Source organism: Schistocerca nitens, chromosome 7 (assembly GCF_023898315.1).
Source record: "Schistocerca nitens isolate TAMUIC-IGC-003100 chromosome 7, iqSchNite1.1, whole genome shotgun sequence".
Classification (NCBI taxonomy): Eukaryota; Metazoa; Arthropoda; class Insecta; order Orthoptera; family Acrididae; genus Schistocerca; species Schistocerca nitens.
This window is the reverse complement of record NC_064620.1, coordinates 574,168,809-574,240,897: the sequence shown is the minus strand read 5'-3', so window position 1 is coordinate 574,240,897 and position 72,089 is coordinate 574,168,809. Positions and strand designations below refer to the sequence as shown.

Genomic DNA, 72,089 nt, shown 5'->3' with positions numbered 1-72,089 from the left:
GTGAATGTTGTCTCTCTCCCACAAAAACCTGACAAATGAAAATGCCAAGTTCAGGATGGAAAAAGACAAAAATGACCAGCCAGGCATTTCCTAAATGCCCTCAAAAATCTGAAGGTCATGTCCTTGTTCATGTATACTGAAAATGTAAATGTTAACATATTGACTCTTTGGTCCAGAATCATTACACAAAATTTTACATGCAAAAAATAATTTTTAAGAAAAAGGTATTATAATGCCCCCTGAATGGTTATGAAACAACTTGTGGCTTTCATGATATTCATGTTGGGTCTCCAACCAGAACATATCAACATCTTGACAAAATATTTCGGTGGTTCATCTGACGCCGTATTTAGGTGAGTAAGCTGTTGCACAAACTTCCCAGAACTTAAATCAAACACGCAGCTGTGGCTCCTTTATACACCATCCGTAGGTCCACCGCTCTCTAGCGCAAGGCACAACAGCGCACTGGTGGTGAAAACTCATGGAAATGATAAATCAATATCAAGCGCTATTGATACCTTTTGGTGACTTAAACAAAGACTGTTGTTTTTTAATGTCAAACAAAACAGGGTTCCAACTCTTACTTAAAAGTACCCTTTATCTCTGTTATAATATTTTCAGATAGACAGATTTCAATGGTTTTTTTCGCTGCACAATCCCAATAATGTGACACAGGGGCAACCACTTGTGTCTCATTGTATGACATCTTATGTCCTTCAGTAAGACAATGTTCTACAATTGCAGATTTTCTGCCTGAAATAAATGCTTGTGGCGATGCTCCACACATCAATCCTGGACCATACAAATCATTTGTCCAATACAGGCTTTCCTGAAATGGCAGGGAATTTTGTAGACTCCAGGTTTCCTCAAACCCAAATCATCTTTCACTGAGCTCAGCAGAGCTCTAGTCTTAGCTGGCAGACAGAATACACTTTTAATATCAAATTTCTTTAAAATTCTTCCTATTTTTGAACATATGCTTCCAACAAAAGGTAGGAATGCCACCAATCTGCTTGTATCTTCTGTTGGTTCCTGCAAAGGTCCAATCTGTACATCCTTTCCAGCTTCCATCAAGAACTTAATATTGTATTGCAAACAATTAAAATGACCTAGGAAATGACCCAGAGGATCCCTCTGATGTGGCCATACCATAAACGTATTGTTGACGTATCTCCAAAAACATGTTAGTTTCAAGAACGCCATCTTCAGTGCCATGACCTCAAAATCTTCCATAAACAAAAAAAATGAAATGAGCATATGGCATCATTGCTCAGGGGGCCCCATCCAGGGAAGTTTGGCTGCAAAGTGCAAGTCTAAATTTCAGTCAACACCTCATCGGGCAACTTGTGCACTGGTGATGATGATGAAATGATGATGAGGACAATACAACGCTCATTCCCTGAGCAGTGAAAATCTCCAACCCGGCCAAGAATCGAACCTGGGCCCACTTGCATGGGAGGTGAGCATGTTACCACCCAGCTAAGCAGGCAGACTTCCATAAACAAATTGGCAACTATGGGGATAATGGACTTCCAAAGCCACTCCATCAGTTTGTTCAAAGTATTCATCATTAAATAAAAATTACATTCGTATCAACATGTGGTGACAAGGCTTAGTTGTTTCTTCCTCCAATTTTTCACCAATTAACTGTAAAAGAATCTTCAAGAGGAACTCTGGTAAAAAGAGACACAACATCAAAACTAATGAGCAAATTTGTGGGACTGAGCCACAAAGACTTCAAACACTGAATAAGATCCAGAAAATTGGAAATATGATGTGCCTTTGCACTCAGGAAAAACAACCTTATACCTGTGATGAATATTCTTGTGACTGGTACTTGCCTTTGATAATGTCCATTTATTGGTTTTGTGTATGTTGAAACTTCTTCAACTCTTTGGACAGATACAAATCTTGAATCTTATTGGTTCTAGAATTTGTGAGCAAATGAAAACCTGGATGTGAAATCCATGTGATGTTGTGTGGTCCTTCATAAAGTAACATAACTTGCCATTTTTTCATTTGAGCTCTGAAGATGTGCAGTAACTACTGAGTAAAACATAATTTCATATGTCATCATTTTGCAGGTTCCGAGGTTCTTGTCATACTGCAATTTTATAAGATGTAGTTGATGAGTGAGTACAGTTAACACGGACCTTGCTTTTCTTCACAGGATTCTGCTTGTCTTCAAAATTTTAGAAGAGAGTATACCAACTTGTTGCTTTCTTTGACATTCAACACCAAGTCTGCAGGAGTGCATTGTCTGTCATAAATAAGAAGGTGGTTCACTGCATGTTCAAAGAAAACAAGGTACTGCATCAGTGAGTGTGTTGATTATGTGCTGCATATGAGCATGTTTAGTTTACAGAACAATGAATCACAAAGATTTGCTTATGTGTTAAAACTTGATATTAAAATTATGTGTATGCCAGTTCCTTGCAAAAGTTCTCACTATTTATAGCCAGTGAAGTAAGATACCTTGACCATTAATACTGTCTTGGGTTTTTGTATGGTGGTTATGTGACCATTTTAAATTCTTTTGATAAGTACAGCAGCTGTAACGGACATAGAAACATACAAGGTCTGTTCAAAAACATCCGAAACATTCACAATTTTGCAACAATGGTGGGTTGGAGTGAAATGCATTTGGCATCCCTGCGTGTGCCTGTGTTTAATGTGTACTTGCCAAAAGTTTCAGTGTTGTGTGTCTGTTAGTTATTGTTCAGTGCTGTACTGAGTAGTACTTTCTGTCTCATAGTTAGCGAATTTTGAGACGGCAGAGTTAGAGCAGCAAGGTGTCTACATTAAGCTTTGCATGAAACTCAAGAAAACCTTTACAGAGACACACCAAATTATGCAGGAAGTTCATGGTGATCAGTGCTTAAGTTGTACTCAGTGTCACAAATGATTCCATAGTTTTTAAATGGCTAGATGGAAGCTAAATGTGACAACTATTAATTGATGGTACTATTGGTACATGCTGAGACACCTGTGAGAATAGGTGAGAAGGAAGTTGTCTGAAATGTGGCAAGATAATTCATGGCCTTTGCATTATGATAATGCACCTGGACATTCATCCCTGTTGGTGTGTGACTATTGCACAAAAAATGAAATCACTGTGCTGCCACATCCTCTGTACTCTCCAGACCTGGCCCCTGCAGACTTTTTTTTATTTTCAAAGTTGAAAACCCCAATCAAAGGACAAAGATTTGCAATGATAGATAAGAGAAAAGAAAATTCACAGACAGTGCACACTTTGCACAATCAACCGAGAGTTGTACCAAGAATGTTTCAGGAAGTGGAAACAGTATTGGGAGCAGTGTATTAACTGGTGATGAGAGTATTTTGAAGGAGACCATTCACGCTAAGTAAAAGTAAGCATAGAAAAATTTTGTGGTCAAAGATCTGGAATTTTTTGAACAGACCTTGTATAGCTTTACAAACTTAGAGAAAATGTCATATAATCCAATTACATACTTGATATCTCCATGGAAGGTTGGTTATGGAATGTTATTATCAAGAGCTACCATTTCAAGTAGTTTGCTAGGCAAAATAGAGTACAGTTCAGTCTTACTAGTTTTATTGATGGATTTTGCTTTCTAATAGTTGTCACAAGTGCCCAGCAATTGCTGTACATTTTGTCACATACTGGGAAAGTAGCAAAATAGGTTAAGCTTCTTTACACACTTTGTGGTACTGTAGAGTCTGCAGGCATGTTACATATATGAAGTAAGTTTATCTGTGCCTGCAGATGGTATGCATTCACACCAGTTGTTTGTGTTGGGATGCTTTCTAAAGAACTATAAGTTATTGTGTATTGTGTAATGCCTGTTTGCTCGCTTTGTGCCACCATAGCTCTGCTTCTTGTAGTTCTTTCACGTTTCTGTACATATCAATATAGCACTGTCAGCAGCGTTTGTTTTTGATGAATAAGAGGCATGATAGTCTGTTATTGTTCTAGTGTTTCTACATTTTTGGTTAGGACTTGGGGCAATCTAGACAGTACGTAAACTACAATGTTGTGTTTTCCAGCTATGTGAACCATTTCAAATGAATATTCTTGTATGGACAATGCCAAACATGCTAGGCATGGGTGTAATAATCAGCACCACATCAAAAATCTCAAAGCTTGGTGATCAGTATATACCGTTATGTTCCTACCATAAATGCAGTAACTGAATTTTTTGAAAGTATTTACAGTTGCTACTGTTTCTAATTCTGTCACTGATTAAGGACGTTGGCATTCTTAGAGTCTTCTACTTGCAAAGCTAGTCATTTTTACTACGTAACAACTGTGTTCTTGATCAATTTAAAACAGACATGAGCCAAAACCTGTGTACAAAAATCTCTGCACATATCAGGATGACAAAAGATATTGGAACTAACTACTGCTTCTTTGAGTTCATTGGTATATTCAAGTGTCCACAGCCATAAAGAATTCTTCTGACGTAATCCTAGTAATACTGTGCTATTTAGTAATTGGTCTGGAATGAAACGTCCAAGGAAGGAGCAGAAATCAAAAAATGCATTTAACTGTTTCTTGGTGACTGAATGTTGGAAATTCTTGGTTGTGGTTTGTATCATATTCCTTGTTAAAGTATTATATGAAATAAAATTTTTATCTCATCTCTTTCAAACTTAGATATTGTAAATTAGGAATTACTTCTGCTTGTGAAATATTCTCTAGTTTTCTTTCTAGAATGTGTAGGTGTTCTTCCCATGAATTTGTTGCTTTGAGAATGTCTTCAACATATAGGGTTTCACTTTCAAGAGTTCCAGACCTAGTACTGTGTCTGAGGCAGTAACAGATACTCCAGAACTGACATTAAATCCTACAGGTAGAATGCAAAACTGGTAACTCCTGCCATCAGAAATGAAGGCTTTGTAGTTTCCCTATTCTGGCATTAGTTTAACCTTCCAATATGAACTTTTTATATCAATAAGTGTAAATTATTTGAAACCATGAAATTCTTGCAACTGTTCATTGAGGTTTCCAGGTCTTGAGCATAAAGGTACAATTGTTTTATTTATGATTCTTGCATCTAACCTGAGACAAATAATTCCATTAGGTTTGGTCACTGCTAACAATGGACTACGATATGGGGATACAGATTGTTCTATTATATCCCATTCTAGCATTTTATTGATCTCATCTCTCACTGCTTCTCCTTTTGACTAGGAAATCATTATGTGTTGCAGCAAAATATACCATGGGGTGAAATTCTTTATTTTAAATATAGGTTTTAATAACACCTAGTTTTGTGTAAATACCTGCAAATAGCACAGTAATAAATCATATAACTTATCTTGTAGTTCCTTTGTAGTTGCTGTACATACAAATATTTTATCACCTATGAGTTTTCTTAAGTCTGATACCTCATATTTTCCTATGGGGTAGCTAACATTACGGCTGTCATCGCTGCTTAAAAATTGTATATGATAGCTCTGGCAGTAACTGTTGTGATTTAACTTTTGTCTGTCCAGAAGTACTTCAGTTTTTTTACCACTCTGCATCAAGAAACATTTTCCTAAGGAGAAACCGATTATTACATCTATTTCTCCCAAAAGATCTACAGCTATCGGACAATCAGTAACCTAATAACCAATTACTAAGAACAGGCATTCCATCACTCCATTTCCCAGCTTAACTGTCGCAAAAACCTGCTTCCTAATCCCACTTGACTTAACAGAAGCTGCATTAACAATACAGGAAAATCTGGAATGAGGCCTAATGCCATCATCTACTGATACAAATTGTATGATACATTGCTGCCCCCATATCTATAACAATTTTGTCGTTACACCACCCATGATAGCTTGTGCTGTAACCTATATGGCCATTCTTTGGACCATTACATTTCATATTCTTCAGTTAACTCATCACAATGATGTACAGGGTATCCCAAAATAATGTATACACTCTTTGAAACTGAATGAAAGGGGTTAGAAATACAATTTTAGTGGTGTTAGGTGCATCATGGTCTGACTTAAGGTGTCAAATGTTCAAACTGGTGTCCGTCCATCACAATACACCATCAACAATGATTTACGACTGAGCAACATGCCAAATTTATTGTTTCCAAGGCTTGCTCGATTTGATCTCTAAGATCATCCAGTGTGTGTGGTCTTGCAGCAGAAACTGTGTTCTTGAGAGTACCCCACAGAAAGAAGTCTAGAGGAGTTAACTCTGGAGATCGAGCAGGATACTCCACACTCCCTCTTCGTCCCTTCCATCTGGCAGGGAATGTATGATCGAGAAATGTCCTCACATCCAGGTGAAAGTGAGGTGATGCCCCATCTTGTTCTTGAGAGTACCCCACAGAAAGAAGTCTAGAGGAGCTAAATCTGGAGATCGAGCAGGATACTCCACACTCCCTCTTTGTCCTTTCCATCTGGCAGGGAATGGATGATCGAGAAATGCCCTCATATCCAGGTGAAAGTGAGGTGGGGCCCCATCTTGTTGAAAGTAATAATCTTCATTTCCAAACACAACGCTAAGACCAGGAGTTATCATTTCCAATATTTCCAAGTCGCCCGCGACAGTGTTGTCAAAGAAGTACGGCCCGATTAACCCTCTAGAAAACAGACCACACCAGACTGTTACTCGTGGTAGATTAACATGCCTTTGCTTGGTTACGTATCAATTCTCCCTGGCCCAGTACATGCAATTATGGTAGTTAATTGTTCCATTAAGTTTAAACGTCACTCCATCTGACCAAATAATTCGATCTTGGAAATGTTGTTCTTCTTCTCACCCGTTAATAAACCACTCACAAAATTCGCTTTGCCTATTAGGATCATCCTCGTTAAGAGCATGGAGAAGTCTTGGAATGTAAGGCTTAATGTTCTGAGACTGCAAAATTGTATGAACACTGCTTCTGCAGATTCCAGTCTCACGAGAGCATTGTCTCACAGATTTCATCGGGGATCATGTGTATGCCTGGATTACTGCATCAACACTCTCATTGTCTGTTGAATTTCTCTTTCGTCCACTATGTCACTTCTTCATGTAGTGCACTATTCCATCAACTTCAAACTTATCTCTGATTCTTGTAATTGTTACTCTTGTACGTGGTGGTGTTCCAAATTCAACTCTCCAACGTTGGCATACCGCACTCATTCTCTATTTTCCAGTAACACTTAGCACTCATTTCCATTGTTCAAACTATAACACCATGTTTGCTGACAATCCTGAAACAAAAGAAAGCATTGTTATGTTTTTCACTGCCTTCTAAATTATTACCCATAAAAATTGTATTTCTGTCTCCTTTAATTGAAGAGATATTCTGTTTCAAAGAGTGTATGCATTATTTTGGGACACCCTGTATATTTTTGTTGTACCTCAAGAAGAAAGTGGGGTCTGTCTTACCACTATCTTGTGTATTCTAGTTCTTGATGTTAACTTGTGACAGGTTGTTGCCCTCATTATGAGCCTTGGTCATCATCTGGGATTGAATCCAGTTTGATGGGCCATTATTTAATGGTTGAGGCTTGTTCACTAGTTCTACATTTATATGTTTTGGTTTTATAATGCATCACATATGTTTTATGGTGACCCTGATATTATTTTCCACTGCTTTTTCTTCCACAAGAGAGACAAGAAGACTGTAAACAAAAAAATGATTTAGATTTTATGGCACCTGGACAGAGAAATACCCTAAACTCTGTATAAGTAAGAATATAAGCTGATGAATCAATTCTCATCAAATAACTTTTTTTAACAGTAAAAAATCAGCTGTATTGAAGGAGAAAAGTACAGTTGTTTTTTATGTGAAATAATACTTATGGAAAAACACATTGGATAAAGTAAACAGGTGGAGTATGTTGTGCTATAAATACAGTTTCATCTGTTTGTATTTATATATTTACGTTAGCAAATAAATGTCAATGTTTTGAAATGTTTTAATGAGTGCTTTCCAGTTGTTTCATTTCTCAGTAGTTTACTACACAAACCACATGAAGAGCACCGAATGTGAAATTTTCTTTGTCCATTAAGAACATTATCATTGCTATGTACGTATCTGAGTCTATATACAAACTTTTTGTATGACAGATGGTATCACATAACCTCACTTTCACTATTTTCTGCAAGGCTAAGTAAACTGATATCATGTTTGTGTTCCATCCAGGATGTAGACTGTGCTATTTTTAAATTAAATAGCACTGAAGTTTGCCAGTCAGGTCATCACATGCACAGATTCAAGCAGCCTGCCAGAGGTGGTGTTACCAAATGTGTTCTATGTTTGGTTTTCAGAACTGAATAAACATAGATGGTCTACCCACCTGATGCTTTCTTTGACATTCAATATCAAGCCTGCAAGAATGTGTTCTGTTTCATAAATAAACAGATGGTTCACTATGAGCTTAAACAAATCAAGCCACTGCACCAGTGAATGTGATGATTAAGTGTTGCATAGGAACATGTTTAGTTTGCAGGACAGTTGATTGCAAGGATTTTCTTGTGGGTTAAATTGTGATATTAAAAGTGTGTCTACAATAGTTGCTTGCAAAAACTCTCTCCATTTACAGTAATTGAAGTAAGATACATTGACTACCTGTCTACGGCTATCAGACAACGAGTAAGCAAATATTCAATTACTAGGAATCACTCCATTTCCCTTTTGGTCTATATAACTTCATTCCTTGGGCCATTACATTTCATATTCTTTGGCTAACTTGTCACAAAGATGTTAGTTTTTGTTGTACCTCAGTAAGAATGCAAGATATGTCTGATTACTATCTTGTTTATTCTGGTTCTTGATATAGCTCGTGACAGGTTGTTGCCCACATTGTGAGCCACAATCATCTGGGGGTAAGATGAGACTGAATCTAGTTTGATGGGCCATCATTTGATGGTTGAGGCTCATTCAGTATCTCTGTTACATGTGTATGTTTTGTTTTTGTAACACATTACAAATGTTTCATGGTGACTTTGTATTTATTTATTTATTTATTTATTTATTTTTTTTTTTTTTCACTGAGTGTTCTTGCACAAGAGCAACCAGAAAACTGGAAACAAAAAAATTAGGTTTTATGACACCTGGACAGAGAAATACTCTAAACTGAGTATAAATAAGAATATAAATTGATGAATGAATTTTCATGAAGTAACTTTTTTAACAGTACAAAGTCAGCTGTATTAAAGGAGAAAGGTATAGTTATAATATTATGAAAAGGAAAGTTGCCACTCACCATAATGCAGAGATGCTGAGTATAGTTATTTTTGACGCAAATTGGTACTTGGAAGAAAAGCACATTGGATAAAGTAAACAGACAGTGTATGTTGTGGTATGAATATTATTTTATCTGTTTGTATGTATGTATTAAGTTAGCAACTAAATATTGATATTTTGAAATGTTTTAATGATACTTTTCCGGTTGTTACAGATCTCTGCAGTTTATATATGGAAAACATCAATTGTAAAATTTTCTTTGTCATTAACAAACATTATCATTACTATGTACAAATCTGAATCTATATTCAAACTTTTTGTATGACACATGGTATCACATAACCTCACTTTCACTATACACTGCTGGGATAAGTAAAGAGACATCATGTTGACTTTCCATCTACTGTAAATACATCACAATTTGGCAGTGATAACACCTGACAATGTGTTGACATCAGTCAAACTTAACTACTGCACAATGAATTTGTATTCCTGTCATGGACTCTGGGCATAGATAGGGTGGACAGAAACAGCCTGAAAAGCTTGTAAGTGTGTTGCAGGGGAGGTTTCTCTGAGAAACAACTGTTCAGAAAAAAATGGGTAGATTGTGCCATTTCTGAGTTATGCAGCATTGAAGTTAGCCAGTCAGGTCATCAAATGCACAAATTCAAGCAGCCTGCCAGAGTGTGTTCTTCGTTTGATTTCCAGAACTGAATAAATGTAGAGGATCTACCCACTTGTTGCTTTCTTTGACATTCAACATCAAGTGTGAGGAGTGTGTTCTGTGTCATAAATAAAATGATGGTTCATTATGAGCTAAAACAAATCAAGGCATTGCACCAGCAAATGTGTTGATTATGTGTTGCATATGAACATCTTTAGTTTGCAGGAAACTTGATCGCAAGGTTTTTGTTGTGGATTAAATCATGATGTTAAAAGTACTTGTATTATAGTTCCTTGCAAAACTCTCTCCATTTATAGTCAGTCAAGTAAGATGCCTTGACCATTAGTTCAGTCTTGGGTTTTCGTATGGTGGTAATGTAACTATTGAAATCCTTTAAATAAGTACTGCAGCTGTTGATTGGTGACTGACTCCATGGTGTGTCATGTGCACCACGGCCAAATAGTGGATAGAATTAGAAGGAAAATCAGCATTGGCCGTATTTTGTTGTTTTATTGTCAGCAAAATCAATTTTCGGTCACTTAGTGACCATCCTCAATGCTGTAATATACAATTAAAATTGGTAGGCACTGGTATCAAGCTATAACCACAAGCTTAGAGTGATCACTTGAATTTATGTGATCGCTCTAAGCTTGTGGTTATAGCTTGATACCAGTGCCTACCAATTTTAATTGTATATTACAGCACTGAGGATGGTCACTAAGTGACCGAAAATCGATTTTGCTGACAATAAAACAACAAAATACGGCCAATGCTGATTTTCCTTCCAATTCTACTGCAGCTGTAATGGACATATCAGCATATAGCTTTACAGACCTGCAGAAAATGACATATAATCCAGTAACATATTTGGTACCTCCATGGGCGGTCAGGTATGGATCATTATTATCAATAGCTATGACATCAAAAACAGGATACAATTCAATTTCATGAATTTAATTGATTAATTTTGCTTTCTAACTGGTGACACAAGTGCCTAGTAATCACTATACTTTTTGTCATATACTGGAAAAGTAGCAAAATACATTAAGCTTCTTTACACACTTTATGGTACTGTTGTGTCTGCAAGCATGATGCATGTAAGAAATAAGTTTATCTTTTTTTGTCAACATGGATCTTCTTCTTGTAGTTCTTTCATGTCTGTGTACGTATAAATAGCTATTTTTAGTGTGTTTGTCTTTCATGAGTAAGATTAAATGTTCTGTTTCTTGTTCTAGTGTTTCTGCATTTTCGTTTGACCTTGTGGCAGTCTAGACAGTACATAAACTACAACTGACGTAGTAACATGTAGCATTACAAACTTATCAAAAATGTTGTATAATGCAATAACATATTTGATACCTCCACGGGCAGTCTCATGTGTACTTTCATTATCAACAGCTATTACTTCAAGTGGTTTTATAGGCAAAATAGGGTACAGTTCAGTCTTACTAGTTTTATTGGTGGATTTTGCATTCTAACAGCTCACCCAAGTACCTAGTGACTGCTGTACTTTTCATCACATACTGGGGAAGTAGCAAAATAGGTTATATGTCTTTACACACTTTGTGGTACTGTAATGTCTGCAGGCATGATGTGTATATGAAAAAAGTTTATCTATTCCTTCAGATGGTATGCATACACACCATGAGTTTGTGTTTGGATGCCTTCTACAGAACAACATGTTATTGTGTAGAGTATAATATTGTTTCAAACAGCTTGCATTACCCTGTTTCAGCCTTGTTCTCACTTTGTGCTGACATGGATCTTCTTCTTGTACTTCCTTCATGTTTCTGTATATATTAATATAGTATTGTCAGCAGCATTTCTCTTCCATCAGTAAGATGTGACAGTCTGTTACTTGTTCTAGTGTTTCTGCATTTTCAGTTAGACCTTGCAGCAGTCTAGCCAGCACGTAAGTTACAATGTTTTTTCTTCTGCTATGTGAATTATTTCAAATGAATATTCTTGTGGGACAATGCACTACATGCTAGGCACAGGTGGAATAATCTGCACCACATCAAAAAACTCAAAGCTTGGTAATCGGTATATACCTTTATGTTTCTACTATTAATGTAGTAATTGATTTTTTTGAATGCACATACAATTGCTAATGTTCCTAACTCTGTCACTGAATAAGGACGCTGGCTTTGAGTGAGTGTTCTACTTGCAAAGTTAGTCATTTTTATTTCATACTTACCTTGTTCTTAATCAATTTTAAACAGATATGAGCCCAAACCTGTGTACAAGATATCTGTAGTGACACAAAAATCTTTGCAGATTAAAACTGTATGCCGTACCCAAACTCAGGACCTTTGCCTTTCATGGGCAAGTGCTACTGAGGCATGACTTACAACCCATTCTCACAGCTTTACTTCCATCATTACCTCATCTCCTACCTTCCAAACTTCACAAAAGCTCTCCTTCGAACCTAGCAAAACTAGCGCTCCTGGAAGAAAGGGTATGGCACAGACATAGCTTAGCCAAAGCCTAGGGGATTTTTCCAGAATGAAATTTTCATTCTGTAGAGGACTGTGTTGCTGATATGAAACTTTCTGGCAGATGAAAATGGTGTGCCAGACCAAGACTTGACATGGGACCTTTGCTTTTTGTGCGCAACTGATCTACTGACTGAGCTAACCAAGCATGACTCACGACCCATCCTCACAGCTTCACTTCTGTCAGTATCTTGTCTCCTACCTTCCAAACTTCACAGAGCTCTTCTGCAAATCTTGGAAGACTAGTACTCTTGGAAGAAAGGATATTATGGAGATTTTGTTTATCTATAGCCTGTGAGAAACGGGTACAACCTTGCGACTGACCACCATGTGCAAACAGACCACAGCACTGTGGACAGAGTCAACAAGTCTCAACACATTTTTCTGCTGTGAAATCATGTCCCCACTGCTTTTTCACAAATAAAAAACAAAACTTCCCTTTTGCAAAACATGACTTACTTTGCTTGTGGAAAGCCAGGTCATGTACAGTCTGGTGCTTGCAACAGAAAAAGAACTCTACCTACGTTCACTCTCTTAAGTGCGTAGCATCTTATTACTCAGTGATTGTAGTTTTTTTCCAAACCGGCTATGGTACTAATACTGACCAAATTCAGAATGTTTCTTCGCCCTGCCCAAGTGCTGTGCAATGACAAACAAACTATTTGTGAACTTAGTCATTGCCAGATACTGTGGGTGACTTCAGTATTAGACACTGGCACTTCTGTTACCTTGCTTAATCATGCCACTTATGAGAAGCTGGACTCACCACAGTTGACAAAATCTTGCACACAACTTATTGTGTGTAACAGTTAGGACCTTCCAATGCTTGATACTTATAGTTTGCCTGCCATATTCCAGTCTCACACCAGAACAGTGACATTTACAATTTTGTGTTCATGAGACTGTGAAAATATGTTTGGGTTAGATTCGTTTGATTTATTTGATCTTTGTATTCAGGACAATGAACTTTCTGTTTCTGCTTTCATCCCAAAAGATGGTGTTACTCAATTGATTGCAGAGTTTCCTGATTTATTTTCTGAAGGACTTGGCCTAGAAAATAATTTTGTGGTGCACATTACAATGAAGGACAGTATGCAACCTAAGTTTTTTTCAGGTGTGTCTCATCCCTCATGCACTTAGAGACAAAGTTGCAAGGGAACTCGAAGAATGGCAAGACAATAGTGTTATTGCTTCTGTCCAGGGTAGTGAATGGGCTTCTCCCTTAGTAATCTTACCTAAGCCTTCTGGAAGACATCACCATTGTGTTTGGCTTTAAACTCACTGTGAATCCACAAACAATAATTAATACTTATCTATTGCCTCATACTGAAGACTTAATGGGTAGGCTTGGTGCAGCCTGCTATTTTTCAAAAATTGACTTACATACACTCCTGGAAATTGAAATAAGAACACCGTGAATTCATTGTCCCAGGAATGGGAAACTTTATTGACACATTCCTGGGGTCAGATACATCACATGATCACACTGACAGAACCACAGGCACATAGACACAGGCAACAGAGCATGCACAATGTCGGCACTAGTACAGTGTATATCCACCTTTCGCAGCAATGCAGGCTGCTATTCTCCCATGGAGACGATCGTAGAGATGCTGGATGTAGTCCTGTGGAACGGCTTGCCATGCCATTTCCACCTGGCGCCTCAGTTGGACCAGCGTTCGTGCTGGACGTGCAGACCGCGTGAGACGACGCTTCATCCAGTCCCAAACATGCTCAATGGGGGACAGATCCGGAGATCTTGCTGGCCAGGGTAGTTGACTTACACCTTCTAGAGCACGTTGGGTGGCACGGGATACATGCGGACGTGCATTGTCCTGTTGGAACAGCAAGTTCCCTTGCCGGTCTAGGAATGGTAGAATGATGGGTTTGATGACGGTTTGCATGTACCGTGCACTATTCAGTGTCCCCTCGACGATCACCAGTGGTGTACGGCCAGTGTAGGAGATCGCTCCCCACACCATGATGCCGGGTGTTGGCCCTGTGTGCCTCGGTCGTATGCAGTCCTGATTGTGGCGCTCACCTGCACGGCGCCAAACATGCATACGACCATCATTGGCACCAAGGCAGAAGCGACTCTCATCGCTGAAGACGACACGTCTCCATTCGTCCCTCCATTCACGCCTGTCGCGACACCACTGGAGGCGGGCTGCACGATGTTGGGGCGTGAGCGGAAGACGGCCTAACGGTGTGCGGGACCGTAGCCCAGCTTCATGGAGACGGTTGCGAATGGTCCTCGCTGACACCCCAGGAGCAACAGTGTCCCTAATTTGCTGGGAAGTGGCGGTGCAGTCCCCTACGGCACTGCGTAGGATCCTACGGTCTTGGCGTGCATCCGTGCGTCGCTGCGGTCCGGTCCCAGGTCGACGGGCACGTGCACCTTCCGCTGACCACTGGCGACAACATCGATGTACTGTGGAGACCTCACGCCCCACGTGTTGAGCAATTCGGCGGTACGTCCACCCGGCCTCCCGCATGCCCACTATACGCCCTCGCTCAAAGTCCGTCAACTGCACATACGGTTCACGTCCACGCTGTCGCGGCATGCTACCAGTGTTAAAGACTGCGATGGAGCTCCGTATGCCACGGCAAACTGGCTGACACTGACGGCGGCGGTGCACAAATGCTGCCCAGCTAGCGCCATTCGACGGCCAACACTGCGGTTCCTGGTGTGTCCGCTGTGCCGTGCGTGTGATCATTGCTTGTACAGCCCTCTCGCAGTGTCCGGAGCAAGTATGGTGGGTCTGACACACCGGTGTCAATGTGTTCTTTTTTCCATTTCCAGGAGTGTATTTGCAAATTCTGCTAGATGATGAGTCTCAGAAAGTGTGTGTGATCAACACACATTCAGGGTTGCTCAAATTTTTGCACTTTAACCATTTCTGCACCTAGCACATTCCAGTGCTACTTAGAACAACTATCTGCAAAAGTTCCACTCTGTCAAAATTACTTGGATGATATTATGGTGTCAGGATGCACACCAGAGGAACATATCAGTAATCTTATATGCTTCTTCAAGTACTTTCAGCTGCAGGTTTGAAATGTCACCTAGACAAATGTGCCTTTTTCAGACTGAAAGTCAGTACTTGTTCTTAATAGCCCATTCACCCACATTTTCTGGCCATCATGGCCTCTCTGCCCCACATAACATGACGGAATTGCAGTCACTTCTTGGGAAGATGACATATTATATCCAGTTTATATGCAATTCAGCACAGATCTGTTGCATTATTTGCACCAGAAGAATGCTCCTTTTATTTGGATCAAAGAGTGTCAGGATGCATTCCAGAAACTTAAAAATGCCTTGTTGAGTGACTGCCTTGTTCATTTCGATCTTGTGAAGCCTACAATTTTGGCAGTGGCTCTTCTCCATGTGGGGTTGGGGATGTGTTCTCACACAGATTTGGTTCACAGGACAGGCTGAATGATTTTGCTTCCAAGTTATTGAGCAAGACTCAATGAAACTAATCTGAACTCAAGAAAAAAACTCTCACTATTATCTATGATGTGATAAAGTTTCACCATTACCTGTTAGGTCAGAAATTTTACCTAGTGACAGATCATAAGCCACTTCAGTCTTTCTTTCATCTGTCCAAACCTGTTACACCATGCACCATGGCTCAGAAGCTGCTACAATGGGCTTTATTACTGTTACAGTATCAGCACGAAAAATATTGTAACAGCCCATGTTGAAGCATGCAAATGTTGACACCCTCTCTTGCCTTCCTGTTGGTCCTGATTCTGAATTCGAGGCTACTGCCACATCTTGTTGTCAGATCAATGCACAGTACAGTAAATGTATACAGACTTTTCCACTGCACTATAGGAAAATTGCTCAGGCCAGAGAAGCAGACGCAGACTTGAACCTTTTGTTGCACTACATCCATACTGTTTGGTGTTGTTCAGTGAAAAACTTTCAGAATTCTTTTGTGGGCTGAGATTTTGCTAGTTGGCGTAGCCTCTTCATCCAGCATGGTGTTATTTTACTGCAAAATGACTCTGGACAATCACATGTGCTTATTTGCTAAAGTGTTGCAAAAAGAAATGCAGCAACTACTCTATCAAGGACATTGGGGAATTTTATGCACAAAACAGTTAGTGTGTCGGCACTGTACTTCGCCACACATGGACACTCATGTTGAACAGGTGGTGTCACAATGTTTTGTTTGTGTTAAAACTCAATCTGCCTTGCCGCAAAGGTTTTCAGCTTGACCAAGTCTCAATTACCATGGCAACAAGCACATATTGAGTTTTCTGATCCCTTTTGGAACATTCGTTGGCTTATTGTTATGGACTCTTTCAGAAATATCCATTTGCTGTGATCATGAACCCAGCTACATCACATAATACCACTCAGGCTTTGTCATTTGTTTTTTATGTGGAAGGTTTGCCTGAAGTGTTGGTTACAATCAATGGACCCCAGTTCACAACTCAGGACTTTGAACAGTTTTTGTACAGCCAGTGGTATCATTCACCTTACCAGTGCTCCATTACATGCTCAAGTGAATGGAGAGGATGAATGATTTGTGCATATGTTCAAGCCACAAATGAACAAACTATGTGCCTCTCACATATGGGAGAAAGCTCTGTTTCTCTTGTCTGCAATGTACCACTTCCAGCCCTACGACAGTCCATTGTCGGTGGAGCTTCTACATGGCCAGTGTCACCACACGCTGCTCCAGTTGCTGCACCCATCGCAATGCATGGTGCCTCCCACGCTCTGCAAGTATCACTTTCTGCCTAATGATTCTATTCTTTTCACAGTGTTTGGTCACACCAAGCACTGGGAGAGAGGAATGATTCTTCGAAATTTAGGTGCTTGTAAGTATCTAATTCAAGTTCCTGCAGGGCTGCTGCACTGCTACCAGAACCAGATCCATGCGTATGTGTTTCAAGATTCTTCCACAGATTTTCTGTCCCCAGATTTGCATCCTACTGGGATCCTGCAGCTGATGGGACCGCACCCAAGTGAAGGTTCAGCATCACCTGTGGAACTGATGGAGCTGGACCCATTGCCTTTGCTGCCACAGAAGCTCAACTTCCTGACCCTCCTCCCGAGGAGATCACGAATGTAAAATTAGAGAGATTAGAGCGCGCACGGAGGCTTTCAGACAGTCGTTCTTCCCGCGAACCATACGCGACTGGAACAGGAAAGGGAGGTAATGACAGTGGCACGTAAAGTGCCCTCCGCCACACACCGTTGGGTGGCTTGCGGAGTATAAATATAGATGTAGATGTAGATGGTCCTGATGCCATTATCCATCATCGTCACTGCTGCTGCTGCCATCATCATTGCCGTCCTCTCTGTTTTTCATCAGAGAGGCTCAGGAAGAGGATAGGTGCCCTTTTAGGGGTTATCCAGCCGTCATTCCCCCCCCCCCCCCAGAGTACAGGACAGATTTTGGGGCGTTCCCGGGGCATCAGTGTCAGTCCCAGCTGTGGCTCCTGGCTGCTCACGCCACCCAGCTTCCTATACTCCTCCCCCCCTCCCCCCCCCCCCTCCCTTGTCATAAGATGGCAGATGGCTCCCTATATCACAACAGTGTGGCATTTCGCAGGAGTGGGGAGATTGGGGGGGGGGGGATGTGCAGTCCTAAAAGTCCTAAAGTGTTGACTGCACACTGACCACTGACCAGTGGAAAGAGTGGCCAGTGCCATTCCTCCAGGAAGAAAGAGTTCAGTACCCCCCTGTCAATGCTGATTTAACCAGCCAGCCATAGCAGACATCAAGAGCATCAGCACTGAGTAATGATACTTAGCCTGCTTTCTGCGAGTAGTAATAGCGTATAACAGTAGTTGCATGTAGGAGGCACAGGAAGCCACTTCATAACAATAAGTTAAGTTATGTTCCTTGCCTTTTTAGAAATAAAGAATTCTATTAATTTGAAAGTGTTATGTACAGATCATATTGGATTCCTGCCACCAGCCATCGCAACTTCTCACCTACCCTGTTTGTGGGAGTGCCGTCTCCCATAGTAGCTGACGCAACACTTGATAGCATGAAATTTTTGTAATTGTTCATTGAGGTTTTCAGGTATTATTTATGGTTCATGTGTCTAACCTGAGACGAATACTTCCATTAGGTTTGGTCACTGCTAACAATGGACTACAGTGTGGGGATACAGACTGTTCTATTATATTCCATTCTAGCATTTGCTTGATCTCATTCCTCAATACTTTTCCCTTTGACTAGAAAATTGTTATGTATTGCAGCAAAATACATCATGGGGCAAAATTCTTTATTTTAAATGTAGATTTTAATAACACCTGGTTTTCTAGTAAATACCTAAGTCTTAATTTCCTTGTAGTTCCTTTGTAGTTGATGTAAATTTATCGCCTATGAGTTTTCTTAAGACTGATATCTCATCTTTTGCTATGGTGTGGCTAAGATTGTGACTGTCATTGTTGCTTAAGATTTGTATATGATAGCTCTGGCAGTAATTTCCATGATTTAACTTTCATCTGTCCAGAATTACTTCAGTTTTTTCACCATTGTGCTACAAGAAACATTTTCTTAAGGAGAAATCGATTATTACATCTATCTCTCCTAAAGATCTATGCCTATCAGACAATCAGTAACTAAATAATCAGTTATTAGTAACAGGAACTCCATCACTCCATTTCTCTGCTTACTTGTCACAAAAATCTGCATTCTAACCCAACTTTACATAGCACCAACTGCACTCACACTCTGGCATTTCTGGAAAGGAAAATCGCAAATGTTTCATGGTAACTCTAATATTTTTTTCCACTGAGTTTTCTTGCACAAGAGAGCCTAGAAAACTAAAAACAAAAAATGAATTAGGTTTTATGACAGCTGGAGTGTGTTGACATAAGTTAACTTTAACTGCTACATAGTGAATTTGTTTACATGTCATGGAGTTTGAACATATAGAGTGTGGTCAGAAATAGACTGATAAATTTGAGTGTTGCAGAGCAGGTTGTGCTGAGACACAATTGTTCAGAAAAAAAAAAATCATTAGTTTGTGCTGTTTCTCAGCAATTTAGCATGATCGGTCATCACATTGCAAATTCAACCAACCTGCCAGAGGCAGTGTTGCCAAATGTGTTCTTTGTTTACTTTCCTTGAACTGAATAAATGTAGAAGCTCTACCCACTTGTTGCTTTCTTTGACATTGAACATGAAGTATGCAAAAGAGCTTCATGTGTCATAAATAAAAAGATAGTTTGCTTTGTGCTTAAAAAGATCAAGATACTACAACAGTGAGTGTGGTGATTATGCATTGCATTGAGCATGTAGGTCACAGAGCAATCAGTACCAAGGATCTGCTTGTAGATTAAATTGTGATATTACAATTATTTGTATGCCAGTTCCTTGCAAAAGCTCTCTCTGTTTATAGCCAGTGAAGTAAGATGCCTTTCCTTTAGTACTGCCTTGGGTTTTCCTATGATAGGAAACACTTTTCATAAGTACTTCCACCGTAACTGACTTAGCAACATGTAGCATTACAAACTTATCAAAAATATCATATAAGGCAATAACATATTTGATACCTCCATGGGCAGTCTGGTGTATACCGTTATTATCAATAGCTATTATTTCAAGTGGTATGATAGGCAAAATAGAGTACAGCTCAGTCTTACTGGTTTTATTGGTGGCTTTTGCTGTCTGGCAGATGACACAAGTCCCTAGTAATTGTTGTACTTTTCATCACATACTGGGAAAGTAGTAAAATAGGTTATGTTTCTTTACACACTTTGTCGTACTGTAATGTCTGCAGGCATGATGTATATATGAAAAAAGTTTATCTATTCCTTCAGATGGTATGCATACACACCAAGACTCTATGTTTGGATGCCTTGTGCATAACAATATGTTATTGTGTAGGGTGTAATATTGTTCCAAACAGCTTGCTTTATCCTGTTTCAGCTGTGTTCTCACTTTGTGCCAATATGGATCTTCTTCTCATAGTTATTTTATGTTTCTGTACTTATTAATATAGTACTGTCAGTAGTGTTTCCCTTTCATCAGTAAGATGTTACAGTCTGTTACTTGTTCTAGTGTTTCTGCATTTTCAGTCAGACCTTGTTTCTGTCTAGCCAGTATGCAAGCTACAATGTTTTGCTTTTCTGTTACATGGGTTATTTCAAATGAATTTTCTTCTGAGGACAATGCCCATTGTGCTAGGCGTGGGTGTGATAATCTGCATCACATCAAAAACCTCAAAGCTTGGTGACCAGTATATACCTTTATGTTTCTACCATAAATGTAGTAACTGAATTTTTTGAATCTGCATACAATTGATAATGTTTCTAATTCTGTTACTGAATAAGGACTACGGCATTCAGTGAGTGCTCTACTTGCAGAGTTAGTCATTTTTACTTCGTACTTACCTTGTTCTTCATCAGTTTTAAACAGATATGAACCCTAACCTGTGTACAAGACATCTGTAGCAACAGAAGAATCTTTGCTCATATCAGGATGATACTAGATATTGGAATTAACTAAAGCTTCTTTGATTGCATCAAAATCATTGATACCTATCTGTGTCCAAAGCCATAAAGTGTTTCTTAAGTAAGGCTAGTAGTGCTGTGCTATTTAGGAATTCATCTGGAATGAGTGAAAGAAAGAACAGAGACCAAAAAATGCTTTCAACAGCTTCTTATCCGGATATGGGGAATTCTTGAGTGCTAATTTTATTGGAACTGATTAAACAATGGAAAATGAGGGATGGAATGTAACAATATTGTGAAAAGAAAGCTGCTACTCACCATATAAATGAGATCATGAGTCGCAGATAGGCACAACAAAAAGACTATCACAAATATAGCTTTCGGCCAGTAAGCCCTTGGTCAAAATTGGACAACAAACATGCATATACACACCACGCAAACACAACTCACACACACTCTGGCTGTTTCTGGTGATTAAGGGGGGGAGTGTAGTACTGGTGTGCAACTGTCCCCTTAATCACCAGAAACCGCCAGAACGTGGTGACTAAAGTGAGCAGCACACGAAAAGGAGGAATTTTTTTGAATAAGATTGAGATAAGAAAATGTTGAGAGTTGCCATAGCAACACATAATAACGAGACGAAGAAACTGATCTGCAAATCCGATCAAGAAGATATGGTTGTGGGGTGCAGTAACCAGCCGACGCCAATGCAGTCGCAGTAACATGCCATCGTTGCTGATTGCTGTTTGAGTTGCTGACTTCGTGCCCGCCAATGCCGCGACCAACGTGTGACGCTGCCGGCACTTGTACAGTTCACCGGTGCTGTTTCTACACCTCACCGACGCAGCCTACAATCCTATGCCAGGTGAGCTCAAGATGATAACCATCTGAATGTAAACTAGGGTGGTCGTTATTTGCAGAGGTGATTTTATTTTAATGACCACGAAATTGCGAAAGGCTAGGACTATGGAGAATGAACAACAAGCTACAGAAACTACAGGACTAGCCATGGTCATGACGGTCAACAAAGACATACCAGATTTGTTTGATGTAATAAACTTAATCAAAGCTCTGAGTATTAAATTAAATGCTGGAACTACTCAGAATGCTTCGTTAAATGAAAAACTCGAAGCACAGGGTGAAGCTTTAAATTCTAAATTTGAGGTGTTAAATGATAAAGTGGAAAATTTACGAGTAGATTTAATGAATGAATTAAGTAATTCTTTAACAGTACAAATGAATCAAATGTTTATGAACTTTAACCAAATACAGGAGGAACAATTACAGAATTTGACCAAGAAACTAGAATTTGACATTGAAGACAAGTGTAGTAGTGTAGAGTCGGAGTTTAATGAAAAATTAGGATCACTTCAAAATGTGTGTACCGTTACATTCGACGCAGTGAAACAAAGGCTACATACTTTAAATGATTCCATTGAAAGACAGGACATACTGATCCCTATTGTCCAATAGCAAATTGCGGGGGTCAACACTCGTGTATATGTGGTAGAGAGAAATTTTAAGGAAAAGCTAGCAACCTCAGGCACCATAAATATAAGCAGTCTGGAGGAACAAGTAGGAGAATTAATCGACCGAAAAGTGGCCAAAAGGGTAAACACAGATAACGTTCCATCACGCTTAGCATCTGAACTTGACTATACTAAGAAAGGCATAGACGATTTTGGAAGGAATTTTAACTTATCTAGAATAAAGCAGAGAGAGGGATAGCTTCACAGAATGTAGTGTTGGCTAGTGAGGTAGTAACAGATTTACAATGGGGAGCGAATTCTGGACTCGCCAGACAATTACCCAAATTTAAATCAGATGAAGGTGTGCACCCAACCCATTTCTTAAAGCGGTATAACCAGGTCTTACCAAAAAATTGGGAAGATGCAAAAAAAAATAGAGTTTGCTGTAGGTTACCTTTTAGGAGAGGCTTCCATATAGGGCACTGTGAATATAGAAAATTTCTCGACTTGGGCGGACTTTCAGAGAAAGTTTAAGGAGAAATTTTGCTCACCTGGTGCTCAGGAGAAACTTATATCGGATTTATGGGGCCAAAAGTATTACAATAGTACCTGGGCTACAATGAGAAAACATTTCGACTGGCATTTAACAATAGCAAAATATTTTGATTAACCAGTGGAAGAAGAGGGGTGGTACGAATTTTGATAAGGTGATTACCCACTTACGTTAGAAAAGGCATATTATGTATATTATACATGGAAGACAGTAGAAGAGCTATTATACTTTGTAGACGCACTTGATGTGATAAATAAAGACCGAAATGAAAATGTGCATCAGAATGAGAATCAAAATTACACGAGGAGTAATAATAATAACTCTAGTAATTTCAAAAGACATGAGACAAATCTGGCTAGAGTACACCGATATAAGCAGAATAGGGGTAATGGAAATTACCAAAGAGGGCATCCACCTTCTAATATAGGCCCAGTAACTAAACAAGAATTTGTACCTAGCAGTAATAGGGCTCAAACTGGAAACGTCATATCAAGATTTGGTAACCAGCCGGTAATTACAAATAGTGAGGAAAACGTAGGGCCATCTGGACCCAGGTCGTAGAAATACATTAACAGGTCTACCTCATAATGAGTATATTTCATTTACACATAAAGTACCAACAAAAGAATGGTTGCTACTAGAAGAACCTAGCGTAGCTACAATTAATCCACAACCTATTATAGGGGTCGACCGAAGCGTCAGATCCCACCCGTCGGCTTTGACCCATGACGTAAGGCTGTTGTGGTGTGTGATGTCACGACGGCACGGAATTTAGTTTGTGAGAGTGGTGTGTTTGTAGGTGTCATTTTGATGCGATCGGTGATGTTTTTGGTTTAGTTTGCGAGTGTGGCGTCATGTGTGAATTTTGGTAAATTGCTTTTTTTATGTCTTTGGTAGGTATGGATATGACTGACAGGGTCAACAGTTGTCAGTTGTCGGCTATGATGGGGGACAGTGTGTTGTCTCTAATAAAATTTTTTCAACTTCGGATTTTTGGATGAAGTCGTGAAGTGTTCAGTACGTCATGAAGAAATGAGGCTTACTTAAATTTCCGTCGTCTTGGACCAGGGACGGCTGTATATGGAGATGTCGTAAGGATAACAAGTCAAGGGAAGTGTTCGATCCCAATGTGTGGCTGTGGATGTTGGTATCGGGAGATGTTTTTGAGCTATATAGATCAAGGGAAGTGTTAGGTCCTAATTTATGTGATCGGGAGCTGCTGTTGAGCTATATAGGTCAAGGGATGTGTCCGATTCCAGATGATGTGTTTAGTGGTATTTGGGGAGTTTTGTGATGTCGGTTTTTTTCGCCTTTTGCGTGGTTTTGTATGGGGGTGGGTTTCTAAATTTGTTTATATTTAGTTTGTCCCCACCCAAAAACCCCCTATTTCCCACGCTTGTCCCATTAGTATCATTAGGCTTTCTGTGGAATGTTTGTGTGTTTGTTTTTTGATGTATTTTCGTCCTCATAATGTGTACGTAACGACTTTATATGCGCCATATTGGAATCGTGGTTTATGGTCATTTCTGCCATATTTGTGATGTCATGGGTCAAAGCAGATGGGCGGGATTGGACGCTTCCATATTTCCAACTTCTGGGATGGGATCACTATGGCAGGGCTTGTATGTGAAGAAGTCAGACAGTTGGTGGAGGCCTTCTGTGAGGTAATCAGTGCAGTTCGTCCTGACAGTGGTGGAATCTATTTCTGCTAGTAAGATGATTAAATTATGGTCCATCTTGATGTTGTTGATGGCTGCTGTTCCTGGTGTTAAAGGTTTATTTTCCAAGGAAATTACCTGGAGAAGATTGGTCAAAGCATACTGACTGAACTTGGCTGTGTATCTGAAGGTGAGGCTGTTAGATAGGACTGGAATTTCCAATTGAGGGGTTTGATTGATAGATTGAAAACAGTGTCTCTGTAGTATCAGCTTAGTGAAGGAATCTCAAAATTTATAGATTGTGATGAAAACATGGGTGATGCCCAGTAACAAACATTTTTATAGTAAAGTGATTGAGAGGGAATCAGGAAGTGGGGAGGGGGGGGATGTAGGACTAGATATTAGCTAGGGATAGAGATGCTTGTCTGAATTGATTTAGATAGATGGAACAGGGGACCATTTGGGATGGAATGTTGGTAGGGAGGCAAAAGGGATGTAAATGGGTAGACACTAGAGGAACATTGGAGGTAAAACTGGGTGGTATTTGATGGGGAAAGAACATAAAAACCGAAATAAAAATGTGAAATAAACACAGGAAATGGTCAAATCAGAGTATTACATAATTGTAAAGGGAATTATAGGTAACAATCGGAAGGTTTTATAAAAAAAAAATAATGCAGGAGGAAACTATACTGCAAGCTGTACAATGGTTCAGTGATGTGGAGATATTCTTCGTGAGTTTGTGATTGTCACATGTAGGAAAATAAGTAACTGACATAAAATGATGAAGAGAGCAATATGCAGAGGAAGGATGGATCTGTATGGAATTAAATGTAACAATTTACTACTTGGATATTGTTTAACTGTCATATGGTTATCAGGTCCTGTATAGGTTTCCCACCTGTGTGCGGTGTGTCTGTGGTGATGAAAATTCTCTTGCCCAGGAAGATCTCACTAAGGCCATCACAGACAGATGCTATTCCCCAAACCTAACCCACAGACAGATTTCCAGTGCCATATACTAACACATCCCATGCCTGGCACATTGAGCCATGGCACATAGCTTGTCTATTAAGCACAATCCATTGACTACACAGAACACAAGTAAAATACCCAAAACCAGGCCCAGCTGTAGTTGAGCTATGAGTTGCAGTTGAGAATCCTGCCTGCACAATAAACCTTGCAAAGTGCAACTCCATTGCTGTGGTAGTCATATGAACAACAGCTGGATCTAAGGTCTCAGCATACAGGTGAGAACAACGTGCCAGCAGTCCTCCACTAAACATTTTGGCACCTTTATTATGAGTTGGAAGAAGTTGATTTGTCTCATGATCCTACATGGTGCTGGGAAACATTTTTATTGTTTCTAGTGTCGCTCAAGGTGTAAACACATTTTTGTGTCACTGTTGGTGGGACCATGCAAACTTTAATGCATGCATCAATTTTGAATTGCAGGACAGAGCACCTACAATCCTCAGGAACCAGCTGCAAAGAAGCACCCATACACAATAACTTGTTACATCCTCAACTCACACTCACCCCCATCCCCTTTCCACATGGGTCATATTAATGTGGGAGACCCAGATGCAAGAACTGTTTGCTACATCCCTGCACAGATAATACTCCACCTCCTCAACAGGTTTATCCTATCCCGTCAGAGGCTGGAATACCTGTGAATGCAGTCATGCCATATATTGGCTCTGTCGCAATTTCTGCACAATATTTTATGTGAGCATGGCCACTAATCCACTGTCCACCTGAATGAAGGGCCACCGCCAAACTTTGACCAAGCAGAGGGCTGATTATCCAGTGGCAGAACAAAATATTGAGTGCAACATGCTCAATTTCAGTAGCTACTTCACAGTGTGTGCCATATTAATCCTTCCCCACCTGATTACCCCCTCTTCCACCTTCCCCCTCCCAACATCAGCTTCTCTGAGTTACTTAGATGTTTCCATAATTCTCCTGGCGTCAGTCTCTGCTAGCTTCCTGCCCCCCCCCCCCCCCCCCCCCCCCACTCATCTTCACACTGTCCTGGGACCATAACTTCACTCACCCTGTGCCCACACCAACTTCCTCACAGTCTCCCTTTCCTTTGTCACTCCCTCCCAATCCATTCTTCCATGTTACTGCATGTGAATTGTGCACCCCACAAATTCATTGACGCCAGCACCCCTGTCACATTCCTTTCCTGTGCACTTACTACCTCTCCCTCCAACATTGCTATACCATAACTGTGTTGCTTCCCTTCTTAAGTGATTAGAGAAGACCATGAATAACCTATATCCTGATGTCTAGCTCTTACCGATCAATACCCTCATCACTCCCCTCCCCCTTCCTGCTAAAAATATTGTTCTAACTATAAATTCATTTACTTCTAATTTTTATAATTTGTATCTTTTCTCTAGCTTTCTTATTTTTTGTTTCTTTGCCTTGTTGTTCTCCACTACTTTCATGTTATTTTTTTCTGTGATGTTGCCAATTTTTGTTGCAGCTATGTTCCCACTTGCAATCATTCCATCGCTTATCTCCAATGTATTGATTTCATTGCTAACTTTCCTTTCACACTGTCTTGTTATGTCTCCTTTGATGTGACCTTCTGAATGATTTGCTAATAAAATCCCAGATTAGTCCAGTCCCCCCCCTCCCCCCCACCCCCACTCTCTCTGATCAGATGAATGTTCTTCTGATTGCAAAACTAGTTTTCACCTGCCTTTATGTTTGTGCCTGTGTCTTCTTCCGATCAGTATGCAGAACTTTTTATGTACTGTATGTCAAAGAAAATATTTGGTAGAAGTAAGTAATAACTAAAATTTATACATTCCTTTCACCAAGAAGTGATTGGCATCACTAAATCAGAATGAGGAAAGTGACTGGTATCTGTAGAACAAAGCACAGATGTGTTCTCATTTGTGTAATGAAGAATCCTCAAATTAGCTTCCACAATTGTTTTTGACTTTTCTATCACTGCTATCTTGTAATCCTGCTGCTTCCCTCTTTAAGTGATTTAAGTGATTAGAGAAGACCATCACTAACCTATATCCAGATAGGCAGACAGGGATTTCAGCCCTACTGTATCCTGATGTCAGACAAGTGTCTTATCACCATGTCACTTTATGTTCACAAGGAGACTAAGACCAGTTTATAATGTTTGCAATGTGTTTTAAGAGAAATTTCACACTGAATGATTCTGACATTGCTTAATGTTCTCTTATTTCCAAGAGATCTCAAATTTCTTTTAAAAGGTATCTTCTCTATCAATAATTATGGCTGCATCTGTAGAAAAAAGGTCAAGTATTAATTGTATGCCAAAACACTCACTCCTTTGTGAACTATCACTTACCAAACCCATATTTCAGTGTGTTGAACTATGCATGAAATAATGGAGTTGCTTAAAATTGTGTAGGAAATATGGTTAGATTAAGAAATACTACTAATCATTGTGACTGAAACAGAAACAAAAAATTTAGGAGCCAGTGAAAAAATGTTTTATCAATCTTTATTTCCAGCTTACTTTATTAACACTTTTACATTATCGTTTCTGAAAACAAAATGTTGCACAAACTGGTGCAAAATGAGACATATTGATTAAGTACATGTAGGACTTTGATAAAACATGATGTCACTGAGTACAAAAAAATTACATGCACTGGTAAGAACATTAGTCACAATGATTACATATCCTTCTGTTTCTGATACAAGAAATGAATTGAATTGTAAATGTCTCAGGTAATTTTTTTATTTAGAAACAGTTGGTTTGGATGTGAATTATGAATAAAGTTGTAGCCTAATTATTTAATTTTGTTGTCAGTCTCTAATGCAAGGCCATTTCAAAAGTTTTACTACAATAGTCACCATGGATTAACAGCATTCATAACCACACGAAGTGTGCTTCAGTCTGCCTGAAAATAAAATAGGTATAATCATACTTCACACCAATCTGCAGCAGTGTCAAAGCTGTTTCTTACTTTTCTTGCCTTTTGGTGATGAATGATTGCTTAGTTTGTAAAGAGAAGCCAGAACACATCTCTCATGGAAAATATATAAAAAGCGTCTCCTTGTGTCTCCTTATTATAATATCTATTTTTGATTAAAGAGTGTTAAGAGAAACTGGGTTTTCTTGGCAACATGACTCATTATCGATGATTCATTTAATATTTTTCCACAGTATTGGCTACAGATGGGTTTATGTTACTGGAAGCAGGAACGTAAGCAGTCTACATTCTACAGCAATCCCTTTCTTTCAAACACAGGTAACATTTGTCTAATACATCTCAAGAATGAATTATTAGCATAAGCCTCACTGTTTACTGCAGTGTCACATCCATTAATTGCTGCCTCGATGTCAAAGCCCTTTCTTTCACCAGAGCGCACAAGAGGCTGTATTGCAATAGCTCCGTACAAAGAGAACCACGAATGATCTTCGTAGTCTTGCCGAAAATCATCGTAGGATAGATGATTTTCTTGTATGACACCAATATCATCCAAGGTTTCAATGAAGTGGAAGTAGTACTCCTCCAAGAGATCCTCTACATGGGAAACATAGACTTCTTCCTTCAGACTAGTATGTAGGAAATATTGTAGATCTAGTGACGGTGATGAGAAATGTGCCATCTGGAAATCAATAAGAACAACGTCGTTAACAGAGCCACCCAAATATTTGAACATCAAATTGTTAGTCCAACAGTCTGCATGAATTAATGCTTGGAACCTTCTTTTCTTCCACTTTGTGAGCTCGGAAATATTTGCAAATGCTGTTTCGGAAATAGCTCGAAGTTTGGAAGCATATGTGGAGTAGTGGCCACCTGCTCTCTCGAGCTCCCTAGCTAACAAGAGACATGCATTTTTAAAGAAATTTTTCATATATGGTGCTGCGTCGCCATTGAATATAGCAAAAGTCTTGTAATTATCCATACATGTGCGATCCTTCATGAAGAGACCTATGGATGCTGCGTGGAGCTCAGCTAATTTTCTGACAACAGCTCTAGAGTGTGCCAAGTCTAGCCCCTGGCTTCTTTTAGCCATGACATACCCACTATCTCTCAAGTCTTCCAGCATCAAATAGTCAACTGGCTCACTACCTGAACGAAAACATACTGCTGCTAGCTGCGAGTATTTCTTAGGATCGGCACTTTGCAATAACTGGGTCATCACTGGAAGCGTCTTTGTGAAAACTGAAATTTCTCTTTCGAAAGCACCCATGTTCTGAGCAACTTCGCGGACTGTTTTTCCATCTGGAAGACATTTAATGAAGAATGATAGAGTCATTGTGTAACACTTAATTCGGTGTTTAAGTGTCACAGTCATTCGGAAAGTATCGCTCAAGTAATTCTCCTTTCCAACTGTGGCACCCTTGACACTCGCTGAGACGATAGAGCAGTCTTCAAAGTTGCTGACATTCTTCAGTGACTGCTTGATGAAGTCGTCATCCAGCCATGCAGGAACTGTGGCAGCAGCATCTGCAGACATGACCTGATAAGAACAAAAACAAAAGACATCTTTTTACAATCGGTTCTGCTTTCAATGGTGAAGAACTACAGTGTAAATGTGCTACCATATTTACATTGTCTTTGGAGCAGGGAATCTCCATTCTCTATAAATTTTATTACAAAAGTTATCAGTCAATGATCACAGAAATTTTGTTTATTGGGTTAGACAGATTCGACACTTTACTCATTTTCAATAGGCCATAATGTTTCTTTTGCGAATGGATATGTCAGAACATAGTATGTGTGAACATCTCTTCAAAGCTCCTACTACACAAACAAATGAAATTGTTCGATAAAGTTTGAGACTCACATCTCTCCAGGTTCCATCAGATCAATAAATCACATTGTATTAGCTTATTGAGACACATGTAACTACACTGTGTATAAAGTCTTCTGCTGGCTAGACCCAGTCAGTCCTCTAGTTGGACCCTTGAATAGATGTTCTCTCTTACAATGTTCCAAAACAATCATCAGCTAAGAGGCATTATGGGCTATTAAAAGCAACCAAAGTGACGAAACCATTTCAGCCCATAAACAAACTTTCTGTGAGCACTAACTGAGATAAACTTTATAGGCATAAATACATGGTTATTCATAAGTACCTTCAGGATTTCAGAAGATGACTTTGTGAAAACTGCAATACTTTCAGAAAAATGACTTATACACTATGTGATTGAAAGTATCCACGTAACTATTAGTGGACATTAGTATGAGGAACAGCCGGTCTTCGTTCTTCACCTTTATGGAGGCTTAAACTCCATTGGGGACACTCAGTAAGGGCTTTTATTTATTTATTTATTTATTATCATCCCAATGATCACATTTGTGATATAGGATTTGTCAGGATACATTTCAACAACTTTACAAAAATTTTTTCTATGCTGAATTCATATGAATCTATCTTATATTTAATACAATATACAACTAATAAGTGTTTTTATAACATAATTTCTTATGTGCTTGACAGACCTATTCCTTCATGTTGTGATTTCATTTGTCACATTTATGATATCATATATTCTTATACAGTTGAGCAGAGCTATTCGCTTATACTGTAGTGACATTTGTTAAGCATGTGGTTCTTAATCTTTTTATGTGCTTGACAGACATATTCATTGATGTAATTTCATTTGTAACATTTTAATTTATCCTCATTTTCCAGCTCTTCGATATGTTTTGCCTTGATTACGTACATGTTTCTGACTTCGGGTCCTTGTTAAAGCTTATAAGTGGAGATCTTTACATTTTTACAATTTTAATTTTGGTAGTCTGTATTGGTTTTCATTTTGTCCTGATTTCTTTTGATCACCAACAATGATGAAATTGTTAAAATTTTCAATGCTTTAAAAAGGGACCTACAATGTGTTTGATGTGGGCTCTGGGTCATTATCTGAATAGCACGTTTTTGTATTTTGAAAATCTCATTTAGACGACAATTTGTTTTTCCCCAGAATACTATCCCATAGGATGCAATGGTCTAAAAATAGCGAAAATATACTAATCTGGTACAGTCATGACTACAAAATCTTGAAATTCTTCTAAGTACAAAACATGCTGAATTTAGTTTAAGTGCTAAGCTCACCACAAGGTCCTTCCAATTTATCTTCTCATCAATGTGCAAACCCAGGAATATTGCCCACTGTACTCTTTCAACTTGTTTTCCCTCCATGGTGGGATTTAGGTCGTCATGTTCACTTATTTTTCCATATTGCACATAATTAGTTTTTTTTTTTTGCGTTCAGTGTTAGCTTGTTTGCACTAAACCATTTTTGTATATGTTGAAGGACATGGTCCACAGTACTGTGCAATGACTGCTTCATATCACTAACTATTAAACTAGTATCATTAGAAAATAACATGATTCTAGCTTTTCTCTCTGACACCTGGATATCATTAATGTAAATGAGGAGCAGCAAGGGGTCTAATACACTTCCTTGGGGTACTCCTGCTGTGACCTCCTTTGAATCTGATCTTAGTTTAATTTTTTGGTTAATATCTGGTGCTGTAATTTCAACCACCTGCATCCTCTTTTCCAGATACGACTCAAACCACTTTTTTACCAGTCTTCTGATACCTATAGCTTCAAGCTTTTCCAAAAGTATGATGTGGTCAACAGTGTCAAAGGCGTTGACAGATCTAGATTTCTTCCAACTACACTTTTTCCCTCTTCCAATTTACTGATTATTTCTTTATTTCTCTGAATGTCTAGAGGGATGGTATCCCATACTTCCTCAAGAACCAAAACTAGCGAGGCAGTGATGGAGGCTGCGATCTGCAATGGAGTCGAAATTCTTTCTCATCGCAAAGGTGTTCCATTAGGTTCAGGAAGGGGATCTTGGCAGGCCTGTCCACTTCAGGGACGTTGTTGTCCACAAAGATGCTGCTTTATGAAAGAGTGCATTGACAGGCTCATACAAATAACCATCGCCTCCGAACTGTTCCTCTACTGTACGTAGTAAACAGTACTGTAAAATGTGTTTATTTTCTTCCACACTTAGCGTTCGCTGAAGCACAATAAGGCGACTGTGCCCTAACCACGAAAAATACCTCTATACATCTACATCTACATGGATACTTTGCAAATCACATTTAAGTTCCCGGCAGAGGGTTCATCGAACCACGTTCACAATTCTGTGTTATTCCAATCTCGTACAGATCGCGGAGAGAACGAACACATATATATGTCCGTGCGAGCTCTGATTTCCCTTAATTCCCTGCTGTTCTGTTCACTTTTACTTGACATATATACTGTTCGGGTCAATATGACCCGACATATCAAAATGCTTTAGAAACATAAATTTTGGTACAGTTTTAGCTATCGACATTGTTGTTCTATTCCAGTACCTTGTTAGTAATAATAATAATAATAATAATAATAATAATAATGGTAATAATAATAATAATAACAATGCATACAACTTTATTGAGGGATATTTTTCATTTAAATATGCACATAAATTTGAAACAACAGACAGTTTCCATTACAGGCATTCAACTTAGAAAGCACTACAGTTTTTCCATACTTCTATTCTTATTGTTGACAGTTTAGACGTAAGTATTGACATTTTCTAACAACAGACAGTTGTCATTACAGATATTCATCTTAGAGCACACTACAGTACAGAACACACTACAGTTTTTTTATTACATTCCAACATAGAAAGCACTACAACTTTAGAATCCTCTCTTCTTACTGATTGTAGTTTAGGCACAAGTATTCACATAAATTTGAAACAACAGAATTTTCAATACAATCATCTTATAAAATACTACAGTTCTTTTCTTACTGCTTGCACTGTGGACACAAGTAGGTTACATGTTTCTTGCAAATATGTTTACTACATTTTCCACACACCATGTTTGTTTTATTGTCATTACTTGATGGACAGAACTTACAGCGTGCACGTTTTGTAGATTTTCTTGTTGTTACCGATTCTGACACACCACCCACATCATTCGGGTTTTGGATGCTTGTGACCATTCTCAAAGAATCTTCTGTTCTTGGGAAATGCGTTCTTGATGCAATATGTTCTTTTATCAGTGACTTTCCAAGTTCCTCCAAGAATATTCTCCTTCTAGTCAATTTGCTTGCATTCCAATTAGGGTCAACCGAAATCCACAAAACGTATGCATTATAAGCAGAAACATCAAGAATATTGTAGAAAACTATCATTGGCCACCTATTACTTTTTCGTTTGCATGTATATGTACCTAATAACTGATCAAGCGTGTCTACAGCACCTTTGGTTGAATTATAGTCCAAAATCATTTTTGGCTTCTTATCAGCCCTGTCACTGATTTCCGCATCATGGTGGAGAGTGCTCATAAGTACAACATTCTTGTGTCTCTTAGGAATATAATTAACCACAGTAGTGTCATTTGTGAAGTAAAATGAAGAGCTGTGTACCTCCTTGTTGGTCATTTTGTGTGGAAGCTCCGGCTTATTTTTCCGTATAGTTCCCAACATAGTCAATTTCCTTTTCAGAAGCAGCTGCCCCAAATTGTACGACGTAAAAAAGTTGTCACACGTGATATTCTGACCACGTAACTCAGAAGTGAGATCAGATACCACCCTCATTCCCTGATTTCTTTCTGGTGCCGCTCCACTCACCTTTCCTGTATAAATTTGGGCTTTCAGTACGTATGAAGTTTTGCTGTCACACATGGTCCATATTTTGATCCCATATTTTGCCGGTTTACTTGGGATATACTGCTTGAATGGACAGCGACCTCTAAATGCTACTAACTGCTCGTCAACAGTAACATTTTCTCCTGGATTATACAGTTTAGGAAGGACCTCTACCCACTTCTCCCAAATACTACGAATTGCGGCAAGTTTGTCAGTACGTCGTCTTTCCTCTCTAGTAGATTTCTTGTCAAATCGCAGGACACGTGATATCTTACAGAATGTTTCATGAGACATGGTTGCTCGAAATATGTTTCGCCCAGTATCTTTATCCCACAAACTTTTTGTAGACTCCCCATGAGATCGATATACACCCGCTAGGAGTAAGAGTCCTAAGTATGCATGGAAAACAGAACCATCAATATCTGTCCACTGTTCACCATAAACTCGCTGCCCTTCAATATTTGTCATCTCTATTATTTCATTTTGAAGCGCTGTGTGAAATACTGCTTCAAATGAACATTTTACATCAGATATTCTGCTGACTGCATACCTGGTAACTCCTGGGGTACTCTTGATGATGTTCGAAGCTGGTAGGCGACCATGTTGTGCTGGTGGATGCAACTGCCATTCTATATTCCCATTTTTAGAAAGAAAAGTCTCTACACTATTTTGTATGGGCTGTGGACTGTCGTAACTGTCATCGGAACACTCGCTTTCAGATGCATTGCTGATGTGATCTTCAAACTCAGAAAGTGATCCTTCATCTGGTGAGGCATTTACTATTTCTTCCAACTCACGATCATTCAATGGTCTCATCGCCATGGTGTCACAAGTCAAACTGGGCAGAAACAAAGCATTCCAATTATTGAGAACTGCCAATTATTATTTCCTGGGGAAAGCAACAAACAAGCCCATTGTTGTGAACGCATGGAGCTTTAGGTGATTGTTGAGAGTAAGTTGGAATGATGCAGTCACTATTCCCACACAACACAACAAAAATAATTTTCGCCATTTCCAGATTTTAGAAATAAATACGAGTTACACTAAACATATTTGTGTCGGGTCATTATGACCCGAACATTACATATGCAACTATTACAGTTGAAGCCCAAACTTCTTAAACTTTTTTAAAACCTTTTAAAACACATGCTGCTCATCCATTTTCAGACAAAGTCACAAAGTTTCATAAATATATATTGGTATTTACATAATGTAAAATAACGTTCATATTCGTTTCGGGTCATATAGACCCGAACAGAACAGCAGGGTTATGAAAGAGTGCATTGACAGGCTCATACAAATAACCATCGCCTCCGAACTGTTCCTCTACTGTACGTAGTAAACAGTACTGTAAAATGTGTTTATTTTCTTCCACACTTAGCGTTCGCTGAAGCACAATAAGGCGACTGTGCCCTAACCACGAAAAATACCTCTATACATCTACATCTACATGGATACTTTGCAAATCACATTTAAGTTCCCGGCAGAGGGTTCATCGAACCACGTTCACAATTCTGTGTTATTCCAATCTCGTACAGATCGCGGAGAGAACGAACACATATATATGTCCGTGCGAGCTCTGATTTCCCTTAATTTATCATGTTGATCATTTCTCCCTACATAGGTCGCCGTCAACAAAATATTTTCGCATTTGCAGGAGGAAGTTAGTGACTGAAATTTCGTGAGATTTCTCTGCAGCGAATGAAAGCAGTTTATGGTGATGGTGTTGATGTGAGTACTGTGCATCGTTGGGCGAGTAAGTTTAAAGATGTTGAGGTGGGACCATCTGACATGCTTGACAAACAAAGAATTGCACGTCCTGTGACAGCAACCACCGAGTTTCACAAGGAAAATGTTGACAGATTGATGCAGGACAATCATCGTATCACTCAGAGAAATTGCAAGCACAATCGGCATTTCACAAGAACGCGTGGATCACATTATTGCTTTGCTTAGCTATTGGAAGATCTGTGCACACTTCACGTGCCACCACAGCAGAACTTCAGAGACTGAATCTCACCACCATACAGCATGCTCCATACAGTCCAAATTTCCATCTGTTCTCGATAATGAAAGGCAATATGCAAGGACATCATTATGCTTCTGATGAAGACGTTGAGAGAACTGTGGGACTGTGGTTGTGGAAATGGAGTGTCGACTTCTTCCGTGACGGCTTCAGAAAACTTGTTCATCACTGGCAGAAATGTATTCAACTGGTTGGTGATTATGTGGAAAAGTGAATATTGCTAATTAAAGATCACATTCTAAGGATTATTTCTGATTTATTTTTGATTTATTAAAATATTCCCATCCAAACCCCATTAATGAAGGTGGAGGCATTACTTTTCATTCAATCCTCATAGTTGTCCAACCTCAGTCTCACTATTTAGCACTGGCTATTTGTAACACCAAAGTAGTGCTATGATACTCGATTACAACCATTTTTAAGCAGAGTTTCAAAAAATTGGGATCAATAACAGAACACAGGTACTCATAACATTGTGTAGTATTCTTCTGTCCTTCGTTAGGTCAGCGGCGGATGCAGGAAAGCCTCAAGGACGGGGCGCTAAAGATATCTTGAGTTACCTTTACTTTTACTGCAATAAAAAATAATCAAGTCACATGCAAAGTTTAAGAAAGTTTTGTTTAACCTGATTATGCACATATACAAGACAATGCCATCTTATGATATAAAAAAGTTACTCTTCCTCAAATGATTAATTCTATGAGCCTATTCGAGATCGCTAGAACGGCCGCAACTTTTAGCTACCTATGTGCCAGACAGAAGCGTATAAAATACGATGATGTGGATGTGTGTGCTACATAGGAAAGTACAACTAATCGATAGCTCGATTCAGTCGAGTCGACTGACGAGGGAAACGAACGAATAGCGTGCGGGCTGACTGGTGGGAGCGGAGTGGGTGGTGGGTGGCAATGCGGGTAGCCCAGTAAGGGGGGGGGGCGCCCCCCCCCCCCCAATTTGTATCCGCCACTGCGTGAGGCTACTTTTTGGGAAAAGCAGCGAATGGTGGACAGACTAAGTTTTCTTTTATTTACCTATTTTACTTGATATTTTGATTCTAAATACCTTGCAACATACAATACAAAAATCTGAGGGAATCTTAGACATTCAATTAAGACTGAAAAATTCTACGTTTATTTCATGAAATACAAAAAAAAAAAAAAAAAAAACGAAAAGCGCATATTTCAGATACCTGTCATGTTAGCAGATTTAATAGTCAAGTTAAACTGGAGGTGAAAAAACGGGTATAACTGAAAACCGGTTGCTTCAGCGATAACCGCCATCATTACTTCACAGTCACATCACCAAAAGTGGATCTTCATGGCTTTGGAGGGGCTGGAACATTCCTGATGGATCTGTTACTCAAGTTACATCCTGAAGGCAGGGAGCTCTCCTGACCGACCCATTCTGTTGTTATAGGTTCCCTTCTTCTTCTTCTTCCTCTTCTTTTTTTTTTTAGCGCCTATTCTGACAGAGATTGGTGCTCCTCGTGGTCAGCTCTGGACCTGACATTGCAGCATGGAAGATATCTGCTGACCTATAATTATACCGTATCCAAATGTCCTTCAGCCACGAGTTCCTTTGCCTGCCAACAGACCTTTCCCCCTTGTATTTTCCCTTCGGTTATGAGTTGTAAGAACTGGTGTCTTTCGTCTCTTACGATGCACCCTAGATATTGGAGTTTTCATTTGTTTTACAGTGAGCAGTAGTTCTCTTTGCCTTTTGAACCGACGGAGGACTTCTTCGTTTGAAGTTTTCAGCACCCAAGGTATGAATAAGAGACAGCGATACAGATACAATGACGGGAAAAAACTGAAACACCAAGAAGGAGTTGTGCGACATAAGGAGAAGGCCAGCAGCGCCACTATGAGGGTGCAAGTTTAAATACTCACTGTAACTGCCGTGGGCGTTAGTCACCTTTGAGATTGAACCTGTCGAGTTGATATTAATCAAGAATGTCTTTACGGCGACGAAGACGCCATTTTCAGCATCTCACTGAGTTTGAATGAGGTCGTGTAATAGGGCTACGGGAAGCTGGTTATTCCTTCACGATATTGCAGAAATATTTTGCAGGAATGTAGCCACCGTACATGATTGCTAGCAGTCTAGCTGACGAAGATGTACAGTCGCAAGAAGACCGGACTACGGATGGCCACGTGGCACTACTGAGAAGGAAGACCATCATGTTCGGCGTATGGCACTGGCGCATCGCACTGCATCTGTAATAGCAATTCGAGCAGCAGTTGGCAAAACAGTGACACAACGAACTGTTCCAAATCGGTTACTTCAAGGACAGCTCCGAGACAGATGGCCTGTAGGATACAATCCATTGACACCCGACCACCACCGTCTGCGACTTCAGAGGTGTCAAGGGACAGCTCACTGGAGGGCAGGGTGGAGATTGGTTGTACTTTCTGATGAAAGCTGGTTGTGTTTAGGTGCTAGTGGTGGCTGTGTGTTGGATAGAACGTGGCCAATTGAGGGCCTGCCACCAACCTGTCTGCATGCTAGACATACTGGATCTTCACCTGGAATTATTATCTGGAGTGCGATTTCCTATGACAGCAGACGCACTCTCGTGATTATCCCATGCACCCTGACTGCAAATTTGTACGTCAGTCTGGTAATTCGAACTGTTGTGCTGCCATTCATAATCAGCATTCCAAGGGGTGTTTTCCAACGGGATAATGCTCGGCCACATACCGCTGTTGTATCCCAACAGTGTCCACATGTTGCCTTGCCCTGCTCGATCACCAGATCTGTCTCCAGTCGAGTACCTATAGAACATTATCGGACAACAGCTCCAACGTCACCCACAAACAGCATTAACGGTCGCTGTACTGTCCGATCAAGTGCAACAAGCAAGGAACTCCATTCCACAAACTGACATCCGGTACCTACACTACACAATGCATGCACGTTTGCATGCTTGCATACAACCTTCTGGCGGCTGCACCGGTTGTTAATGTACTAGCATTCACATTTGCTAATGGCTTATCTCACACTTACAATAACTTGTGATCTTGGAATGTTGATCACTTAAATATGTTACCTAGACAAATGTATTCCCGAAATATCATTACTGTACATTAGTTATTTATCGGTGTTGCGATTTTTCTCCGTTAGTGTACGTTTCAAAAGCATCAACTCTTTTCTCTAGATATTCTTCAAGGGTCCAGCTTTCGCATCCACGTCCAGCACAGTGAAGAATTTGGCCTGTTTGTCAACACTTCCAACACCAAAGTTGTAGTCTTCTCTAAGAGAGGAATCCAGACAGTATTGTCAATAAAAGCAAATAAGACTGAACAAGTATCCTCGTTGAAGTACTTCGGTACTGTGGTGGATGAGCCGTGTGACTGCAAGTTCAAGTCTGCAGATGCAATGTACAGATGTCCGCAGCTGGCTACGTCACCCCTATCTGTAGCAGCGACTTCAGGGGACTGCAAGTACGTATTGGTGTCTGTTGCGTCACAAACGGCGCCCATTTTGAGCACCTGTAATGTGAGTTACGAAGTTAGAGACACTCACTGACGTGTGTCTGTTTACTCTTTGTCTTATAGTTTCTGCGCAGTCATCTTCTGAAACCCTGGAAGGTAGTAGTGAATAGGCCTGTACAACTAAGTTATTGATAACAAATTACTGGAAACAGTAACCTCCGTAAAACGTCTAGGAGTACCTATGTGGAGCGACCATAAGTTAAATTAGCACGTAAAGCAAATAGTAGGAAAAACAGGAGCTATACTCCGTTCATCATAAGAATAAAGCTGATGTAGACAAACACAAACGCGATGATTGGTCAGAAGCTGTAGCACACCTACAATGGTGTTGTTACGCTCTTGGAAGTAGATCCTACTTATGATTAGATATATTATTGCTAAGTTACGTTAAATGAAACTTTAAGATATTCAAATGTATTAACAGCCATCAATATTTTTCTTAACCATGCTTTAGCTACGTAGTTTTTATTTGAAAAATCGTGTACAGTCACAGCCTCTGCACTGTTGTGCTCTGATTGTTGCGCTGTTAATACGGCAGTATGAAAACGCTGAGGCTGCATCCTGTTTCATAGTGAAACACGAGTGTGGAACACGGTTAAAAAGGGTTGTTCTTAATGTCTGTCATAAATTTAGAGAGATAGTCGGCTTTGAAGTTTTCCGCCCCATGTATTAGATATCATTACTAACGACTGACATTTGATTTGTAGCGAAGCTGGTAGCGTAACAACTACGTAACTTATTAAATTTTATGGTTCACTGGTTCAAGCCTCGCCTGTGTTCAATTATTTTCTCGTCCAATTTCAAATACATACATCTCATAATTGTAAAATTAATCATCATTTTTTGTGAATAATGCACGTCTTCTTGTTTTTAATTACATACTGCACGTGAAATTCCTGTTTTCATTTCAAATACAAATTCCAAGTTATCGAAAAAAAAAAAATGGTTCAAATGGCTCTGAGCGTTATGGGACTTAACAGATGAGGTCATCAGTCTCCTAGAACTTAGAATTACTTAAACCTAACTAACCTAAGGACATCACACACATCCATGCCCGAGGTAGGATTCGAACCTGCGACCGTAGCGGTCGCGCGGTTCCACACTGAAGCGTCTAGAACCGCTCGGTCACCTCGGACGGCTCAAAGATAACAATTTAATGTATAAGGTAAAAATGAAAACCGAATATCCTTTATTTGGACTATGTCCATTGTTTTATGCCACAGATGTTGATATGTGTAGTCGAAACATGAAAAACCCTCTATATTCACAGCATCGAGCACACCATACAAGTGCTGCATTTTTACATTTGCCACTGTATCATTACAATATGAACCTAACGGAACTTATCTGGAGAAGGAACAAGACGTTAGGCTCCAGACATACCGGCACTAACGCACGCAGCTTTTTCACATGTCACTGCTGAACGCTGACAGGATATAGAACGGCACGTCATAAAAGAAGAGGAGGAAATGCGGCGCCTGGGTGGCATCGTGGATTCTGTTGTTGATCGACTCGTTATCAACGTAGCTGATGGTAGTTCCAGAACTGAAATGTACCGGGCGATCAAAACGTCAGTATAAATTTGAAAACTTAATAAACCACGGAATAATGTAAATAGAGAGGTAAAAATTGACACACATACTTGGAATAACATGGGGTTTTATTAGAACAAAAAAAAAAAAAACAAAGTTCACAAAATGTCCGGCAGATGGCGCTGGACAGCAAAACGTCAATGACTGCTACCGTGACGGGTGAAAGGTACGCCGATATGTTACACAATCGCATCATCCCCAGCCTGGCTGATAAACACCTGCTGGAACGTACGATGTTTATGCAGGATGGCGCTCCACCCCATATTGCTAGACGCGTAAAAGATCTCTTGCGAGCGTCGTTTGGTGATGATCGTGTGCTCAGCCGCCACTTTCGTCGTGCTTGGCCTCCCGGGTCCCCAGACCTCAGTCCGTGCGATTATTGGCTTTGGGGTTACCTGAAGGCGCAAGTGTATCGTGATCGACCGACATCTCTAGGGATGCTGAAAGACAACATCCGACGCCAATGCCTCACCATAACTCCGGACATACTTTACAATGCCGTTCAAAACATTATTCCTCGACTACAGCTATTGTTGAGGAATGATGGTGGACATATTGAGCATTTCCTGTAAAGAACATCATCTTTGCTTTGTCTTACTTTGTTACGCTAATTATTGCTATTCTGATCAGATGAAGCGCAATCTGTCGGACATTTTTTGAACTTTTGTATTTTTTTGGTTCTAATAAAACCCCAAGTCATTCCAAGCATGTGTGTCAATTTGTACCTCTATATCTACATTATTCCGTGATTTATTTAGTTTTCAAATTTATACCGACTTTTTGATCACTCGATATTTCTCGGATTCGGATAAGAAAAGAGCTAAGAGATTACGAGAAGACTGACTGTAATTGGTATCTTCAGTGGCTTCAGTATTCGACAGTACAGTGAAATCCCTGCAGTATGCTTTTGCATCACACATAGGTCGCTCAGAAAAATTACCCTATGTTTAAGTTAGGAATTTTCACCACTCTTGTTTGTAAATAGAGTACTATGTCAGATGGGAACGAGAGCATTTTATACTTTCCGTCTCGTTACCTAAGAAGCGCGCTGTAGTGCTCGAGTTTAGCCGAATAATATTTCATTCTCTTTAAAAATTAGATGACATTCGGGGCTATATTGTTTCTTTGCCCGTCTCTTCTCACGTCTGAACTGCAACTGCTCACATTATTGCAGGTTGGTTGTACGGCTGGTTGGCCTGTGCTGTCCAAGTTTAATGGGCCAATAAAGCTGTTGTCCCGCACATTATCGCTCGATCTATGTGCGGGTAACATAGCGTAAAACGTGTTCTTATGATCGTACTTGACTGTACTGGTCACAGCTTGGCTTCCGAAATCCAATGACATTCAAGCAAACGTGGAAGAATACATGGTGTAATGTTTACATCAGGTTTATTCTTAGGATGAACAGAGTATAGACTGAGATTCGTAGAAAGAATCTTAAGGAAATGTAATTCATCCACAAAAGAAGTGGCTTACAAGTCGCTTATTCGACCGATTCTTGAGTATTGTTCGTCAGTATGGGACGCTTACCACGTAGGATTGATAGGAAACATAGAGAAGAGCCACCAAAGAGCGGCGCGATTCGCAACGGGATAATTTAGTCGACGCGAGAGCATTACAGGGATGCCCAACTGACTCCAGTGGAAGACGCAACAGGAGAGGCGTTGTGCATCATGGAGAGGTGTACTGCTGAACCTAACCTAACCAAGTTACGAGACTGCCCGTAGAAGACGAGTTTAATTGCTCACGCTGACACTGTGCGAGCTTCACAATGTACATCGCCATCTTTTAAGAGGTGCATGCAAGTTCTAAGGCCTCCGATTTTTTTTCTAATTAACTACTCACCCGAGATCGATGAAACTGGCTTTACTTCTCGACGTAATCGCCCTGCAGACGTACACATTTTTCACAACGCTGACGCCGTGATTCCATGGCAGCGGCGAAGGCTTCTTTAGGAGTCTGTTTTGACCACTGGAAAATCGCTGAGGCAATAGCAGCACGGCTAGTGAATGTGGGGCCACGGAGAGTGTCTTTCATTGTTGGAAAAAGCCAAAAGTCACTAGGTGCCAGGTCAGGTGAGTAGGGAGCATGAGGAATCACTTCAAAGTTGTTATCACGAAGAAACTGTTGCGTAACGTTAGCTCGATGTGCGGGTGCGTTGTCTTGGTGAAACAGCACGCGTGCAGCCCTTCCCGGACGTTTTTGTTGCAGTGCAGGAAGGAATTTGTTCTTCAAAACATTTTCGTAGGATGCACCTGTTACCGTAGTGCCCTTTGAAACGCAATGGGTAAGGATTACGCCCTCGCTGTCCCAGAACATGGACACCATCATTTTTTCAGCACTGGCGGTTACCCGAAATTTTTTTGGTGGCGGTGAATCTGTGTGCTTCCATTGAGCTGACTGGCGCTTTGTTTCTGGATTGAAAAATGGCATTGTCGTAGCAGGGAATGTCTGCACCAAAGTATTGTTGGCAAGAGAGGCCGCAAATTGATATAATTTTAAAAAGGCCGGGAGAGACCGCGTATGGATACATTTTAAGAAAAGAGCGGGAAAGACCGCGCATTGATAGATTTTGTAATGGTAGCAGGGATTGTCTGCACCAGAAAGCATTGTTGGCAGGAGAGACCGCACTTTAGCGTTCGTAGGAAGTCAGTAAGTAGTAAGCGAGATGTGAAGCGAGTCGGTAGCAGGTCTGAAGCGAGAGACTGAGAGGAGCGGTGTGTCTGCCAGCCACTAGCTATGGTTTACAAGAGATTATAAACGGATGTACAGAGACATCAGCCGGCCGAAGTGGCCGTGCGGTTAAAGGCGCTGCAGTCTGGAACCGCAAGACCGCTAAGGTCGCAGGTTCGAATCCTGCCTCGGGCATGGATGTTTGTGATGTCCTTAGGTTAGTTCGGTTTAACTAGTTCTAAGTTCTAGGGGACTAATGACCTCAGCAGTTGAGTCCCATAGTGCTCAGAGCCATTTGAACCAGCCAGAGACATCAGCTAACTATTATCATAAGAGGAACTAATATTATTGAATTAATTTTTTGAGAAACTCAGGACTACTGAAGGTATGTTTGCGCATTGCTAGTTCTAACATTATCGTAAAAAGTAAGTCCCATTTGAACGTTTGTAAAATTATTTCATTCAGAATATAATTAATTTTTGCCAGCAATATTGCATTACTGATTATAATCCATGCCAAAAACCACAACATAAAACTTTGCAAAATGTTATTGTTGTCAAGGAAAAGTTTAACTATGAATTACGTAACTTCAGTTAAATTAATTAAAGAATAACGTCAGCTTTGCTATTAAAGAATAACGTCAGCTTTGGTAATAAATACAGCTACTTATTATGACAGCCCACCAGCAGCTAAGAGAGTATAGTAAAACAGAGTAAGTATATTCATGTCGCAGTTCGATGTAGCAGTCAGATGGCGATCCACTAACAGTAAAAAAAGGCAAGGAATAGTTTTGGGTTATTGTGTATAACGACTAAGGGCCACGACGACGACACATTCTATGTTTCGTCGAAATAATCAGAAAATAACTTTTAATAAGCAGCATTTAAATTTGTATGCGAAGATTGAGAAAGAGAATTAATTTCAAAGGGAAGATTTCATTTATTATTGTTAAGCAAGAGGTAGAAATCCTAAGGGAAGGTTTCATAGGTTATCGTAAAAGGGAAGATTGCGTAACCAAAGAGATATAGAAGAGGCGGTTATTGCGTAACAACAAAAGAGATATAGAGGAGACGGGAAGGTTTCAATGTTCACGGCGGCGCTCTTTTTAGAGACGCGCATCCCGAGGTGCTTCACTTTTGTGTCGCGGTCGTTTATGTCAGTGGATTTACGCGTTTGAGGTCTGTGTCGTCACCTGACTACTTCCTCATCTGTCGCTGCTCCTCTCATACAGCACGTCCCGGGAAGAATTGTCAGTATTCAGAGATATGGCAGCAACGATCAGTCGAAGCAAAACAGTCTAGTTAACGTGTGCCCTAAAATGCATGCTTTAAGAGCTACGACCACTTGTTCATCTTTGCTCTTCTACTGCAAGCTTTGTGTTTTCCATGTTTTGAGAGGTGGTGGTATGGGAAAAACCAAGAAAAGAAAACGTTCAGTAAACATGGGCTCCAAACTGCATGCCTTAAGGGCTACGGACACTTGTTCATCTTTACTACTGTGAAACACATCTCTTCTTCTGAACAACTGCTCTAGCCCTTAAGGTTTGCCCTTTACAGCCCATGTTTACTAGACAAGGTTCTCTTGTTTCGGTCCATACCACCTCCTCCCAAAATATAGAATACAGACAGATTGCAGGAGAAGTATGGAAGATGAAAAAGTGCTCAAAGCTCAGTTTTTTTTTTTTTTTTTTTGAGTCGTCAATCTTCTGACTGGTTTGATGCACCCCGCCACGAATTCCTCTCCTGTGCCAAACTCTTCATCTCAGAGTAGCACTTGCAACCTACGTTCTCAATTATTTGCTGGATGTGTTCCAATCTCTGTCTCCTCCTACGTTTTTGCCCTCTACAGCCTCCTCTAGTACCGTGAAAGTCGTTCCCTGATGTCTGAACAGATGTCCTATCATCCTGTCCCTTCTCCTTATCAGTGTTTTCCACATATTCCCTTCCTCTCCGATACTGCACAGAACCTCCTCATTACTTACCTTATCAGTCCACCTAATTTTCAACATTGGTCAGTAGCACCACGTCTCTAATGCTTCGATTCTCTTCTGTTCCTGTTTACCCACAGTCCATGCTTCACTACCATACAATGCTGTGCTCCAAACGTACATTCTCAGAAATTTCTTCCTCAAATTAAGGCCTATGTTTGCTACTAGTAGACTTCTCTTGGTCAGGAATGCCCTTCATGCCAGCGCTAGTCTACTTTTGCTGTCCTCCTTGCTCTGTCCTTCATTGGATATTTTACTGTGTAGGTGGTAGTATTCCTTAACTTCATCTACTTCGTGACCATCAGTTCTGATGTTAAGTTTCTCACTGTTCTCATTTTTTCTACTCTCATTACTTTCGTCTTTCTTCGATTTACTCGCATTCCATATTCTGCACTCATTAGATTGTTCATTCCATTCAGAAGATCATGTTATTCTTCTTCACTTTCACTCAGGATATCAACGTCATCCGAGAATTGTATCATTGAGATCCTTTCGCCTTGAATTTTAATTCGACTCGCGAATCTTTCTTTTCTTTCCATCATTGCTTCTTCGACGTACAGACTGAATAGTAGGGGCGAAGGACTACAAACATCCTTTTTAATCCGAGAACTTCGCTCTTGGTCGTCCACTCTTATTAGTCCCTCTTGGCTCTTGTTCATATTGTCAATTATCCGTCTCTCCCTATTTTGCTCAGAATGTCGAACATCTTGCACCATTTTACATTGTCAAACGCTTTTTCCAGGTCGACAAGCCCTATGAACATGTCTTGATTTTTCTCTACTCTTGCTTCCGTTATCAACAGCAACGTCAGAATTGCCTCTCTTGTGCCTTTACCTTTTCTGAAGCCAAACTGATCGTCATTTAACACATCGTTAATTTTCTTTTCCATTCTTCTGTATATTATTCTTGTAAGCAACTTGGATGCTTGTAGTGTTAAGCTAATTGTACGATAATTCTCGCACTTGTCAGCTCTTGCTGTCTTCGGAATTGTGTGGATGATATTTTTCTGAAAGTTACATGGTATGTCACCAGACTCATACGAGGGTTGGAACTTAAAGAGCGGCAATTATTTATTCACAACCGACACAAAAGCGTTAGATGTTTTCACCTGTTACTGTCCTTCGAAGTAGTCACCAGCGTTGTGTAGAACCCGTTGCTAGCGATGTGGAAGGCATAGTATACCGTTAGCAGAGCCTGTTCTGTTGATGGTGCGAATGGAGCAGTCTAAAGTTATGGTGGTTCTTATGTACAACTGTGATGGTGTTACCGTAACGCATTACGTTCCTCCACGGCAGACCGTTAGTGCACAGTATTACTGTTCGTTTTTGGAGCATCACCTGTGACGAGCTTTGCGAAAGAAGCGGCGACACTTTCTGCGCAACCCACCCATCATTTTGCACGGCAGCGCGCGGGCGCATGCAGCGCAAGCTGTGGGTGCTCTGTTCGGTAGATAGGACTGGGAAGTATTGTACCGTACACCATACTCCCCGGACTTCACTCCTTGTTACTTTGATCTGATTCCAAAGATGAAGGAACCACTTCGTGGCATTCGCTTCAGAACTGTTCCAGAGATTCCATATTCAGTAGACCGCTCCCATTATACTGGAAATTCTGATGGAATGTTATGTATTCCTTTTGCCTTATTTGATCTTAAGCCCTCCAAAGCTCTCTTAAATTCTGATTCTAATACTGAATTTAAGAGAGTTTTGGAGGGCTTATGATCAAATAAAACAGAAGGGATGGATAACATTCACAGCTCTTTCGGTATGCATTTCAGAGCCCACACTTACTAAACTTGTTTACTTGGAATGATCCCTGTTATATCCCTGAAAACTGACCATTCCTTCTCGGTCATACTATATACTTTCCACATGGCACCACGTGTCTACAACGCCACCAGGCAATATTCAGTCTCTCGGTGAATAGTGACCATAATTAGTGTGGGTACTCTGTGAGTCACTGAAGTGCGAGATATATGGTATTTTCTATTGTGCAATACATTAAGGTTTCTTCCTGTTGCATTCATGCTAAGACTATGGGAAAAATCGTCAGCTATAGATCCATATGTGAGCTCTTGGTAGTCTGATTTTACCTTCACTATCTGTGCGGGAACGATACTTGGCACAGTGTGGAACATTCTTAGCTCCCACTTTGTAATTTTCTAAACGTGTTTTTGCAAAGGTATTCGACATTTTCTTTCAAGCTGAGATTTTTCAGTATTTCCACTAGACGCAGTGGCGGAGTAAAACGTCGGACTCCCAGGGTGACGAAAATAAATGACGCTCCCACTCTGCTTGGAAACTGATGTATTTCTAGTGTACATTTTGTAAAAAAAAAGATTAATGTACAAGGTGACAATTATTGAACTGTATGAAAAAAAAAAACGTAAATTAGTTACAAACTACGGCGTGCACACACTTTATTCAACATGTAAACGTCACTACAGATATTCGGATTTAGGTTATGACACATTCGATATGCCTGTCATTATTGGCGAAGATGTGGCGCAGACGAATAGCGAAATTCAGCAAGACCTGCTGAAGTTTCGGAATATCGATGCTGTCGATGACCTCCTGAATGGTTGTTTTCAGCTCAGCAGTGGTTTTTAGGTTATTGCTGTACACCTTTTCTTTAATATAGCCCCACAAAAAGGACTCGCATATGTTTAGATCCACAGAATATGGTGGCCAATCGAGGCCCATGTGAGTGGCCTCTGGGAGCCCCAGAGCCTGAATGCGGTCCCCAAAGTGCTCCTCCAGGCCATCAAACACTCTGCTGCTTCAATCTACGTCGGCATCTGCATCTACATAGACACTCCGCAAGCCACAGTAAGGTGCGTGGTGAAGGGTACCCTGTACCACCACTTGTCACTTCTCCGCCTATTCCACTCTCAAATAGAGCTAGGGAAAACCCACTGTATGTACGCCCCCGTATGAGACCTACACTACTGGCCATTAAAATTGCTACACCAAGAAGAAATGCAAATGATAAACGGGACAAATATATTATACTACAACTGACATGTGATTACATTTTAACGCAAATTGGGTGCATAGATCCTGAGAAATCAGACCCAGAACAACCACCTCTGGCCGTAATAACGGCCTTCATACGCCTGAGCATTGAGTCAAACAGAGCTTGGATGGCGTGTACAGGTACAGCTGCCCATGCAGCTTCAACACGGTACCACAGTTCATCAAGAGTAGTGACTGGCGTATTGTGACGAGCCAGTTGCTCGGCCACCATTGACCAGACGTTTTCAATTGGTGAGAGATCTGGAGAATGTGCTGGCTAGGGCAGCAGTCGAACATTTTCTGTATCCAGAAAGGCCCGTACAGGACCTGCAACGTGCTGTCGTGCATTATCCTGCTGAAATGTAGGGTTCCGCAGTGATCGAATGAAGGGTAGAGCCATAGGTCGTAACACATCTGAAATGTAACGTCCACTGTTCAAAGTGCCGTCAATGCGAACAAGAGGTGACCGAGACGTGTAACCAATGGCACCCCATACCATCACGCCGGCTGATACGCCAGTATGGCGATGACGAATACACGCTTCCAATGTGCGTTCACCGCGATGTCGCCGAGTACGGATGCGACCATCATGATGCTGTAAACGTCATTTCTTTTGCCATTCGTGCACCCAGGTTCGTCGTTGAGTACACCATCGCAGGCGCTTCTGTCTGTGATGCAGCGTCAAGGGTAACCGCAGCCATGGCCTCCGAGCTGATAGTCGATGCTGCTGCAAACGTCGTCGAACTGTTCGTGCAGATGGTTGTTGTCTTGCAAACGTTCCCATCTGTTGACTCAGGGATCGAGACGTGGCTGCACGATCTGTTACAGCCATGCGGATAAGATGCCTGTCATCTCGACTGCTAGTGACACGAGGCCGTTGGGATCCAGCACGGTGTTCCGTATTACGCTCCTGAACCCACTGATTTATGTCGGCACCCTGGCGAGACAAGGTAGTTTCAGGAATGTTACTGTCCGCCGACCATTGCGTCACAGGTGCTGCTTTGCGACAGGGACCATTTTCATGCTGATAATAACAATCAACGCCTTCGAAAAGTTCCCCTACTGTACACAATGCCGTAACATGCATTTAGCGTTTTCCTAAGTGCCGTAAGGGGACCACACCCAAATCACGAAAAAGACCGCCATGCCGTGACACTACCTCCTCTGTACTTCACTACTGCTACAACACGTGATGGCAGGTAACATTCTCCAGGCATACACCAAACCCAGACCTTTCCATCAGATTGCCACGAGATATAGCGTGATCCACCTCTCCAAATCACTCGTTTCCCTTACTCTGTACACCACCTCGGGCGTCGCTTAGCTCTGAGTTCAGAAATGAGTTGCTTGTAAGGAGATCCTCGACTACTGTACTTCATCCTTTTTACTTCCCTACGTAAGTCATTGTGTTAACTGCACAGGTGGTAGCACTTTGGAGTGTTCTCTTCCGCTGATTTCAAGCGATTTTTACGTGTACCATCCACAATCCTCTAAGGTCCTTGTGCGTCAGTACATGACGTCTACCTGGTCTTGATATATAAATGTGGTTGTCCTTCGAATTTCCACTTCATAGTCACACCACAAACAGTGGACTTGAGCAACCTTAGATGGGCTGAAATGTCCCTGATGCATTTGTTACTCCAGTGACGAGCCCACGTTTGCAGTTACTGAATGCTCGTGACCAACCCATTCTGCTGTTATTGGTTCTCTACCCACAACACAGTATTCTGCACGTCATTTTATACTGGCGGTCCGCCTCTCGTAAGATCGATTCAGCATTACATAGTGGTTTTGGGATACTTTCGATCAAAGGGCGTACGTTAGTAACACGTCTACGGCAGAGCAGCAATTGAAAGACACTGCCAGCAAAACATGTTCTCCAAACATGTCGCAAAGTTTTAAACACTCAAGAAATTTCCTTTCCTTTTTTTTCCCGCTGTATTAACTTTCTCGTTCGTCAGTCCGTGCCACTCGTCGAACTTGAAACCAGCAAACGTAAATGATAAACACTGGAGCCTAATTCCGGAAAGTGGCAAGATTTAGCCATCACTTATTTATTTATTTATTGTTTGAGTCATCACTCTCCTGACTGGTTTGACGCCCACCCCCCACGTATTGCTCTCCTGTGCCAACCTCTTCACCTCAGAGAAGCAGTTGCAGCCTACGTCCTCAATTATTTGCTGGATGTATTCCAACCGCTGCCTTCCTCTACAGTTTTTGCCCTATACGGCTCCATCTAGTACTATGGAAGTCATTCCCTGATGTCTCAACAGATGTCGTATCATCCTGTCCCTTTTTGTGTTTTCCACACATTCCTTAAAAAAAAACTTAGAACTACTTAAACCTAACTAACCTAAGGACATAACACACATCCATTCCCGAGGCAGGATTCGAACCTGCGACCGTAGTGGTCGCGCGGTTCCAGACTGAAGCGCCGAGAACTGGTCGGGCACACCGGCCGACCATATTCCTTTCCTCTCCGATTCTGCGCTGAACCTCCTCATTCCTTACCTTCTCAGTCCACCTAATCTTCAACATTCGTCTGTAGCACCACATCTCAAATGCTTCAATTCTGTTCTGTTCTGGTTTTCCCACAGTCCATGTTTCACTGCCATACAATGCTGTCCTCCAAACTTATACTACTGGCCATTAAAATTGCTACACCAAGAACAAATGCAGATGATAAACGGGTATTCATTGGACAAATATATTTTACTAGAACTGACATGTGATTACATTTTCACGCAATTTGGGTGCATAGATCCTGAGAAATCAGTACCCAGAACAACCATCTCTGGCCGTAATAACGGCCCTGATACGTCTGGGCATTGAGTCAAACAGAGTTTGGATGGCGTGTACAGGTACAGCTGCCCATGCAGTACCACAGTTCATCAAGAGTAGTGACTGGCTTATTGTGACGAGCCAGTTGCTCGGCCACCATTGACCAGACGTTTTCAGTTGGTGAGAGATCTGGAGAACGTGCTGGCCAAGGTAGCAGTCCAACATTTTCTGTATCCAGAAAGGCCCGTACATTACGTGCAACATGCGGTCGTGCATTATCCTGCTGAAATGTAGGGTTTCGCAGGGATCGAATGAAGGGTAGAGCCACGGGTCGTAACACATCTGAAATGTAACGCCCACTGTTCAAAGTGCGAACAAGAGGTGACCTAGACGTGTAACCAATGGCACCCCATGCCTTCACGCCGGGTGATACGCCAGTACGGCGATGACGAATACACGCTTCCAATGTGCGTTCACCGCGTAGTCGCCAAACACGGATGCGATCATCATGATGCTGTAAACAGAACCTGGATTCATCCGAAAAAATGACGTTTTGCCATTCGTGCACCCAGGTTCGTCGTTGAGTACTCCATAGCAGGCGCTCCTGTCTGTGATGCAGCGTCAAGGGTAATCGCAGCCATGGTCTCCGAGCTGATAGTCGATGCTGCTGCAAACGTCGTCGAAATGTTCGTGCAGATGGTTGTTGTCTTGCTACGTCACCATCTGCCAGTACCGCGTCTCCTACCTTCCAAACTTTACAGAAACTCTCCTGCACTTGCCCGCGAAAGGCAAATGTCCCGAGTTCGAGTCTCGGTCCGGCACAAAGTTTTAATTTGCCAGGAAGTTTCATAACAGCGCACACTCCGCTGCAGAGTGAAAATCTCATTCTGGTCCCCATCTGTTGACTCGGGGATCGAGACGTGGCTGCACGATCCGTTACAGCCATGCGGATAAGATGCCTGTCATCTCGACTGCTAGTGATACGAGGCCGTTGGGATCCAGCACGGAGTTCCGTATTACCCTCCTGAACCTACCGATTCCATATTCTGCTAACAGTCATTGGATCTCGACCAACGCGAGCAGCAGTGTCGTGATACGGTAAAACACAATCGCGATAGGCTACAATCCGACCTTTATCGAAGTCGGAAACGTGATGGTACGCATTTCTCCTCCTTACACGAGGCATCACAACTACGTTTCACCAGGGAACGCCGGTCAACTGCTGTTTGTGTATGAGAAATCGGTTGGAAACTTTCCTCATGTCAACACATTGTAGGTGTCGCCCCCGGCGACTAACCTTGTGTGAATGCTCTGAAAAGCTAATAATTTGCATATCACAGCATCTTTTTCCTGTCGGTTAAATTTCGCGTCTGTAGCACGTCATCTTCGTGGTGTAGCAATTTTAATGGCCAGTAGTGTACATTCTCAGAAATTTCTTCCTCAAATTAAGGTCTATGTTTTATACTACTAGTAGACTTCTCTTGGCCAGGAATGCTCTTTTTGCCAGTGTTAGTCTGCTCTGTCTTACACCCTTTTTAATCCGAGCACTTCGCTCTTGGTCGTCCATCCTCATTATTCCCTCTTGGGAATACCATCTCTCCCTATTTTTCTCAGAATTTCGAACATCTTGTACCATTTTACATTGTGGCGGTGGCGCAGGGGACGGCGAGAGGAACAGTTTGATACGCAACACTTGCGGAGTGTCAAGCCGGGAGACAGCCTTAACACTGGCCTTGCAAGAGTTAGCTAAGCTACGGCACACGCGTGCAGCGAGAGGTTTTCAGTGTCCTCTCGTTCTCTTACATCACCGGCTTACTCAGCTGTTTCGTTAACGTTTCCAGTTTAAAGTTTCCTGTGATGATAACGTAAGAGAAAAAGACTTCTGTAAACGTTGTGCCAAAAAAATTACGTACACAATTCGATCTAAACTTACAAAACAGCAGTTTCGTAGTGAAAAGGCCAGACAAACAAAACGGTTTAATTGTTATTTTATATTGTTAAAATTTACAATATTTTGACGTAAAATTTACACACACACGTCGAATTTTGCATTTCGGGAGTGCAAGGACAAGGGATTAACAATGATAATAAAGGACGCTCTTGACCAAAATACCGCGCGGAGACATGCTCTGTAACTTAGGTGGTTTTTGTAGGCCCACGTGAGGCCGCTCCCCGGCTTGATAGACGGTAATTCACCCGTATCAAGCTGTTCGTCAAGACCACACCCAATCTACGGTGGTACATTGTAAACAGTTATCGTTTACACCCTGAGTAAAAGAAGATTCTGCCAGGGTCAGAAGTTGCATTTCAGGGTCGGTTGTCCCTCGTGTGAGAAGGAGAACCATCTACAAGCACGTGTCCGAATTTGGCCACCTGAAGAGTGGGCTATCCGAAGTGCGGTTTATCGTTCCGCCATATAGGTGCCTGCATTGGTCGGGTCCGACGAGTTACCTGTCGTCTCAGGTTCCTCTCGCGTCTACTCGTTAAGACACTGCATTGCGTTGACAGTGGTCTGCTAAACCTGACGAATGCACGTCTGCGTGAGCGGACAACGCATGGAATGTGAAACAGCACTTTTCGACAGCCCACAATCCTGCCACTGTAGAAAAAAATGGTTCAAATGGGTCTGAGCACTATGGGACTTAACGCCTGAGGTCATCAGTCCCCTAGAACTTAGAACTACTTAAACCTAACCAACCTCAGGACATCACACACATCTGTGCCCGAGGCAGGATTCGAACCTGTGACCGTAGTGGTCGCGCGGTTCCAGAATGTAGCGTATAGAACCGCTCGGCCACCTCGGCCGGCTAATAAAATATTTCTTTGTGTAATTTAGCTGCCTAGGAGCTTCAGAGAGCAAATTACATATGTCATTCATGATTTCCTGCAGATAGTTGGTTGGTTGGTTGGTTTGGGGAAGGAGACCAGACAGCGAGGTCATCGGTCTCATCGGATTAGGGAAGGACGGGGAAGGAAGTCGGCCGTGCCCTTTGAAAGGAACCATCCCGGCATTTGCCTGGAGCGATTTAGGGAAATCACGGAAAACCTAAATCAGGATGGCCGGACGCGGGATTGAACCGTCGTCCTCCCGAATGTGCAGATAGTTCTGCTGCGGTATAGACAATAGGTGCGTTACTGTGAGCGACTGAAATGGAGTGGCAACCGGAAACATACTCCAAACTACGCTGGACAGTACGATTATTGTGGGCAGAGCGTCTAAAACGCGCACAGATTTACCATCAAATTCTAACGGTATACGGACCAAATACAGTGTCGCGTCGAACCGTAGTGAACTGGTACCAACAATTTGACCAAGGCCGCATAGCCGTGTTTGACGCTGATGGGGAAGGAAAGCTATCGGTATCTCAACCAGAGACGACAATGTCGAGGCGATCGAAGAACTGATTCACAGCAGTCTACGATTTTCCGGCAATGAGGAAGTTCACACAGCGGTCCTCGAACGGCTCCGCGTTCGAGGAGCGTGTTTCTATGGTCGAGGTACTGAACGAATGGTAGATTGCTCCCGCTGTTGTTTACACCGACTTGATGACTATGTTCAAACATAGTGACATCAGTCTGTCACTTTGAAATATAGCACACCAGTTAATAAAAGGTGCTTGGCCTCGCTGTTACTAAAGGTACGCTTGACGAAACGTGCTGAAAATAACACCAAAAAAGTATAGGAATATTACTGAACGAGAGGGATGCTTACGGTTGCTCTGGCGCCGGGCTGTTCGGGACCTCAAGAGTCGCTCCAACGGAGGCAGCGGACGAGTTCTCCGCCTGACGACGGACGACACACTGCCGGCAGTTTTTGCGCCCACATATGTTCTCCGCGAGCAATTATCCCACAGGTTGCCGTTCGCGTGCGTTTCGTCATCTTACTTTTCCTGTACGCAAATAAGACACTCTCTGCGACCTCCAGTAGAAACGCTCTCGCTGACGGAATTGCTGTTGCTCTTGCAAGTACTGCCTTGTTTCCAACTCGGAACAAATAGAGACATTTCGAAATTGCTCGCGGTCTTTTCGACGCTCTTTAAAGGTGCTCCTGAAGTCCTCCGAACAATAGAAAAACGCTGTTCCCGTCACGCGAGCGTTACAGTCGTTGGAGACCAAAGGGGAAACGGCGAGGATCGCCTCTGCTCACATGGAAACAATGGCAGCCATGTTTATCATATATACAGGGTGATTCACGGAGATATTAAAATATTTTAATATGTTATTGTACAAGTAAAACTAAAGAAAAAAGTTCATATAAACATAGGTCCGCAAATGTTTAGTTACGGAGTTACGGCTAATAAAAGATTTTGCCTGGAATTTAGCAACTTCGCTGATATGAAGCCATCGCAAAACTGTGTGAGCTTAAAGTAAAGCACGATTTCCATTTATTTTGTTGTTATTGATCTGGTGAATCTAATAAAACATGCCCCAGACGTGTATCTGCAGTAGTTTTCCAGAACATCCAGAGAAGCAAATACGTAATCCCATAAAATTTTTAATTTATTCACTACTTGGCCCAATTTGATTTTTAAATTCCAGGCGATTGCAAGAAGTTGTAGAGAATTTAATTTTGGAAAAATGATATTAACAGCGTTAAGTGAAACTATATGAATGTGTCAGATGTTGGTTGTTGTCGTTGTTGTTGTGGTCTTCAGTCCTGAGACTGGTTTGATGCAGCTCTCCATGCTACTCTATCCTGTACAAGCTTCTTCATCTCCCAGTACCTACTGCAGCCTACATCCTTCTGAATCTGCTTAGTGTACTCATCTCTTGGTCTCCCTCTACGATTTTTACCCTCCACGCTGCCCTCCAATACTAAATTGGTGATCCCTCGATGTCTCAGAACATGTCCTACCAACCGATCCCTTCTTCTAATCAAGTATGTGTCAGATAATCTGCTTTTATTAATACCATAGCACACGTGAATTTTTGTTAAACCGGAAAAAAACAAAGCTCAATGTTAAGGAATACAGTACGTTCACAATAAATGTTCAAAAATGTCTCCACCGAATTAAATGCATTTAGCTACACGTGTATGAACAAATTTTGTTCCTCTTTTCAGTTTCACAGGATTGTTCTTAATTTCGTCTATTGCATTCATAATGCGAACAAGTAATGCCTCACGTGTACTGAATTTGTCCTCATAAACTATGTCTTTCATCCATCCTCAAACACAAAAGTCCATTGGTGTTAAATCGGATGATCTGGGTGGCCACAGATGTGTAGCACCATGACCAATCCAATTCTGGGGAAAATGTTCATTTAAATGTGCATTAACGGCGTTGGTGAAATGTAGAGGCGCGCCGTCATGTTGAAAATACAATTGCAGTCGCGTAGCAATTGGAACATCTTCGAGCAAGCAGGGCATTTCTTCTTGAAGGAGTTGTAAGTACGTCTCGCCAGTTAGATGTCCTGCGAAAACGAATGGTCCAATTAAGTGTGTTTTGATTATACCACACCACACATTTATGCTAAATCGTTCCTGGAAACTGCTTTGCACTGTTGATGTGGGTTTGCTTGGCGGGCATGTGCTCTACCAACTGAGCTATCCAAGCACGACTCACGCCCCGTCCTCACAGCTTTACTTCTGCCATTACCCGTCTCCTACCTACAGAAGCTCTCCTGCGAACCTTGCAGAACTAGCACTCCTGAAAGAAAGGATATTGCGGAAACATGGCTTAGCCATAGCCTGGGGGATGTTTCCAGAACGAGACTTTCACTCTGCAGCGGAGTGTGCGCTGATATGAAACTTCCTGGCAGACTAAAACTGTGTGCCGGACCGAGACTCGAACTTGGGACCTTTGCCTAGGTACTGGCAGAAGTAAAGCTGGGAGGACGGGGCGTGAGTCGTGCTTGGGTAGCTTAGTTGGTAGAGCATTTGCCCGCGGAAGGCAAAGGTCCCGAGTTCGAGTCTCGGCCCGGCACACAGTTTTAATCTGCCAGGAAGTTTCAGAATCCTTAATATCCTCGTCTTCACGTATCGAGCGTTCGCACTGATTATGAACGCTAGGTAGAGAACCTGCCTCCCGTAACATTCGAAGTACCCCGCTAATGGTTCGTGCATTCGGAATCCTCCGAGTTGGATAAGTTACGCGATATTCGTTAACTGCAGCCGTAGCATTACCATCACATTGGCCATAAATAAACAGCACGTCGGCGTATTCCTGTGCCGTAAATTTGAAAGGCATCCCTATTTCATAAATAATCTTCAAGAGTTACTATGTGGCTTCACTTAAATACGCTGTTGTTATTATGATCTTTCACTGAACAAAAAATGGCTCTGAGCACTATGGGACTTAACATCTGAGGTCATCAGTCCCCTAGAACTTAGAACTACTTAAACCTAACTAACCTAAGGACATCACACACATCCATGCCCGAGGCAGGATTCGAACCTGCGACTGTAGCAGTCGCGCCGTTCCGGATTGAGGCGCCTAGAACCCCTCGGCCACCGCGGCCGGCCCTTCACTGAAAAATACAGAAAACTAATTCGTTTCAAGGTTAAGAAACGACTGAAACAAGTAATTGACGGTTGCCAACAGTGACGTAAACGTTTCTACATTCTTAACGGAAAGTACTCAAATTTACTTGTATGATAATCTTTGCATCTCTGGATGTACACGTCTGGTACACGTCTGGGACATGTTTTATTAGATTAACAACAAAATAAATGCAAATCGTGCTTTACTTCAACCTCGTAAAGTTTTGCGGTCGCTTCATATTAACGAAGTTGCTAAATTTCTGGTGAAATCTTCTATTAGCCTTAACTACGTAACTAAACATTTGCGGACCTATGTCTACATGAACTTTTTTAGTTTCACTTGTGAAATAACACATTAAAATATTTGCATCACCCTGCAGATGAGAAAAATGCCGTCTTTTACATCTCAATGTTTTATTTGTTTGTAACCCAACAGGCTTCGTCTATTCATACTCCGCATTATCAGTGGTCAATAACTAAAGTCTTTTAACTTTTTTGCTCAAGAGCCAATACTGACATTGTGGGGCGACACGTCGAGCCTTATATGTAGCGATCATATTGTTAACTACCCAATTACCCTGTGTTACCCTGGTACGTATTTCAATTCCGTAAGTCCACCTCCTCCTCCTCCCCCCATTCCCGCCCCCTTCCCTCTCTCTCTTCTCATCATCTCGTTCCCTTGTGTCTCCTGAAACATGTGTCATAAAATGATATAATTTTGTACGTCCATTCTTTTGTAAACCCTCGTCGCCAGTTTCGTAAAGCCTCGTCCCTACTGCTGTGGAGAACGAGTTGCCACTGTTGTCACGGTAGGCCGAATTTGTGAGTTCGTGAAACGGCTTCTGGTGCAGTACACCACTAAGACAATTTTTCCCTGCCACTATTACACAACTACTAGACAGATACTAGTAGGTATCAGATAGATTATATAATGGTAAGAAAGAGATTTAGGAACCAGGTTTTAAATTGTAAGACATTTCCAGGTGCAGATGTGGACTCTGACCACAATCTATGGTTATGACCTGTAGATTAAAACTGAAGAAACTGCAAAAAGGTGGGAATTTAAGGAGATGGGACCTGGATAAACTGAAAGAACCAGCGGTTGTACAGAGTCTCAGGGAGAGCACAAGGGAACAACTGACAGGAATGGGGGAAAGAAATACAGTAGAAGAAGAATGGGTAGCTTTGAGGGATGAAATAGTGAAGGCAGCAGAGGATCAAATAGGTAAAAAGACGAGGGCTAGTAGAAATCCTTGGGTAACAGAAGAAATATTGAATTTAATTGATGAAAGGAGAAAATATAAAAATGCAGTAAATGAAGCAGGCAAAAAGGAATACAAACGTCACAAAAATGAGATCGACAGGAAGTGCAAAATGGCTAAGCAGGGATGGCTAGATGGCAAATGTAAGGATGTAGAGGCTTATCTCACTAGGGGTAAGATAGAGACTGCCTACAGGAAAATTAAAGAGACCTTTGGAGAAAGGAGAACCACTTGCATGAATATCAAGAGCTTTAATGGAAACCCAGTTCTAAGCAAAGAAGGGAAAGCAGAAAGGTGGAAGGAGTATATGGAGGGTCTATACAAGGGTGATGTACTTGAGGACAATATTATGGAAACAGAAGAGGATGTAGATGAAGATGAAATGGGAGATATGATATTGCGTGAAGAGTTTGACAGAGCACTGAAAGACCTGAGTCGAAACAAGGCCCCCGGAGTAGACAACATTCCATTAGAACTACTGACAGCCTTGGGAGAGCCAGTCCTGACAAAACTCTACCAACTGGTGAGCAAGATGTATTAGACAGGCGAAATACCCTCAGACTTCAAGAAGAATATAATAATCCCAATCCCAAAGAAAGCAGGTGTTGACAGATGTGAAAATTACCGAAATATCAGTTTATTAAGTCACAGCTGCAAAATACTAACGCGAATTCTTTACAGACGAATGGAAAACCAGATAGAAGCTGACCTCGGGGAAGATCAGTTTGGATTCCGTAGAAATGTTGGAACACGTGAGGCAATACTGTCCCTACGACTTATCTTAGAAGAAAGATTAAGGAAAGGCAAACCTACATTTCTAGCATTTGTAGACTCAGAGAAAGCTTTTGACAATGTTGATTGGAATACTCTCTTTCAAATTCTGAAGGTGGCAGGGGTAAAATACAGAGAGCGAAAGACTATTTATAATTTGCACAGAAAGCAGATGACAGTTATAAGAGCAGAGGGACACGAAAGGGAAGCAGTGGTTGGGAAGGGAGTGAGACAGGGTTGTAGCCTCTCCCCGATGTTATTCAATCTGTATATTGAGCAAGCAGTAAAGGAAACGACAGAAAAATTCGGAGTAGGTATTAAAATCCATGGAGAAGAAATAAAAACTTTTGAGGTTCGCTGATGACATTGTAATTCTGTCAGAGACAGCAAAGGACTTGGAAGAACCGTTGAACGGAATGGATAGTGTCTTGAAAGGAGGATATAAGATGAACATCAACAAAAGCAAAACGAGGATAATGGAATGTAGTCGAATTAAGTTGGGTGACGCTGAGGGAATTAGATTAGGAAATGAGACACTTAAAGTAGTAAAGGAGTTTTGCTATTTGGGGAGCAAAATAACTGATGACGGTCGAAGTAGAGAGGATATAAAATGTAGACTGGCAATGGCAAGGAAAGCGTTTCTGAAGAAGAAAAATTTGTTAACATCGAGTATAGATTTAAATGTCAGGAAGTCGTTTCTGAAAGTATTTGTATGGAGTGTAGCTTGTAAGAGGTGAGGTATGCGCTATTAAGCGCTGCCTGCAATAGGCAAGACTTAGGAGAGTCTCTGACCAGAGAGCAGTATGTCGTTTGTTGTTGTTTGTCGCTTGTCTGCGCTTGTCTGCGCGTGTCGACAGTAGTCTTGAGTAGTCTGCGTGAGTCGGCGGTAGTCGGCGCGTGTCGGCTGTCTGCTCTGCTCGGGACTCTGGTCAGGACTCTGGAGGATGAGTATTGTTGTAGAAGGTAAAGAAGCAGCCTTGCGCATATCTAGTAATGTATATTAATTGTCATTTAATTTCTTTAAAAAAAATGCCCCAATAATAATTTTCATAATATAAAGTAATTTTTTTTTTAAAAAAGCATTCATTTCAATTTAAAGATTTTATCCAATGAATAATTAATTCCTTTCACGAGTCACAAAGCAAAGGCCAGCCTTGCACGGAGCTGTGCCGAAAATTTTTATGTAAGAGCAGATATATTTGCAGTTTTTATTGAGGTAAGAATTTTTGCCTTTTTTTTATTCAGAATACAGGGCCGAGGCGCAGCGTGGCTGTCGTCATAAAATTTACCGGGTTACTAAATTTTCTTATTATTTTGGTGTTTAGGAATTTTTCTGTTTCGAACTTAACATTAAATGAGAACAGAATTTTGTGGGAACACTAAATGTGAATGCATTTCTGCACACAGATTATAAATGGGAGCCAATTTTGTTCAGAGGTTACAATATTAAAAAATTCTTTTACTTATTATTTTTGTTGGGAGGTTACGCAAGGTTCATATTATAAAAAATAAAAATAATTACTGTGGGGAGGTTACACTTGGCGACATCCGGCCAGGATCGTATTTCTTTGGGAATCTTCTGATAAGGAGTCATATATCTGCTCTTATTTACTTAAATATAGTTTGCATCTGGCGCAACGCATTTACTAATTTGTCACTCTTTCTTTCACAGATCATCGGCAATTTGTTGCTCTTTGTTTTAATTGTGTTTGTTGCATTTTTGCATTGTCCTTGTTTCATTTGTGCTATTTTTGATTTGTAAAAAATGCCGCGAAAAACTGTTAATAGTACATCGCGATGTGTAATGAGTGAAATAGCCGACTCGAATAATTTGACCGATAATATTTGCGACACTCAGTGTAATGATGACAATCCTCCATTTACAGACAATCAGTGCCTACCGACCACTAGTAATGATTTTGATCCTAATGATGAACAAATAAATTCAATTGTATCCTCTGTTAATTTAACGACAATTGATGACGCGGGACGTTCTGTTACAATGAACGCTAACCAGTTCGACACGCCCGATTTGCAAAATTTGAATTGTGAACAGATGAAATTTTCTAACGAAAATGAACAGCGTACTCAGAATACGTCAGATTTATTTAATTCCGAGGTAGTCACCAACAGTGCACATCCGATTAGCAAACATTTTCAAGAATCACAGAATAACCAAATGGTTACACAAAGCGTGACACATGCAAATACACCATCACACAGTACAGAGAATAGAGTAGGTAATATTGGCTGGGATCAAGTTATGGCATTATTACTACAATTTAATGAAAGTTTTAAACAGCCGAACGAAAAACACGACAACCTTAATGAACAGAACAAACAACTTAGTGAACAGATTACAGCCGTTACCGTGTAACGTCATGATACTAAAGAACAATTACGTGAGGAAAGTAAGGCTTGTGCTACGAACAGTAGTGAAGAAATTAGATCTGTTGCACAAGAATTAAATAATACACATGCAGCGACAACAGAATCACTTAGACATGAAATTAATGCAGTCACTGAACAATGTTCAGAAAACGCAACACAGATACGCGACGAGTTTAATTTAAAGTCACCAGAACTTTCACACACTCTGCATACGGAAGTCGATGAGAAATTTGAACAACAGAACAACCAAATTGACGAACGTATTAAAGTGACAGAAATGAGAAATGTTTCAGTCACTAACACGTCACAGCATACGGCACATTCTGAACATTTGACACACTCACACAGCAAGTGTAACTTAGGTAATTTACAGAGACTACGTGACTTAGAATGCGAAGTGACACAGACAAACAGATTCTTATGCAATCGTGAACCTGTTCACACATTCAGTGACGATAACGTTGATTATAAGCAATTTGTATCTGTAAAAAAATCTAAGGTATTTGAAAATGACAGAGCACAGGTACACGCTTTGAACTGGATACGACAATTTATTTTTGTACTTTCATCGCCATTGCGTGTAATGCAGAAACTAGCTTTGGACTGGATACAACAATTTGCTTTTGAATTATCACCGGCATTGCCTGTAACGCAGAAGCTAAAATTTATTTGCAGCGCATAATAAACCTCAGGGGATTCATTACACTTAGGTGAATATGTGCCGTAACATGCACAGGGCCCCGAGCCGTAGTAGTGCTGTTTCATCTTTAGTTTTCTGCACTGCTGCCTTCTCTTCTGCTATTCTTTATATCTATCTGAATAGCTCTTTAACTATGGCTCTATCTAGGATTAAGAATGAGTAAAGAAAACCCGATAAGACAAGTTTTACCGAAAGTGACAATTTTTCATTAGACGCTCCAGAAATGACAACCACGAGAACTTTAATAACAGACAAAATTTTAATCATCAGTATGTACAAAATTTTCAGCAGTCGCAAACACATTTTGGTAACAATAGAGGTTTTTCTCTGCAACAGCAACAAAACCAACTGGTTAGCATACCTAACCAACAATGTAATGCACAAGGTCAACCAAGCTTTAATGTTTCGCCGTGTGCACGTATAGCATCAGCTCCAACAAATAGTAATGCACAGCAACAAGGAAACCAGTACGTACAGAAAACACACCATTTGAATTCCTATCGCAATGCACCGTATAGAAATGACTATCATGACAGACGTCAAAGTAATGAGCACAAATTTCAGCGTACATTTAATAACAGTCGGTGTTATCAGCAGCAAAATCATCCGCAACAACATATTATCATGAATGAACCAGACAGTAGGTATCATCCCGAACGTAATACGTCAGGAAGAAATAACAGAACAGTACAAATAGTGGAAATGCCACAGTATCCTCCTGCAAATAATAGCACGTCAGATAGAATTTGACTAGATACAGTACAGGTTGCATCTTCCAGCAACGTAAGCAATACTTCAGATACACAGAATCTTGTTCACGAAAATGTTATTTGAAACATGCTTTGTTGAATGCACCACTTTTATCGCACCCAGATCTTACTAGAAATTTTTCCATTGCTACCGACAGTTCTAACACCGCATTAGGCGTACACATTTTTCAGGAAATTGAAGAAGATGGCACTACAGTAATTAAAAATATAGCCTTTGCGAGTCGCATTCTGTCACCTACTGAACATAATTATTCTGTTACAGAACTTGAAACATTATGTGTTGTTTGGGCATTTACGAGATTTCGGCATTTTCTTTATGGAAGACACACTACCGTTTACACAGATCATAGAGCGATACAGTTTTTACTTTCGGGTAAATTTACACACGACAGATTAAGCAGATGGAAACTTTATTTACAGGAATTTAATTTTACAATTGCTCACATTCCCGGTACTCAAAATATTATAGCAGACGCACTATCCCGTTCTCTCAGCAACAATCAGCAATACATCGCAACCAACTTCTGCAAAGCAAATTTCAGCGTCATGTACATTCAACAAGTTGCATTTGAGAATTTCATTTCGTCATCATTACAAGACATAGCACAAGAGCAGAGTAAAGACAACGTATGGAAAGAAATTTAACACCCTTTGGAAAGATAGGAATAATGTTACCATTAGAAACCATTACACTGTACGCAATAACATTCTGTTTCGCCGCTCTCACCCTGACAGCAATAATTGGTTATTATGCATTCCTGACGAACTTGTTAACAAATTAATCTGGTATACTCATTTAAGTTACGCACATTACGGAGCCAGAAAATGTTTTCCTATACTGAGACAGAACTGTTATTTTACCAACATGGAGAAACGTGTTCGACGAGTTTTAGCGTCATGTAAAATCTGCCAGAAAGCTAAGTCAGATACGACTTCACATATTCCTCCATTACATCCCATTGTACCTGTTAAATTGAGACACATGGCCGCTGTAGACATTTTTGGTCCGATTCCCAGAACTAATAGAGGTTTTTGCTACATCTTTGTCGCTGTTGAACTCACTTCAAAATTTGTTACCTTCACTCCGTTACGCAAAGCTACTGCTAAAATTGTTTCGAAAGCATTTGTAAAACATTTTCTATTTCATGTAGGGCATGTATTGAAAGTAATTTCCGCCAATGGATCACAGTTTCGATCTGCTATATGGACACGTATGTTACGAGCTAGAAACATTTCTCCGATGTATATATCCAGGTACCATGCTTCTTCGAACCCTTGTGAACGATTAATGAAAGAAATTGGTAAACTGTGTAGAATATACTGCCATAAAAAACATATTGATTGGGACACACACATACTCTCATTCCAGGATGTAATTAATTCCATACCAAATGAATCTACTATGCTATCTCCGTCTGTTATACTGAAAAATGTTGAACCATCTAACAAAATTAAAGAATTAGTAACCTTTCCTACATCTCGTCGACTACGACACCATGAAATAATTGACATTGCGCTGAACAACATCAAACGTGCCGCAGAGCGCCGGAGAAGACAGCAAAAACAGGTTTGTACACGCCGTGACTTTCATATTGGACAGAAGATATTAGTACGCACACATTATTTATCTAATAGAGGAAAAGCTAGATGTAGTAAATTTGAGCTTCTATATGCAGATCCATATAGAATTCGCAGCATTCCTCACCCCAATGTAGTACACGTCGAAACTTTGAGAACCAGAAAAACCAAAGGGAACCACCACGTCTCCAACGTCAAACCTTTTATTGAATGAACATACTTTATGATTTATCACACTGTAATGCCATTTCCTGATTTTTTTATGACCACTTAATGCAATTATATTCACATGAACACTTACTGATGATTATCGTATTTTTTCTTGGCAAGTGCCCGGCAAGGTAAGGTTAGCAGGTCGCTTTTCTTGTCGTTACACATTAGACCGTGCACATTTTTCCAGATGAACTTACACATTTATGACCAATTATGCGATTCTATCTAGTGACATATTAATTTTATCAAATTCTTTCTCCATTAAAGTCTTCAACTCTCGCCTCTATCAACTACACAACATACAAGCTGAACAAAGAGAGGCATTTGTTGTTGTTACACATCAGACCGTGCACAGAAGGATGTAGGCTGCAGTAGGTGCTGGGAGATGAAGAAGCTTGCACAGGATAGAGTAGCATGGAGAGCTGCATCAAATCAGTCTAAGGACTGAAGACCACAACAACAACATTACACAACTATGCCCCTGGGTCGGGTGACAAGCTAGTAGAATGAAGGTTCTGCAACACTCCAACAAATTAGTAACAAAGTCACACTAATGAGGTAAAACGTTTACTTATCTTTGTGAGTAGTTGGATATTGAAGTCTGCAGCACTGGTTGTAATATAACACAAAAAGGCCCTCAATGGCTACGTGCAAATAATCGTAGGTAAACGTAGCAAATGCAATTTACAAAAAGTGTCTGTTCACTTCTAAGAGTCCACTAAATGACGTTCCCCGTCTAAGTCAGACCTGGACGATGGTCTGTAATCAAGTGGGAGAGAGTTACTCTTCTGTCTTCCGAGTAGGCTTCTGTCCTTCGTCGTCCGGTCATTGGCGGACTGTACTCGGCCATCAGTTGGCCGAGGCGATATCGATATCTTCATTCTCAGCGCCGACCCTGGCGCTGGTGGAATTCGCGCAAATGGTGAGTCTATGGCATTGGCACCCTCTAGCATCTTTGTGCCTGTGGTGCTTTTGCCCTGGCTGTTTTTTGTTTTTGTTTTTGGGCGCAAAAATAACTGGGGTCATAAGCGTCCAAGTCAAAACTTTAGAACACGAAGACAGAGACGAGGACTATACGTCAATTCCAATTGGCATAAGAGAAGGCAGCTAAAAACAAGGAAGTGGAGAAAGTGCTACGAAAGACACCATACCGAAACGGAGGTCCAGAACTAAAAATTAAATGGCCTTCGCCATATTGCTATGACGGATAAAAAATAAAACGCGATCGACAGCCCACGCGTCGTTTCCGAAAACGGCTGATAACTCGGACGGCAAACCCAAGCGGGAACGTAAACGGTTAAAAAATGGACATTTCGTCAGGAAGAGTCTGACAGTTAAAACTTGGGCGCAATATGTACAAAGTGGTGGGGGAGCGCCACTTAACGATTGACGATGGCTAAAAAGGCAGTGCGCAACACGCAATCTAGTTAAAATGACTTCCTCCCAGCGAGAGGGCCGAGAGGAGGTCGTACAAGCCACTGGGAGAGGCTTAATGCGCTGGAGCTTATTCCTGTGAGGGGAGGAGCATTGGCGATGCCAAAGGGACACCACCTCTTGACAGACAGCAACATAGATATCATCGGAGGGAATATAGGTACTGATGGGCTGAGGTATGAGGACTGCAACCTTGGCAGCAGCATCAGCACCCTCGTTTCCTGGCAGACCAAGCTGACCAGGAACCACATAAACATCAGAGTGGCTCCACCAAGACTGAGAAAGTGACAGTTTTCCTGAACCCATTGCACTAAGGGATGGACGGTGTACAGCGCACTGAGACTTCACAATATGTATAAATGACCTAGTAGATAGTGTCGGAAGTTCCATGCGGCTTTTCGCGGATGATGCTGTAGTATACAGAGAAGTTGCAGCGTAGAAAATTGTAGCGAAATGCAGGAAGATCTGCAGCGGATAGGCACTTGGTGCAGGGAGTGGCAACTGACCCTTAACATAGACAAATGTAATGTATTGCAAATACATAGAAAGAAGGATCCTTTATTGTATGATTATATGATAGCGGAACAAACACTGGTAGCAGTTACTTCTGTAAAATATCTGGGAGTATGCGTGCGGAACGATATGAAGTGGAATGATCATAAAATTAATTGTTGGTAAGGCGGGTACCAGGTTGAGATTCATTGGGAGAGTCCTTAGAAAATGTAGTCCATCAACAAAGGAGGTGGCTTACAAAACACTCGTTCGACCTATACTTGAGTATTGCTCATCAGTGTGGGATCCGTACCAGATCGGGTTGACGGAGGAGATAGAGAAGATCCAAAGAAGAGCGGCGCGTTTCGTCACAGGGTTATTTGGTAACCGTGATAGCGTTACGGAGATGTTTAATACACTCAAGTGGCAGACTCTGCAAGAGAGGCGCTCTGCATCGCGGTGTAGCTTGCTCGCCAGGTTTCGAGAGGGTGCGTTTCTGGATGAGGTATCGAATATATTGCTTCCCCCTACTTATACCTCCCGAGGAGATCACGAATGTAAAATTAGAGAGATTAGAGCGCGCACGGAGGCTTTTAGACAGTCGTTCTTCCCGCGAACCATACGCGAGTGGAACAGGAAAGGGAGGTAATGACAGTGGCACGTAGTGTCCTCCGCCACACACCGTTGGGTGGCTTGCGGAGTATAAATGTAGATGTAGATGTAGACTCTGAAGGGCGCTAAGAGAGTCAGAGCAGAGGACAAAATTGAAAAGTCTGAGTCGCCGGATGTACTCCGTGACCTGATACGGCGCGATGAGCTCGATTGTAAATACCGAGCAGTGTGCTGGAAGCCATTATCGAAAAACGTCGGCGCCTATGAGCCCTGGCTGTGTCTTGTAACGTCGTCACGTACGGCCGAGCACCATACCGTCGGTGAGGGGGAGGCGTGGGTGTGGGAATCAGTGTTGGAGAGGCGACCGTTGTTGTAGTCGATGCAGAGTCGCCGCTCGCACCCCGACATCCGTCAGGAGACTGCAAGGAAACACCGACCGAAAAACTACGCCGAAGGTGCGTCCCAGAACCCATCGGTACGGCATCTTCTTGATGGCCGGTATCCGCAACGGGATCTTCCTGACTGGAGGCCCTTCGGCAGGCTCCGGCGCGGGATTGACCCAGCGGTGGTGGCATGGCAGGCACCGCCGGAGGTCCGCTAGTGGACGGATGCGGGGTCGGATCGATGTCCATCGGCTCGAGGTCTGGCAACAGCGTCGCCTGACCCCACTCTTGATGCACGGCTCTCTGGTTGCGTCGCCCGGGACGGCCAGGAATCTTTGTACATAGAGGCGATTGGCAAAATAATGCGAACAGTGGAAGTAATGGAATTGTTGTGTTTGGCGGTCAACAACACAGGTAAGGCACGTGTCGCGCTGGACTGTGCGTGTTCAGTACGGACTAGGCATCAGTGCAGGTTGTTTACGAGCAGTGCACACTTCGTATTTGCATTCAGAGGCCGAGGTCGACGTGCAGTGAAAGGCCTAACAGAGTTCCAAAGAGGGCAGATTGTGGGGGCTCGATTAGCTGGAGCATCAGTAACCAATACGGCCGAGAGCAACTGTTTCAACAGTCACGACAGCCTGCGCAAAAAAATGGAAAGACATCATCGTGTAAACGTAATAGTGTGCGCAAATCGAAACTAAATGACAGAGATCGTCATACGCTAACATGAATTGTGTCAAAACAAGCCGCGCGGGATTAGCCGAGCGGTCTAGGTGCTGCAGTCATAGACTGTGCGGCTGGTCCCGGCGGAGGTTCGAGTCCTCCCTTGGGCATGGGTGTGTGTGTTTGTCCTTAGGCTAATGTAAGTTAAGTAGTGTGTAAGCTTAGGGACTGATGACCTTAGCAGTTAAGTCCCATAAGATTTCACACACATTTGAACATTTTTTTTGTCAAAACAGCACAAAACTACAGCAGCTAAAGTGACTGCAAAGCTCAATAGCCATCTACGAGACCCCATATCTATCGACACTGTCCGCCAAGAAGTCCATAAAGCGAATATTCACGGACGAGCTGCTACACTGAAACCATTAGTGACAACCATCGCAAAGAAGCGTAAAACATGCTGTCAGGAGCATAAATACTGTTCGACTGATCAGTAGAAACACGTCATATGGTCCGACGAGTCAACGTTTTCGTTATTTCCTACATCGGCCCTAGCTTACTTCTCGAGAACGCCAAAAGAAGCATACAGTGCTGACTGGGTGACTCCAACAGTTAAGCATGGAGGTGGGAGTGTGATGATGTGGGCGGCCATATCACGGTATTCTACTGGTCCCATCATTACTCTCAAAGGCCTTACTGCAGCCAACAATGATGCGAACATTTTAGATTATCAGGTGCATCCCATGACTCAAACGATGCCATATTTCAGGACGATAATGCTCCCATTCACACAGCCAGGACAGTACAATCGTTGTATGAGGAGCATGCAACTGAACTGCAGCGTCTTCCCGGTCCAGCACAGTCCCTGGACTTCAGCATTATCGAACACTTGTGGGCGGTATTGGAGCGCAGACTCCGAAGCCGATTTCCGCCTCCCTCGGCACTACAGGAGTTAGAAGAGATTCGGATCGAAGAGTGGCGTAACATTCCACTGGAGACTATACAATCATTGTATGCCGGTATTCCAAGAAGAATCGCAGCTGTATTACGGGCAGATCGGGGTCCAATCCCTTATCAATTAAACCATTCCAAAGTAAGTTCAGGTGTTCACATTATTTTGCCCATCCCTGTACGAGAAGTGGCAGAACTTTGCAAGTGACAAGGGCATATTTGATTTAGGTGCCGCTTCTGCAATCCATCGGGACCTCGATACTGAAACACACGCGATCCAATTGGATTAGTAATGACTTCGCGCTCCCATGCTTTCTTTCTGCCACAGATACTGTAAGACACAGGTTAGCTAATCTGATATGTTGGCTGACTGGAATCTGTAGGCGCCGACCGCAGCAGGGGACTGAGCAAATGCAAAAGCGTGCGGTCGCGTCGCCCATGTGGCAATTCTAGAGGGCGAAGGTCGTTGCGGGATTGGCATTGATAAGTGGACAAGAAGAGAAACAAGGCTCGTTCGCGTGGATGATGTAAGCGAAGTTTGTCCATTTGCTGTTTTAACGTGCGCAAAAAACGTTCAGCCTCACCATTCGATAGAGGGTGGAACGGTGCTGTGGTGAGATGGCGTAAGTCCTTCGCTGCACCGAAATCTTCAAATTCTGCAGAGACAAATTGAGGTCCGTTGCCCGTGACGAGCAATTCCGGCAGACCTTCGATGCAGAATATGGACTGAAATACTTGATATGTGGAGTGAGATGTTGTCGATGTCATGGGAATAACAAAGGCCGGCAGGAGTGGCCGTGCGGTTCTAGGCGCTACAGTCTGGAAACGAGCGACCGCTAGGGTCGCAGGTTCGAATCCTGCCTTGGGCATGGATGTGTGTGATGTCCTTAGTTTAGTTAGGTTTAATTAGTTCTAGGCGACTGATGACCTCAGAAGTTAAGTCGCATAGTGCTCAGAGCCATTTGAATAACAAAGGGAATGTACTATACGCATCGACAACTACTAACCAGCATGTGTTCTAGTAAGGGTCAGCAAAGTGGAGGGGCAGCCTGCTGTTCGGCACACGCTGGACATCGTGGAGACATCCTTTCTACACAACTGGCCATTAAAAATGCTACACCACGAAGATGACGTGCTACAGACGCGAAATTTAGCCGACAGGAAGAAGATGCTGTGATATGCAAATTATTGCCCTTTTCAGATCATTCACACAAGGCTGGTGCCGGTGGCGACACCCACAGCGTGCGGACATGAGGAAAGCTTCCAACCGATTTCTCACACACAAACAGCAGTTGACCGGCGTTGCCTGGTGAAACGTTGTTGTGACGCCTCGTGTAAGGAGGAGAAATGCGTACCATCACGTTTCCGACTTTGATAAATGTTGAATTGTAGCCTATCGCGATTGCGGTTTATCGTATCGCGACATTGCTGCTCGCGTTGGTCGAGATCCAATGACTGTTAGCAGAATATGGAATGGATGGGTTCAGGAGGGTAATACGGAACGCCGTGCTGGATCCCAACGGCCTCGTATCACTAACAGTCGAGATAACAGGCATCTTATCCGGATGGCTGTAATGGATCGTGCAGCCACGTCTCGATCCCTGAGTCAACAGATGGGGACGTTTGCAAGACAACAACCATCTGCACGAACAGTTCGACGACATTTGCAGTAGCATGGACCATCCGCTCGGAGACCATGGCTGCGGTTACCCTTGGCGCTGCATCACAGACAGGAGCGCCTGCGATGATGTACTCAACGAC

At 41.5% G+C, this 72,089-nt stretch overlaps 1 protein-coding gene and 1 non-coding gene across 2 annotated transcripts; one reads left to right on the top strand and one right to left on the bottom strand.

The window, feature by feature from the left end:
* Positions 1 to 28,177: 28,177 nt before the first annotated feature.
* LOC126195048 (uncharacterized) lies at positions 28,178 to 55,449 on the bottom strand. Its single transcript, XM_049933493.1, has 2 exons — positions 55,340 to 55,449; positions 28,178 to 29,914 (listed from the first exon to the last, which is right to left on the bottom strand). Exon 2 carries the CDS (start codon positions 29,909 to 29,911, stop codon positions 28,667 to 28,669), a length of 1,245 nt encoding a protein of 414 aa, XP_049789450.1. The 5' UTR covers positions 29,912 to 29,914; positions 55,340 to 55,449; the 3' UTR covers positions 28,178 to 28,666.
* A 2,028-nt stretch (positions 55,450 to 57,477) lies between these two features.
* Positions 57,478 to 57,552, top strand: Trnap-cgg (transfer RNA proline (anticodon CGG)). Its single transcript has one exon. It is a non-coding gene; the product is annotated as a tRNA-Pro (tRNA).
* Positions 57,553 to 72,089: the final 14,537 nt, after the last annotated feature.

Bases quoted from the DNA above. Each gene is read 5' to 3' on its own strand.
- LOC126195048 (XM_049933493.1), bottom strand. From the start codon at position 29,911: ATGTCTGCAGATGCTGCTGCCACAGTTCCTGCATGGCTGGATGACGAC.